The sequence below is a fragment of the Vicia villosa genome, linkage group LG2, assembly GCF_029867415.1.
Source record: "Vicia villosa cultivar HV-30 ecotype Madison, WI linkage group LG2, Vvil1.0, whole genome shotgun sequence".
NCBI lineage: Eukaryota > Viridiplantae > Streptophyta > Magnoliopsida > Fabales > Fabaceae > Vicia > Vicia villosa.
In genome coordinates this window covers 155,683,726-155,755,814 of record NC_081181.1, presented here as the reverse complement: position 1 = coordinate 155,755,814, position 72,089 = coordinate 155,683,726, and the positions used below count along the sequence as shown (strand labels likewise).

Genomic DNA, 72,089 nt, shown 5'->3' with positions numbered 1-72,089 from the left:
GAAATGTCCCCTGATGCGGGATAAGATTTGTTGGGCCATCAATGCTCCAATAAGTCCATAAATACCACACACTCTTCTTCATCCTCTTCACACCACAAAACACAAATGACACAAACCTACCCCCACCTAGCATTCGTCTACTTTGAAACCGGCTACCCGATGCCGTTCCAATTTCGCTTCTCGCGCGACACGCTGTTTGCGGAGTTGATACCGTCGCTCAACACGCTTTTGCGCTATCCCGAGAATCGAAAGGTTGTCAAGCTTGAGTACCGCTCGCCATCGCTTAACGACAAGGGAGGCATTAAGTTCACACCTTTTGAGATCAAGAACGACGAAGATTTAGCGGTTTTGTGGACAATGTTCGACCGATTTTCTTCGAAAGGCCCGATCGAGTTGGACGCGAAACTTCAAAGATCGGCGGACGACGTAATCAAAATGTTGACTCATCCCCACCTACCCGTGTTCAACAATATGTAACTTTAAGTTTCAGTAATATTATCGTTGTAATCTTCACCCGATTAAATAAAGCGAATCGTTGTTGTTTTCCATTTTTCTTCTGTCCAGACATAAATTCGGAAGTTCATTTTCGAATTCCTCCAAGGGGGTGCGTTCGGAGATGAACTTCCGAAACACCACATTTTCTAAAAATGTAACTTTATTTCGGAGATGCATCTCCGAAATCAATATTTTATATTAAAAAAAACACGTTTTCGGAGATACATTTTCGAAAACACCTTTTTTTCAAAAAAATTTTGCTTTTCGGAAATGAACTTCCGAAACAAGGGGTAGTGTTGTAAATTCACCAGGGGTGGGCTGGAAGGTTAGGAGGTGGGTGAAGAAATTTTCAAATAATATGGGTCTATTTGTTTCAGCTTTAAAAAAATAGATTTTTTCTTTGTATTTTTGAAAATAGATTTTCTAAAACCGTTTTTTAAAATATTACAAGTTTTTTATATTCGTTTTTTCTAAAATGAAACACTAATTTTGACATCCTAGAACATAAACATAGATTATTGAAGACCAAAATTTTGTCAAAATCATAATTTTTTCAAAAAGTTGTATTTCAAAAATGATTTTTATGAAAATCTATTTGAAATAGCTTCAAAATTAAGTGATTTTTTGAAATTTTGATATCCAAATTTTTTACCCATAAATAGATGAAATACCTAAAATTACATTTTAAGAATAAGTATTCAAACAAAATTTTCATTTGAAGCTTTTATAAAAAGTTTCTATGTAAAATTTTTTTTCACAAAATTTTTTAACACCATAAAAATCATTTTTAAAAAAAAGTCAGAACAAAGGAGCCCATATTTGCTTAAACCAAAAGATATATTTAAACTCATTTACTGAAGTTGCATTGCATGCCTCTTTATGATTTTTATTATTTATCTATTAAGCTTTTAGCTTTTGGTTTTTCTTGTAGCTGCACTTCCCTAAAAAGAGTTGGTTGCATGTCTTTATCATATGCAGGGAAAGTATTTTTTATTTGTTTATTTTATCGCTTTTGTTTATTATCATTTGATGAGTCTTCCTTATGACTGCACATCTTTTAAATCAAATTTAAAATTGATTCGTTATCATTTTAGCATACACATCTATTAAGCTTTTTTCCACCCGATTAAAAAAAAGAATAAATGGACACACGTCCATTTATCCTTGAGTAAACGAATGCAAGACACACGTCTTGTTTAAATTTGAATACTTATCTTCCTCATAAATATTGATAACATATTTGTAAAGATAGACGTTAGGCTACATAAATATGTGTCTATCTTAACAAATTTATGATACTAACTCATCAATTCATTTAGAGTTTATTAGGATTGGTTATGAGTTAGTTAGAATCTCTCTTAAGCTATAAATAATTTATGAAACCTAGGCCTCTTTGATTCATCATTAAATATATTAAATTGACTCTAATTTTTCTCTCTACAACAATGATGGATGGTGATGAACTTTTACATGGTATCAGAGTTCTATTGAACTTTACACATCAAATATTTGTTCTTCAATGGTTCATATCGTTATAAATGTTAATCCTCCATCTCCTCTACTTGTTCAAGCTTCGGACGGTATCAATTACTCATATTCTCACACATTCAAACGATCATGTTTGGGCGCGATTTATGGGGCGGACTCTTAGTACTAAAAACAAATTTGATTTGTTGATAGCACAATTTCGATTCAACCTTCTTTCAATCCAAGTTTTTAAGTCTAGATTCGTCGCAACATGCTTTTTCAAAGACAACCTCAATCATTAAACTGGTGTAAGATGCAGATGTATAGGTGAATAAAGAAAGAGTATGTACATGTTAAAAACTTTTGATATGAAGCTGGACCGGCCCAAGAGAAATAAAAGAGTATCTGTTTTTCTTAAGGATTATTACCATTAAGTAGGTGCTGTTAGCATTTTATTTAAGAGTTTTATTTGTATTTTTCGGCCCAATAGTTGTAGGCCTACTAGAAGGAGAAAAACCCTAGCTATTTATATTGTATCTTTATGCTTTGAAGAGGCTATGAAGAAAGTATGAAGCTTGTTTAATGTCAATTTCTTTTTATGCCATTTAGATCTAAATTTAACCTAGCTATATCTAACATTGGTGCTTTCATTGAGAGATTTGGATATGAGTGTTGGGAAGGAATTTGTGAAAAAGGGGGCTGTTGGGAATAGGGAATATTGAAAGGGTGAGAGGATGATAAGATTGTGGGAATAGGAGGGTAGGGTATGAATGTTGTAGGGATGGGAGGATTATGGTATTTTGTGGGTGTAGGCTGGGCATGTGTGTTTGAGAAAGTAGCAGAATTTCTCAAAGGGGTGTTTGTAGGTGACAGATTGTGAAAATTGGGTGTAGGAACCCTAGAAGAAGATATTGGGTTGTGTAGCATACCTGAAGCTGCTGCTGTCCCATGAACAGTAGCGGTGCTGGGTGGCGGTACTGTACCGTGAACAGTAGCGGAGGCTGTATTGTTTCCAGATCCGTGAATAGTAGCAGATTTGCTGTTGCTGCCAGATCCGTGAACAGTAACGGAACTAGGAGTAAGGACTTGCTGCAGGTCCTTTTGAGTAGCTAGTTTGTTGATGGCAGACATGAGGGAGTCAAATCTAGAGTCTTCCACACTCTTGTCATTATCAAACCTTGTTTGTAGGTTGGATAATTCTGTAGATATTTGGTGGAATCTTACATCCATTTGCTCTTGTGTCTCTTGCATTGCATTGTTTAGGTTTAAGGTAGTGATTTGAAGGGCTTCTTCTAAAATTTCTTTAGAAGATGGGTTGGGAGGTTTTGGGGGAGCCATGGGAGGGATGAGAGGAAGGAGATGAAGCAGGAAAGAGCATGATCAGCAAAATCATTTCAAGTGAAACTAAGACAGATTTCTCGTTTTCAAATGGGTTATTATTCTACAAAGCAAAGATTTTTGTACCTGATTACAACCAGATTCGTCCTAAGCTCATTCTGGAATATCATGAGACCCCAACAGCAGGCCACTCAGGTCTTAAAGCCACGCTTTCTCGCTTGTCTGCTTCTTTCAGTTGGCCAGGCTTGTACAAAGAAACAAAAGACTTGATTCAGAATTGCAGTGAATGTCAACATAACAAGTATCTAACACAAAAAAAACATGGGTTACTTCAACCATTACCTGTTCCTCAGCAAGTGTGGGAGGATATCTCCATGGATTTTATCACCAAGCTGCCAAACTCTTTCGGCCACACCACCATTTGGGTCATTTGTGACCGTCTCACCAAATCTGCTCATTTCATTGCCATGCCTTCCCATTTCACAGCTCAGGATCTTGCTAAGCGCTTTATAGTTGATATTGCTCGTCTCCACGGTCAACCGAAATCTATTGTCTCCGACAGGGATCCGCTGTTCCTTAGTACCTTTTGGAAAGCATTTTTTAAAGAACAAGGCACAACATTACGATACAGTACAGCATATCACCCCGAAACTGATGGACAAACGGAAGTAATTAACAGATCTATCAGTACATACCTCCGCTGTTTTGTCAGTTCTCAACCACGGAAGTGGTACAAGTTCTTGCACCTCGCGGAATACTGGTATAATACTTCATACCATTCTGCCATCAACATGACTCCGTTCCGAGCACTCTACGGTCGCGATCCACCGACAGTGAGCGACTATGTCAAAGAATCCGTCTCTGAACCACTACTTGCAGAAATCTTGCAACAAAGAAAGGAGATATTTCAAACATTAAACCAGAATCTTCTGAAAAGCAGGATCCAGATGGAAAAACAAGCGAATACAAAGCGAAAGGAACTTACTTTTCAGACCGGCGACCGCGTTTTACTAAAGCTCCAACCATATCGCCAACAAACCGTTCAAGCAAGGTCTTCCCAGAAGTTATCTTCACGCTTTTTCGGTCCTTACACAGTCATCAAGCGAATCGGAGAGGTCGCTTACATGCTAGATCTTCCCTCGACTTCGCGTGTCCATCCCGTTTTTCATGTCTCTCTGCTACGGCCCTTCTATGGTCATGAACCGGTAACAGATTCACGCCTCCTTCCGGATCTGAAAAACCAAGAAAAAGATTTAGCATCGGAACGAAGTACAGCGACACAAACAACAAAAGAACATGTTTACACTTACCATCCTCAAGAGATTTCGTTTCCTTCAGTCGAAGATCCACACCGCTCACAACCAATCTTACAAAGCTCACAAGAACGGCGTCAAGAAGCCAAAGAGATATCGCCACACTCCAACCAAAGGGATGGATCCAAAAATTTTGAGGATACAGAGGTATGCAAGACAAACAACGAAGAACAAGTTATCGGGGTTACAGAGAAAAATTTTGTGTCAAAAGAGAGAAGGCAGAAGGTGTTTGTGGAGAAAGATGAAAGTGCAAGACAAAATGAGAAGACAAGTAAGGAACTTAACTTACAAAGACCACTTATGTTTGTTTCAAGACAGCATCCGAACGTTGCAACTTCCCAAGTACAGTTGGGACCCACTACAGCTGTATCATCAACTCAGCACAAGGCTCGAGACTGCCTTTCACGTGATACACGGATTTCCTTTACCAATCCAACACACAAACAGCTGTATAGCAACTCAACAGCCGCGGCGCTTCCTGGGAGTGACACCTGTCCCGCGCCCTTGTCTTCAAACCCTAATTTGCCTTTGGTTACCACCGGCCCAATTCCCTGCAGATCCAACCAAAAGCCCAATAGAAATGCATCTCATAATTTGAACCTTGAGGACAAGGTTCTCAATGGGGCCAAGAGTATTGATATGAAGCTGGACCGGCCCAAGAGAAATAAAAGAGTATCTGTTTTTCTTAAGGATTATTACCATTAAGTAGGTGCTGTTAGCATTTTATTTAAGAGTTTTATTTGTATTTTTCGGCCCAATAGTTGTAGGCCTACTAGAAGGAGAAAAACCCTAGCTATTTATATTGTATCTTTATGCTTTGAAGAGGCTATGAAGAAAGTATGAAGCTTGTTTAATGTCAATTTCTTTTTATGCCATTTAGATCTAAATTTAACCTAGCTATATCTAACAACTTTCAAGTGATGGATATATCCATGTGGGAAATATGATGTAAGTATAACTTTTCCTTTCTTTTAAATAAGAGAACGTGGTTAAATACAACATCACCCTCATATAGCTTCATTCTTATCCATTTCGGTAATGATGAACAGAAAGATGTTTCATTATTTATGCCATTTATATACAAACTTTAAAACCATGAATACGTATATAACTTTTAAGAGGAATATATATTACCTCTAAAACTTTATATTTTTATGAGTTTTTATTAAGAGTGTAAGTCAATATTACACATACAATCAATTAAAATTTTAATAGAGAAAATGGGTAATACACTAATAGTGTAAAATATTTTTGCACCGTCAACCAATCACCATCATGTATACAATTAAATCATTCTTTTATTTTAAAAAAAGTTTAATGAGGGGGATTGACCGAAAAGAAAATAAATTGATTTTTTTTAAGTTTTGGCATCCAAAACCTTACCTAAGGCACTTGATGTTAATTCTCTATTTTATGGTTGACATTATGTTTGTTAAAACTAACTTATAGGAACATGTTGAACAAGATGTTCTATCCACTTAAACTGAAGAGACGTGTCGAGGAAGATGTCCTATGCAGGATCATCCGACATCATGATTGATTAAGTATAGCTGGATCTGTTGAAGTCTGGTTTTAGTTACAGCTGCATAATATTTTGGAATACTGTGCAATCCAATGTGGCGCTTGATTTAGGGATAAGAGATTGTCTCTGTTTGAAGATATTTGATTAGTTTCTAAATATGGAGAATATTTAGGAAACTAATGATTGGAGCCCTATCTTCATGAAGAAGATTTTGGAGTATTTTCTGGAGTGCCCTGCTGCATTTTGAAGCCCAAATCCAGTCCAGAAGATTGTTTTAAAATAGCAAGCAACAAACCTAGTTTTCGTGTGGAACTTACTTTGTAGTTTGTGTTAGAGTTTGTATAGTCTTGTGTATTGTGAGCCTCTCTAATATCATCTTGATAGAAGAGTTAGACATTTTCATTGAGTTGTAAGTTCTGTGTTCATTCATAAGCTTTTAAGCATTGAGTGACTGTGTCTTGGAAGTGTGTCTTCTAAACTTTTGTAATTGATTATCACGGTTGCGATTGAGGGGGATTGAGAAGAGTTTTATACCTAGGTGAGTTTTAGGTAGAAGTATAGCACGGGTAGTGACTAGGCGAGAAGGCAGTAAACCGAGGGTTGTTTGTATAGTACTTCAAACTGATACTATCATAGTGGACTTATCTCTGGCTTGGTAGCCCCTAGGGCAGATATTGTTATATATCAAACTAGGTGAACAATTACTTGTGTTCTTTTAAGTTTCTGCACTGTTTTATTGTATACCTTGTCATTGTGTGTTGTTTGGATATCATTGTCTCAACACCTCTTAGACATCTGAGATCTAAACACCAGAATTTCACTTGAAATGGATAGGATTGAAGGTAAATGAAAGTTGGTTAAACCGATGAATAGGGATGTCAACGGGGCAGAGATTGTTCAGAGGATGCTTCTCCGCTCCCCGCCCCGCCCCCAAATTTATTCCCCATCCCCAATCCCCGCCACGGGGGAATATTTCCCCCATCCCCATCCCCACAGATCCCCACGGATATCCACGGAGATCAAATCTTAAGAAAATTTCTACACTTTTTTATCAAAACTATGACACTAGTATTTTTTTTTTTTTTTTCGTTTTTTTTAAAACGCATATATTGGCATCTTTATTTTATAAAAAAAATCAAAATACATCTTGCATCAATAATAAATAAAAAAAGCAAAAGAATTTGATGTTGCTAATATTTTTTATGTAAAAATAAATAAATAAATAGTAACATAACTTTTTGCTATCGTACTTCCACTAATTTACTACCACAATACCGATGTCGTCCAGCGCAAGTGGTTGATTATGTGTGACAAATCTATAACTTCTAATGACTCTTCATTTTCTAATACATTAATATTTTTCATGTAAAATTATATAATTATATAATATATATAATATATAAAGTATAAAAATTAAAATATATCGTCGGAGTCAGGGAATCCACGGAGCGGAGGATACTTTCCCAATCCCCGCCCCAAAGTGTTATCGGGGAAACTTTTCCCTCCATCCCCATCCCCACGGAGAAAAAAATCTCCAACTTTGAATCTCCGCACAGATATTCCCCACAGGGATCCCCATTAACAGATGCAATTGACATCCCTACCGATGAACGCACGAGTGGAAAAAACACCAAATTAGGGTATCATTACAACCATAATTTGAAATTACGTTCATCCTATAATATGGGTTGTCTCAAGTGGGAAAATAAGAAAATTGCAGGATTTTGGGGTGCGGGGATTATTAAAGTCATCATCACTATTAGGAGCATCTTGTAATATTGTTTGTCCCCAAAATTACGCTCATAATACTTATTACGTACAGCTTGTAATTTTGAATAAAAATTATGGGCAGCTCGTATTTCTGAATAAAAATAATGGGAAACCCGTAATATTGACTATGATGGTTTTTACTTTGGTTTCAGGTGTTCTAAACTGTAGTTTTTGATGGTTTCTAACCCTTTAAATGTTATGGTGATCTTAAGTGTAAAAACATGTTAATTGTTAAGCAAAAACAGTCATGACTTTGGTGAGCATTACATGTTATGATTACATGATGACATTACTTGTTATGCTAAATATACAACTATGGGGTGTTTTAAAACAAACACTACAAATATATGACAACAACAAATTATGCAACAATCATAAGAGCGCCAAACACAAAAATAAAATGCAAATTGAGGAAAGAGAGGTTACCAAAAAAGAAGAAAAGTAAAATGATAGTCTTTAGGCGATACATTGGTACTTAGATCGACATAAAAGAAAATGATCGTCTCTAGGTGGTACATTGGTACTTAGATAAACATAGAAGTAAATGATCATCTCTAGGTGGTACACTGGTACTTAGATCGACATAAAAGTAAATAATCGTCTTCAGCTTAAATGTTAATGCTTATATCAACAAGAAAAATTCAATAATCGACTTTAGGCGATACACTGACACTCAAATCGACTATTAGTAAATGATCTTCTCTAGGAAATACATTGGTACTTATATCCAATATTTTAAAAACCGAACCGGAGAAAGAACCGTTAAAACATGCGGGTCATGGTTCAATCGGTTCAACCGTGGCTGAACCGTATATTAAATTATTAAATTTAAACTAAAAAAATTAAATAGATTATTAAATATTCTAATAAAATTAATTTATATCATAATATGTAAAATAAAATTCTCTAATGAATAGATACTAATAAACAAGCTTACAAAATAAGAAGAATACAATGTGAGATCCAATAACAAATTATAAAATTAGTCAAGGACCAATATGTATATATTTGTCCTAATTGCTTAACTCAAAGCCATAAGTTCTTCATCAGTATAATTTTTCACATCTCTTAAAGACCAACATCATTTATCACGTGTCCACAAACATTACATTATTTCTTCTCTTTAAATGGCATTTACATTGTCTTTTGTCTTTCAATTTTATTATTTATTTTTCATCTATACAATTTTAAATGTTTGCTATAATTAATTTTTTAGATTTAAACAAAGAAATAAAATGAAGTAAAACATAAAAAAATTATCTTTGATTTTTTGAATCGTCTGGTTCACCACCAAAATCGGTTTCGATTTTACGATTATTTTAGTTTTTTGCGCTTGAAACAATTTTATCCCAATTTTATAGACCTAACCGTTTATTGGTCCAAACCGAACCGGATTAGACAACAGTTCAAGATTTAACCGGTTCAACCGGTCGGGTCAGTCCGATTTTTAAAACATTGCTTATATTCACATAAAAGTAAATGATGATGCTTAGATTGACAAGAAAAATTAAACGATCGCCTCCAGGAAGTGCACTAGTACTTAGATCGACATAAAAGTAAATGATCATCTTTATGTGTTACACTAGTACTTAAATTGACATTAAAGTAAATGATGGTCCCTAGGTGATACGTTAGTTCAAAAAATGCATTATCATTTTACAAATTTTACCATATAAAAGGACAACAATTTAAAAAACAAACGAGTACTTAACAAACAAGGAAATTCTAAAAAAAGAGTTAAAATAGCTAGATGATCATCTGCTTCGTGGATAAATCCTCCTATTTGATTCTTGTTTTGTTGGTTTTCTTCAAGATAGATTGACGACTAGGCATAATTTTTATCAACACCAAATTGTGTTCACTAATAGTGGTTTGAGGTGTGTGTTGTATGTAGGAAAGGTTGAGTTAGTGTATCATTTATTTGTCTTGTGTGAGGTTGCCTCTTTGATCAGGGATAAGATTCTTAGTTGGGTGAGAATGCCTTTACCTTTCATGTACTCGATTTTAGGGGGTTTCAAGGTTCTTTAGGGGTTGAAAAGGGTAAGAAGACTTGTCTGGGGCAGCTTTCGATCTGTCGTTCAATGGTTTAGATTATTTAAAAAATACACAATAAAATGAATTTTTGTTAGGAAAGCTTCTTGATTAATCAATGTGTGATTTTGATAATTGGCATGATTTGAAAGTGGATTCATTCGCATGCTCTAGCTTTTGTCTTCATTTTGCTAGACTGAGAGTGTGACACACTCTGGTGCTTTAGCTATTAAGGGTGTAATGGGTGGCGAGTTACCCTTCTTTGTTTTTTGTAGATAGTCGAGCTTACATATCTTCAGCCATCTCTTACTAGCAGTGTGTTATTGTAGTCCCTAAGTTTCTTTGTTTTGTTTTGTGTGTTGAGTTTGTCTGTTGACTTTTTTGACTTTATCATTTATTTAGCCAGTTTTTATCTATTTTAGAGCACCGTTTGTACTTCTTGTTTGTTTCTTGTACATTTATTCTCTTTTTATGGTTTATATTTTTTTTTGCTTTGTTATAAAAAATATATTTTTTTAATGCAAATTGATGCTATGAATAAGAGATCAATATATTTTAATAATATTAATAATAATAATATATGCTTAGAATATTATAGAAGATTTTATATTTAGGGATAAATAAAGGAGAAAATTTAGATACAATTATTTAGGTGTGGTTTTTACTATTTCTCAATGAAAATATGACAATTGTATAATTTCCTCAAAAAAAAAATATACAATTTTATCTCCTATTTTTACTCCCCAAATGATATTTAAATACACTTGTTATATTTTTATTAAAAAATAATAAAAATCACACATAAGAAATTGTATCTAAGTTTTCTCCGTAAATAAATATTTTTAAAGAGTTTTATAATTATGAATATTTATTCTTATAAATAATTTAGTTGCACATAAGTTCCTACAACCTAGTAGCAAGGGGTGGAAATATTTTGAGGTGAGATAGGCTTTGGAAGGCTCTAAATTATTCTATGAGAAGCTTTTAGACATAAGTTTGACCTATGACATATTATACACTTAGTTTTACTCTTTTCGTTCTTTTTTAATTGTAAATCATTGTTGTTACTTTTTAAGTAATAATTTTTCATTTACCAATGTTCAACTATTTATTATTCTAATTTATTTTTTTCTAAACATATATTATTGTTATTATTATTTTTTTTACTATTATTATTATTAAAATATATTTATCTCTTATTCATACCATCAATTTGCATCAAAATATAATTTTGGGATAGTAATGATTAAATTTAGATAATAATTTAAATTTATATTTTTAGTGTACACTTAATTTTTTTAATTTAACAAAAGAAGAAGATATTATTAAATTAAAAACAATTTTATAGTTTACATATCTTAATTCAACTGACATAAATCAATATTGCAAGGGTTCACGATTGTGTGTGTAAATTTCTAATAGTTATTCTCACTTAATCTAAAAAAATACAATTTTATAACATTACATTAAAAAATTCAATAAAAACACGCACGATTATAAAGTGTCAAAATTGATTCATATATGTAATAGCAAAGATAATAAATATAAATAAAAGTCAGAAGACGATAATATAAGTAAAGAGCGTGTGGAACTAGATCTAAACATATACTAAATTTTTATTTGAAAAAAAAAATGACCTAATTTCAATTTGAGGTAAATTACACTAAAGATTTCTATCTATTGGTGTAACTTATTTGCATTCTAACTATCAAGTTACTTAAGAATAATTATTAAAAGTAAAAAAATGCATTAATAAAGTAAGGTGTTAAACAAGTTGATTACATCATTTTTCGACATATCATTTATATATTTAATTCAAACATTACTTGATCCCTTGAAACTTAGTTTTTTTATGTGTTTATGTGGAGTTTAAAGTTACTTCAAAATAAGTTAAGGAATGGTGAGAGCTTAACCATTAAAACAATATCTTAAAACTCAAAACAAGTAAAAAGTAAAATTTAATTTAATTGCTTAAGAATTCTTTAAATACTATCTCTCTCGGTTTCATAATATAATTTTCATATTTTACCATTTCATACTTATTAAAATAAATAAAAGAGAATTCTAATTTTATCAAATTATTCCTGTAAAGTGTAAACTATTAGATTTGCTTGCGAGCTTGAAGAAAATGATAATGGAGAATTACATTTTAATAAATGTGGCAATTATTATAAAATAAATAAATAGCAATTTAAATTCACAAAAAAATAAATTAAACAACTACTGAAGTTACTCTCACTTAGAGACGCTCTAAGAAAAATCTATAGCATATTCCTAACCTAGTGTTATCCATTTGGCCAAATAACTTTTGGTCAAAAAAATTATGATAGCCAATTAAGGACTGAATTGGTTGACTTCTAAAATTTTGTCCCCAATGAGTGGGGTGGATGGGAGTGCATTGTGGGGTCTAAACCCTCTAAACTCCATATGATGAAGCAATGCTTTTATGACAACGATTGTTCTTTTTGTTGGTGACGCCATGGAAGGTTAGACCCACCAATAATATTAATGGCAAAAAAAATCTCTTCTTTACAATGCACAATCTTTTTTTGTTTTTTTGTCCTTTGGAAAAAACATCAAAGCATTTTATCTGGATTAATTCAGCATTTTAAAAATTAGTTAAGATCGGCCGGTTAAGCTGATTGAACCAAAAACTATAGGGATAATCGATTTGAGATGATTGATAAATCAATTGTGTAATCGTGTTGGTGAAAAATGATACGAATTAATCAAAATAAAACACAAAAGTTGATGAATTGAAAGTTTTAGCAAATTGAACAGTCAAATATATATATATATATATATATATATATATATATATATATATATATATATATATATATATATATATATATATATTCCTTTAAAATCAAAACGACAACGAGTCTTTAAAAAATACTCTCTTTGTTTTTTATTATAAGTCGTTTTACAACTCTAATTAAAAATAATTAATGCTATTTTCCTATTATATTCTTAAATATTTATTATTTTTTCTCCTTTCAATTATATAAATTTATCTTCCACATGTCATTAATGAAGGATAATTTTGTAAAAACCTTCATAATTTCTCATTTTCATACAACAATTATTATTTTTCTTAATCTGTGTGAAAAGTCTAAACGACTTATAATAAAAAATGGAGGTAGTAGTAGAAAATAAATATCTTTTAGTGTTTTGTTTGGTTAGTATATATAATTTTGTATTTTTGATATATTATTTTTAATTATTAAAACTAATTTTATTTTTATTAAAATTTTAGGCCCATTTCTTAAATTAAAGGCTAAATTACAGTTTTGGTCCCCTGTTTTGATATTTTCACGGTTTTAGTCCCCCCATTTTCTTTTTAAACAGTTTTGGTCCCTCATCCCAATTTTGATCCAACTGTTCATGTACGGTAATTTACTGTTCATGTACGATCATGTACTGTTCATGTACGGATCATGCACTGTTCATGAACAAAATTGGGAGGGGGACCAAAACTGTTTAAAAAGAAAATGGGGGGACTAAAACCGTGAGAATACCAAAATAAAGGGACCAAAATTGTAATTTAGCCTAAATTAAAATAGGGTTTCTTAATTGATTGGGTCGGTCCTGAATTGAGATATACGACTAATTCATCTAATCTTATTTAAGTAGTTATCCTTTAATCATTTGTTTTTTTTAATTTGATTATCGATCCCTTAATTTTGTAACCTTGTAGGATTGATGGTAGAACCGATTTATAATTCATTCATATATCATTTTTATGTTGTTCTATAACTATATATTTTTCCATTCAAAAATTGAGAGTGGAAAGTGCATTAGCCATTAAAATCAAAAGTTGCTTACGCAATAAACTGTCTATTTGTTAGAAAGCTCATCCATGCATGCATTCCTTTCAAAGTTCAAATTATTCAACACTCATGTTTGAATAGCTTGAACAATTTGTTAGTGTAAAGATTTTTCTTTTTGATATATCTTTATTTGGTCCAATGAATGTTATTTCACAATTGGCTTTCTAAGAAATTGTGGATGGATGGAATGAAAAGATTAATTTCTACTACCAACAAACAAAAGTCAAATGCTTTTCAATGCTTAACAATCAAGAAAACCAATACATCATTCAAAATAATTGATTTAATTCCACTAAGTTGTCTAAAGGGTGGGATTAGGTCATTTTGTTAAATATGGATTTATGGTATAGTCTACCTTAAATTTAAGCTAAACTTTTAAAAAATAGATTAGTCGAGACAGTTTTAGATGTTTATTAGGTTTTTAAAAAGAAAACCAATAAGGATTATGGTTAAAAAATTATTTATATTACTATTATTATATTAAATTGTGCACATTGTGATAAATTATTGAACTTGTCAAAAAGTACATAATGTGTGGTATCCCTAAGTTGGTAGGGATAATCAAAGGTCTTGGTAATTTTAGTGCGGTGGTAGGCTTGTTCACGGAAGTGAGTAACTCTGGTTGATTGTGTCTTTAGCTATGGAGAGAGCAAGCTCACGTGAGGTAAGAAATTATGTGTTTATTCGATTTTTTTCGTGTCTTACGACCTATCTTCCTCGACCCTAAGATTGAGGTATTTATAGAGTCTTTTGGGCCTAGAGTTCGGGAATTTCCAAAAAATGGTATAACCGCTCCCTCTTGACTGGGGGAAGTTGCTTACTACCTATTTTCTAAGGAGTCATAGACATGACTTCACACATGCAGTTAAGGACTGGACGAACAGTATTATCCATATTTTCCCTTAGGGAGAGCCCTCATGCCATGTAAAGGATATGCCTTGGGCAACGCCTCAAGGGGAGGGCGCTCAACGAAAGGGAATATACAACCTTCTTTGGGAGCTCTTACAAATATATCACTACTTAATCTTTTAAGCATGAGGGATTTTAAAGGACGAAGTGTTTTAAGCTTCCCTTTCCCCATGATCAAACTTTGTGGCTAGGGGCGAGTCCATTAGTTGAGGTGAGTCCCTCAGTTAAAGGCGAGTCCCTTAGTTAAGGCGAGTCCCACAAGTGGAGGCAAATCCCTTGAGGGTGAGTCATCACCCCCTTTCCAAGTATCTCTTGAGTAGCTTGGATATCAAAATTCAATCAAATGACCCTAGAGACGTCAAAACGTTAGTCAGTTACCAAAGTTTGATCGTTTAGGCTAAAAGGAGCGTGTGTAGAATTTAATGCAATTCATGATGATTTTTCTAGGAAAAACCACCCCCAACTTATTTTTATACATGTGTCTTTAACGCTTTGGAACCCTTCTTTTCCCTACAACAATTACTCCATCCAGCGGGTACATTTCTTGTGTTACCAGTCTTTTCATTTCTATAAAGGGCCCTAGTATATTTTTCATGAATACCTTTTACCCTCCCATTTATAGCTTCTCTATGTTTTCCCAGGGAAAGTTTACAGACATATGAAAACTTTGGATAGGAAAAAGGATTACATGGTTTGTTCTTCTACCTAGAGAACAAACACTACTATTTTTTCTTAGCCTCCTCTCTTTTGTTGAAAGATATTGGCTAGGAAGAAATCCAAATATGTTCATGAAATTGTGTCTCTATATTCAAGTTCTGACATGATCACGAGGTTTCGTCAAGGCATTAGATTTTTCTACATAGGCCACGAAGAGAACGTGATCCTAGAGCCTTGTTCAGAAATGGAAAAAAGCCAATATGGCCACCGTGGACGATGCATTTGATCCTTACTTTTACTTTCATCTTCATGTTATTCATGAGTTAGGGGTTCCGATCCTTTTTACACCTTTTTAGGGGGACTTTTTTGTGAATATTAATGCTACCCTTTCTCAGATCATGTCCAACGTGTTGAGCATTCTTAGGGCTTTCCATATAATATGTGGTAATTGGGGCGACCCCTATTAATTGGGTATTTCTCTCCTTTGGCATAGAGACTCTCCCCAACTATGGCTAGATAATATTGTGCGCTTTATCAGGTATGCGTTTGTTGGAACTCGACATGTAGCCTTACAGAGATATAGGTTTGTGCAGGTCAAAGGGCAAGATGGTGCCTCTATGGTAACCACATAGGCGATAGGTGCCCTCCGCCTCCCTCTATTATAAACAATTGATCCTTGACTAATCAAAGGGATAGACTCTAGCGCCATTTCTCCCCATGATCAAGAAGTGATCCAGAATTTGAGTTGCTTCCTTCTCCTAAACTCTCGTATTGTAATTACCCGGGACCGAAAACAAAATGAAGGCGGTAGAGAAGTACCTAGGTAAGCTTTATGGTACGACAGGACCCTCTGACTTAATACTTTCTTTTATTCTTTTATATGTATTAATGGGACCTTTTTGCAAAGGATACGTCTGGAATCTCGCTCGATAAAAGGAGAAAGCGCTTGGTTCAGATGCAAGCCACAATCGACGATCATTGTAACACCCTAAAAATCCCATGACTCTTATTTACTTAAAATCATGCAAATAATAATACATATTTAAATAGAAAATGTGTCACACATCTCTTTCAAACAAACATGCTTATCAAAACTTTTTCAAAATTAAGCAGCGGATAATCTCAAAACATGATTAACTTAATATCTCAAAATAAAGTAGTTCAATTCAAGCATAAGAGAATTAGTCCCATAAATCTCATAAAACCAAAACAAAAATCCAAACGATCTCGTCCCAGTGTTACATATCAGAGCGACACCGCAGAACTAAGCATCTGAAAATAAATAAAGAAGAAAGAAATATGTGTCATTCCTCAACACTGCGACTACTGGTCTCTGCCTGTATCTGCAACATAGGCATAACTAGCCACAAAAAAACATAAAAAAGGTGAAAATAATTTCACTGTTGAGTTATCTTTGGTGTAAATTATTGTGTGAGAATGATAAATGATGTTATTGTTATTGTAATTTAACAAAATAAATCATTGAGAACATAAGAGTCAACTCCATCATTTCAGACTCAACTCTAAACATGTCAATAGTTCAAAATATAACACTAACTCACTACCCTTAACATATCCGAACTCAAACTCAATAGTAGACATGTTAACAACTCTAAAATCATAACAACTTAAGTTATGCATGAACTTAAGTTATCCGTGAAACAATATGACCAACGCAAGGCTAAAATTGACTACGCCTCTGGTATAAAAAATAGAGAACTACTAATGTTGTAATGATCTTAGACCCAATTCCTTCACTTCAAAATAATGATTAGCACGTTAGTTTTCTAACACAATTGACAGCACCCCAAACACACTTACAGAACTCAAGTTACGCACGAAACAAGATAGTCAATCCCTTTTTATGTCTACCTCGATTTTCCACGTTTTCCTCTCTATTTAACATATTCAAAGCTCGTCTATTTCATCTATTTGAGTTAAAACAACCCCAATACACAACGATAAACATTGTTTTGTGTTACGTTTGAATCTCAACTCATCATTACTCAATTCTACCTAATCACAAGGTGAGTGATAACTCAACTAAGAAAATTCACCTAACTCTAAAATATATCAGAGTCATCGAAACTCAACTCTAAGGTCATATACCTTCAACTCCAACTCTTAACCTATCAAAGGAATCTAAACAAATAAAAATATGACTCTAAACTCAATTCATTGACAACTTTAGAGTCAATTCAAAACATGTTAATTAACTCAAAATTCACGGGTGACAACTCTCCTAAGGTACTTCCCTACAGATGGCAAGGGTTCTCATAACCCTTACCTTAATTCTAAAACTACCTCATTGCAACTGACAAGGCTTTTCTCAAAAACCCTCGCCTTAACTTTAAAATTACCTCACTGCAACTGGCAAGGCTTTTCTCCAAAACCCTCGCCTCAACTCTAAAATATAATGACTCAACTTAATAACTCCACAAACTCATCACCCAGGATTCACAAAATAAACACATCAATTGCACAAAAGTTGGACATTTGTTTCACCAATTATGACCAAATCAATGTTAGGTTCATCATCACAAAAACTTTAAACATGAACAATACAACTCATAATTTGCACATATCAATTCACATAAAATTCAGCAATTAATATCATATAATCACAGTATCAAGGTGATCTTAGAGAGATTTGCACAACCCCTCTCAAGATCTAAAAACCTCAACAATGGATGAATAACAATAAAGAGGGTTAGGACCCGTCTTTATCCTTTATGAAAAATACATCCATAGATGAATAATTCCCCATACCTCGAAATTGCAGCAAAATCTTCATTTTACGGCTATAGAGACTCTATCCTGGCCCTGCTAGATTTTTCCTACTCTATTGACAACTTTCACGTCCTAATCTTTTATCTTTTCAAAATTTTCTATTTAAATAAAATAAACCTAATTTCTATTTATCTTTAATTATAACAAATCACCCCCTTACTATTGGTAATTCTTTCATTACCATACTAATTTTCTAATTATTTTGTTTTCCTCTCAAATCAATTATCTCATATTTTCTCTTTTTCTCTATTATCTTAATTATTAAATAATTCTAATAATTCTACTAAAAAAATCCCATAAATGCCCAATAACTCAAATAAAGCGCATAAACATTTAATTAAAATAATATAATCGAAAATCGGGGTGCTACAGTCATGCTCCCGCCAATCCTTAGGGATTCAAACATGGTTAGTGAGAAGTAAGAGGGTAATACATCTCGTGACGGCAAGGCTCGCCTTCCCAAGAATCACGGGCGGAGGGAGGGTCTTACATAACCTTTAGGAAGCCACCAGACAATAGACGAGGGAGGAAAGGCATGTGTGATACTTGTTCCTACGATTGGAGTTCCTAGACCCTTGCGGTGGACTGACGATTCCTTTAAAGCAAAGGAGTTCATTGGATGTCATCTCTCCCTCCTAGATAATTTTCCTAGCATATTTTTCCATAGTTCATCGGACGCCTAATATATGTCAAGTTAAATAAAGATTAAATAAAATCTTATATATTTTTCCATAATTAAGTTATGTTTAACCTACACATAAACTCCAAAAACTTGAGACGCGTTCAACGATGCTACCTACATAATATTAGGCGTAACATATTTTCTCACATTGTATGTGCTAACCAGATTCTTCTTACAACCAAATATCATATTTTCTATTGCACCAAATTGTGGAAAACTCCTTGAAATATGTATTACTCTAAATTGTAAGAGTAGGATATGATCTACTTATCTTTAATAAATAAATAATAAATAAAAAAAGATATATCTGAAAATCAAATATTCTAATTTCATTATCCTACCGAAAATATATTAACTAGATTGCATTTGTACTTGCATATACATGCTTGAGAGTCCACATGTCATTGTTTCAACAAAACAAAACAAAAAAAGCTTGCCATTGGTGTCATGTCTTATAGCATTGGGGAATACTCCCAATCCCATAGCTACGATCTTCTCTTACAAACAAGAACAATATGTCATATCAGTAGAAATTTTTCTGTTCTGAAATACCAACAGTTCACCATGCTTATAGCAATGGCCATCCCAACTCCAGCTTCATGCATTTACACATGTCCTTTCTATTTTGGCACATGCATCATGTTCATATATGGTTCAATATCTTACATTTGTGGATTTTGTTGACTGAATAATTTCTAATTAAGAAAGGAAAAAAGATGCTATAAAAGGTTGAGTATCCAGGCAATAGATTCTCAACCCCACAATAATTCTATACCTTTATATTGTGTTTTGTTTTATCAATTACATCACCACTTTATAACTTTGTGTGACACGAATGAATGTGGCTTTTTTTATACTCAACTTTATTTATGTCTGTTTTACCAAATAGTATTACTCATGTTTTTGTTACAATAAAACTAATCTTGAAACAGTTAATGATGTCATGTGTGGAAATTTTATGCCTAACCGTTTGTTCGTTTAAAAAACCAGACACCTATAAAATTTGCACCAATATGATATCTAACCCAAATTAAATAGAAATTGATTTGTGTTGTTGTAAATAATAATCACTTTATTAATAATAGAAATTAATTGTTTTAGTTGTAAATAATAGTCATTATATTAATAATAGAAATTGATTTGTTTACCTGTAAATTGAATATCATTTAACTTGAAGGTATTTGGATTTGAGACCTTTTAGACAAATATTTATGTACAAAATTTGTTAATATTAGTAAAAATCATGGGAAATACTTGTCAAGAATGTACATTAGTCTAGTGGTAAAGACACATAAATGTCTTTTAAAGATTCTGGATTTGATTTTTTATAAGAAACAATTTTACCTTTTTCGGTATTATTAATTCAATTGATTTTTTTTTGTTAGGAATTAATTTAGTTTGTATAATATTTGTGAGAACTCTTTATTTATTTATTTACTTCCAGTCTAAGGTTTATTGTACTATAGCACAAATCATGTTTATCTTTTCATTTTCTTATGTTTTTTTATTACTCACATCAATTATACTCCGCCAATTATGTGATTTGATATCCACAACAAGTCAACGTTTGAATTTGAAACTAGGGTGAGTTGTCAATGAAATTATGGAAGCATATGATATTGCTACCCACTTTAACAAAATGAACACCACACACACTCACTCACTCAAAAATCTCTTTCAAAGATAGTGGATCGAATACACAATAAAGACAGGATTCAATTTTCGATTTTGTTTCAGACTCGTGGATATCTTGGTCCCCCTAATTTGTACGTAACAATACATTTGGATCCTTTCAAGATGTACTCAATTAAGTACAGTTCTAAGTTGCTTCATGTTATCTCAAAAAGGTTAAAATCTAGGTAGTAGAGAAAATATATATACATGTTACGCCAATGCACTTTTTGAGAAGTGAAGATAAATGGATTTGATTTCAGTACTTGTATAGATTGTAGCATTGAAATTATTTGAACTAAAGCTTTGAAATAAGTGACACATTTTTCACTTGTTGGGTGGAGATTTGCTTTTGGTTACATATGCATTTTTCCTTATGCGCTAGCAACACGCTCCTTTGAAGTTTGAATACATATTCTTATATTCATTTGAATTTAAATTAATTTTACTAAATCATTTAGGTATCACAAGAATTTAGTAAGATCTATATAAATTAATGTTGAGTTCAAGTGTGAGACAATGATTTAAATGTAAAAATCAATTCTAGAGTTGTTTAGGTGTGAATATAAAGTAGATAAAATTTATTAATAATTAAAAATTATTTTAAAATAGATTAAAAAATGACATGACATTTAATGACTGATGGTGCATATTTACCCACACAAACTTTGCGATACTAGAATGTTCATTAATTATGTTTTTTTTCTATTTATAGATAGAAGCTTTTACTATTGCTTAGATGTGACTAAACTTCATCGGAGAACTTATAGAGTTCATAAGATTGATTCTTCCATCTGAATCAAATTCGCAACTTCTTATGGAGGCTTGCAAAAAATATCTTGTCCACCAAAGAAAATTTCCTTAAAAGAGAAATCAGGTTAGACATTCTTTGTCTTCTCTATCACTCTTCTGTTGAATCAGCACATCACATCTTCATGCATTGTGATTTGCAAAACATACTTGCTTTTTTTCTATTCTAGGTTACCGCATCCCTGCTGCAATGGAAATCAACGACTGAATTTTTTGTTTTTTTTTTACTTGTGGTGATCTTTTAACCTCTCAATTGTTATGTACGATGCTTTGAAAAATCTTGAATGCGCAGAACATGCAATTGTACCAACAAAAGCAGGTGAAACCAAAAAGGGTGACGAAGGAGGCGCTGGAGTGTGTACTAGAATTCAACAAATGGAATTATGATATTAGTGCCCAAAAAAATCTGACTCTGCCTAACGAATTAGATGCCACCCCTATGAATGTGTTTATTTTGTAGGTTGACGCATGAGTGTTCAATGATGGTTTTATGTCTTTTGGCTGCATTCTCAAAAACCATGACAAGAAAGTGATTTTTGCTGCCAGTAAGAAAGAGAACATATTAGTAGAACTAAGTGTTGCTGAAATGCTTGCAATCAGATGGAGTCTTCTTGCACAAAACCTAAAGTTGGAGAGAGTCCTCATTCAGACTGATGCCCTCAATGTTGTGGACTGTATAATTCAATTCTTCGTATTGTTGTCCTTGAACTCATGGTATCTTAGTAGTTTTAGAATTAAATCTATTATGTTTTTGATTAAATTGTAGAATATTAATGTTCATAATTTGGTTGGATTAGGAAAAATGTAAGGTTCGAAAACTTGGATTGGAGATCACCCCATTGTGAAACCTTATGTATCTGTTTTTGTTCTTTCTCCTTAATAGAATTAGTTTTCCCATAAAAAATCAAACATCTAATAACGTGTTTAAGATTCCCGAATCACTTATTATTTAGACAAATCTATTGTTGTCACCCAAAATTCTTTGAACAAAATTATCAATTTTTTAAATAAATTGATTAACTAGTTTACAATCTATAATTAATTTCTAAAAATAGATTGATCAATTTTGTATATTTGGAGTCTCAAATTGTTAGACATTTAAAATTTAAGGACCCAAAACCATGGCTCATTTTATAAATTGCAAAGAAAAAGCATGTTAGCTACAAGAGATGCAAATCAATGAATAATATATTGAAACATCAACTTAATCTTATTTCACAAATAAAGTCGGTTTTATGGATCAAATTCTAATATGAAAAACATATTTTTATTCACTTTGTTATGAATAATATATGAATGTAAACTTTTTTTAAAAATAATAACAGAAAGATTATCAACTCGTTCCAACCTGTTTTTTTTTTCTTGTGTTCATCTTATTTGGGTTTAGTAGGGTATGTCCAAAAAAAACAGAAAAAAAATAACAATATTAACTAACTACCGACCACAACCATATTTTAAGAAATAAAGATAGAATTTTGGAATCAAACAAAGACACTGAATTTCATTAGTAGCAGAAAAATAAAAACAGGTAGCCAAAAGGAATATTCAGAAAAAAAGAACAAACCTAAAAATTCTAAAAAATTGTTTTACATCATCATTACATAGAGACATAGAACCAATCCAAATCAGAATTTTATGAAGTCACCAATGCAAGCCAAAGAGGTTCACCCCAATTTACCATCATTTCATTGTTTTCATGTTTGCCAATTTCTTTGCATCTTCTCCTTCTATTTTCCCTCTCATATTTTCCCATTCGCGTTACTCCGCGTTTCTGTGTCGGAGTCTGTATTTCATAGATTTTTTCTTTTTCTTCAATTTCATGTGTCTCTATCGGAGTCACTGCTTCGTAGGTCTCTCTTTGTTCTTTACTTTCACGTGACTGTGTTGGAGTCTGTACTTTATAAGTTTTTCCTTCGTCATTCTCATTATCAATAATAAATTCTTCTACTTCGTTCTCATTATCATCAATAAAACATTCTTCTACTTCGTTCGTATTTTCCTCTTTTTCTTCTTCGTCCTCGTCCTCGTCATTCCAAAACGAAAGACGAAGACGACCGTTACTTCTCTCGGCTTGAAAGCAAGAAACACTTGATGGGACTTTAGTTAACTCCATAACCAACCTTCCATTTTCTCTATGAGGTTTCACTCTTAGAGACTCTAAACCTCTCATACTCTTCAAAGGTGGTGGAAAATTCTTGGTTCTCACTTTCTCACCTCCCAAATTCTTACAAGAATTTTTCTTTTGCTCCTTTGTATCCAATTTATCACAAGTTGAGCTTGTTAAAGAGAAAAAATCAATGCTGCTTTCTAAAATATCAGCACCTGTTTCATTTCCTAGATTCTCAGTGCAAAGCTCTAAACTCTTGGAGCTAAGTTTCTGCCATGGAAGTTTCACATTTGGATGAACATAGGTTGATTCTTTAAGGCCTTGAGAATGAGATGCATTGGATTTGGAAAGTGATTGAATTGAACTCCAACTATCATCATTGGATTCGGTGTTGGATTCCGAAAAACATGTCTTGGAAGGTAAATCAATGGGTTGAGATGTGATTGGTTTTGGAGAAGTTAAACGAAGATTATGTATTCTTGATTCAACAAGGTGTGAATCAAGAGTTGAAGGTAAACCGTGGCAAACAATTGTAGTCATTTGGTAGGAAAACAGAGGAAACAGAGTACTCTGTTTTTTTGGGAGAATTAAGAAAACTAGGATGTTTTTAAGGTTAGATTTTTTGTGTTTGTTGGATGAAGAGGAAGAGGAAGAGAAAGAGATAGTGAGAGAGTGGTAGAGAAAGGAAATGAAGAAGAGGCAATGGCATTACATGTGGTAGAAGGGAAGGGGTGGGACTATATTTGTAGTACCAAAAAAAGTGATGAGGGACAAGTCATATCATGTAGAGAGATTTTGAATGGTGCCTTTTTGTAGCACTAGTAATATAGAATTCTTAATCCACCACATAATACAAAAGTGATTAAAATGACATTTTCAAAAATGAGAAAAATGGGGATTAAGGAATATCCTATTTCATTTACTACATTGGCATTGGCAAGACACTTTCAAAAGTGAGAAAATGGAGAAGTAAAAGATTGTCATATCTCATCAACCACATTGGTATGACAAAAATATATATTATATGTAAATGATAAATTTTATTTGTGATAAAATTATATTTAATTTATTTTAAAAATTAATTGATATTCTATTATGTTTAATTTCTATCTTACAATTTTTTTTTTAAAAAAAAAAAACTTAATGAATGTCTAATTCATTACTCATATTTTCTTAATATTCTTTTTGTATTATGTTTTTTATAAGCATGTTATTTTATTCTTATTATTAAGACTTAGGATATGGGTGTTTATTTTTTATAGGTGTTTTTATTATATTTTTTAATTGAATAATTATTCAATATATTTTCATTAATATTTTTGACAATTAAAAAATTATTTTTATTTTTTATTTAAAAATATTCAATCTCCAATTTTTATTCTTATAAAATGTGACCAACAAGATATAAATTACTTCATATTTTAAATTTTAGCTCATATTATTTAAATTAGCATCTTCATTTTATTTAAAACATTTTGTTTAATATGAACAATGTTTTGTAAAAAAAAAAAAATATTTAAACTAACAAATTAACAAAAATTTTGGATAATATTTTTTATTTGAATTAGCATCTGCATCTTCATTTTATTTAAAACATTTTGTTTAATATTTTTTATTTAAATTAGCATTTTCATCTTCATATTAGTTAAAACATTTTGCTTGATATTTTTTAATTTAAATTAGCATCTTCGTCTTCATTTTATTTAATATGAACAACATTTTGTAATTTTTTCAGAAAATATTGTTTTGATAAATTTTAAGTTGAATTTATTAATAAATTTTTATCGTCATATACCTCAATAATTATAAATATGTTGTCAAATATATGAATTCAATTCTAATTTCAAAAAATAATTGAAGAATATAATGTTATGATTATTAATAACTAATTTTTTATAATATTTTCGGATTAAATTTAAACTATATCTTATGAGATTATAAAGTCAAATTATTCTCACGCTTTTTAAAGATAATTTCATCTTTAAATATTACTCCTTCTAACAAAAAAAAGCTTGTTTTTTAAATTTATTGAATAATTAATATATTTAGTTTATATATTTTCCAATTATTTAATATATTTAAAAAATAATTCTTTTCTTAAATATAAGACCGGAAATAGTAATATAATTTGAGAGAAAAATTTATATCACCATAACCTTTTCAACAAATTAAAATGTACAGAAATGGATCTTGTATGCATCTCTTTATGATGAAATCAATGCAAAAAGGGAAACATATGTGCTTTTAAGCTTTTCTGTAAAAATATCTCCTAACTAATTAGTACTATTCTTGAGGTAAAGAAAAACTAGTTAATTACTATTCTTTTTTTAAAAATAAAAAAAACCAACAAAAATTAATTTATAAACCTAATTATTCAAACTTGAATTTTATCACTTTAGTCATGAAACACACACTATAGAGTCAAAATCTATGCCGGTTTTTTATTTTGCTATTGATAAAACATAAAAGAAATAAAGAGAAAAATTCAGCCCACAATATTTGACAAAAAGGTAGGTGGCTATTTATTTGTATCCAAAAGAATGAAAAGATGTTGTGAGCAACAAAAACAAGACCAAAAGGGTGTTTTACTAATTAAACCATCGTAAATTTATGACATAATAAATAGTGTGATTGATACATGTTGGGAAAATTAAATACAAAATTCATATCAAAGTTTGTTGTGTTTGGACAAAATTGGAGCCATAAAAACGTGATTCCACTACTTTATAGTAATAGATTAATTTATAATCTAATTATTAAAATTACATTGGGAAAATTAAATACAAAATTCATATCAAATTTGGTTGTGCTTGGAGTTTGGACAAATTTGGGAGCCATGAAAACGTGATTCTACTACTTTATAACTAGTTATTCAGAATTTAAGGTGGGGATCTTAAATCTAGTGGTTTTCCATCTTCGATATGTGATTGCTATTTTAATTTTGGGATAAGTATTGGTTGATAATTTTTAGACTACTAAATTCATTCTGAGTTTTTGAAGTTGCTTATGGTCTTCAAATGAACATTGTTAACAACAATTTGATTGGGTTAGTGTAGACTCAAATTTTTTTTTGATAATGGCAGAAGGATTTTTGTAATGCAATCAAGGGTATCATTCATTCAAGTATTTTGGATAACTGTAAATCGTCTACTTGGAGTTGTTCCTTAACGGTATCTCTAAGATATTTGGCTCATAGAGTAACAAGCATGTCGGTTTGGGTGATAGAGTAGTCCTTTTAAACTTTGTTCTCAACTTTATACTCATTTTCTTCCATTCTTTTTCTTGAATGTCTAACATGGTTTTAAAGAGTTTAGTAAAACTCTAAAAAAGTTTTCTTTGGGGAGGAACCAAAGAAAAATCGAATATATCATAGGTGTCCTAGTCGGAGGTGTGTAAGCCAGAGGGTGGGGAGGTTTGGTTGTTAGGATCCGCATTTGGTAAATTTAGTTTTTTTAGGTAAGTAGAGATGGAGATTAATTCATGATGATGTACTCTGGTTTGATATTCTTTCTCATATACATGGTCTAGTGTGGTCATTTCTTTTGTCGGGGGTAAGTCGGTATGGTTTAAATCTACTTCCATCCTTGCAAAAAAAACACTTGTTTTGACTTTCTAAAGGAGGTGACTTTGGATTAGGAAAATATTATCTGAGTTTGTTATAAGTTAAGGTATAGATATGTCCTCCAAATCGATGGAAGTGCATTTATTGTCAATTAAAAAGGTTCATGTAGAAATTTATCATATGTTTCATGATTGGTCATTCATGTTAAATTATGACTGAATCGTTAACATTTGAATCACAGTCTTCTTCCACTATTATCATTCATGTTATATTTTGTTATTATATGAACCAAAACTTTTGTTCCACTAAAGATGAGTGTCACTCATATATTCATTCATCATGTCTTCCACTCAAAATGAATTACTACTTTTTTTGGTTGGCTTTGACCATTGTTCTTGATTAAAGATGTCTCTAAAAAATGAGTATGTAAAAAAATGGGGAAAAATAGACGAATTTAACCCTTTTATTAAAAGTTGTTGATTTAAAAATATTAACAATTTTTTATATTAATACATAAATATGAATAATTGGCGTTGTCATGGATTTAACTTTAAACAAGTAATTTACACTCATTTAACTCAACTAGCACATACCAAATACCAAATGAGCTACTTCACCCACTTGATGAATTTAACATTTATAAGTAAATTGTCTTAATATTAAAATGTGAGACATTTCTTTTTTTTAGCCAAATTTGTTAAAAATAATAAGTGCAATCAAAATCTAACATAAATAATCAATTCATTAAAAAATAAAAGTAAACTTAAAAAATCAACAAAATGATATTAAATTCTAAGAATAACATACGTTACTGTATCTATTTTAATTTATTGTTACTGAAAATGATATAGTAAGTTTAGTTTTTCTAGGAGCAGTTTCTTTTAAATGAGACCTCATATATTAGGAAATAAATATAATTGCAAGAAGGATGATGGATAAAGCTAAAAATCCGTTAAAAAATATAATCTAAGGAACGGAAACTCTAACTATTTTTTACAAAGTCATTTCTAATTCCTAGAGGAATGGCGTAAAAATGGCTAGAGAATTGAAAATGAAGTATAAGTTAGCAAAAATATTTGCATATGTATTCCCTCCTATAATAATATGAGTAATGAAAAAGTGTATATTTGTAATAAAAAAAAACTTCTGCAAGACTTTCATCGATTCCTTAATTGCCAAGGCACCAAAGTGTGATTGGAGTATGTTGGCACCACCATAGTGGAATATAGTTCTATCCATAACTTAGACCAACATGTGTCCATAAATATTTCAGTGGTTATCAAAATCGCATATGATTCAACAAGAATTGAAGAATGCCACTTAACTTGTTCAGCAAAAGCCAAGAAGAAATCACCAAATTTGTCATGAAAAATTCCACCACAGTCCGAGGAAGACTTATCATGATTATAAGCACCATCATAATTACACTATATCCAATCAAATTTAAGAGGATGTCAAATGATTTCTTTAATATGGGGAGCTTTTGAGGATTAATGAAGACATTGAAATAGTCTACTATTAGACATGAATCTAGAAAAATGGAAGACTTTGATATGCTAATCACATGGTTTGAGGCTTAAGAATAGTTGTTGAAAATATTGATGAGGGTATGAATGTTGGAGAAATTTCCCTTATAGAAAATAAGCATGTCATCTGCATACAAAGCATGTGAAGTAAAAAAGGTTTCCTTATTGCCTTTTATGAGTTTCAAGGTACATTCATTTGCAAGTTTTGCAATGCTCCTGTTAAGAACTTCTTCTGTTGTGAAAAAAGAATAACGGATATGGATTCTCCTTGCCTAACCCCTGGTACAATTTAAAAAATCCGCGTTAAGCACCATATATAGGTTGAAGAAATAATGAATCAGATCTATTTCCTGAAATTTTGGTTAAATCCAAATTTATGAAGAACTTGAATGAGAAACCTCTGACTTATATTGTCAAATGATCCAGCTATATCCGCTTTGAAAGCAAAGTTACCACCAATAGCTTTATGATCCAAACGATTTATAGCCTCACAATCCCAACAAATGCAGTCTTAGATGCTTCTACCATGAATGAATTCTCTTTTCTCCTTAAAAACAAAAGTTGGTATGAGATGAGCTACTCTTTCTGCAAGGATTTTAAAAATAATTTTGAACTTGAAATTAGCCAAAGCTATGGGTCTGAACTTGTCTGTGGAATATTCTTCCTGGGTTTTAGGCAACAGGATTATAGTGTTGGAGTTGAACTTAGGAAGGATCTAACCACTTTTAAAGAACTGGAAAAAAGTTGCATTGTAGATATCTTTTTAGATGGTAGACCAATAAGAGTGAAAAAAAAACACCACCATAACCATCAGGACCAGGGGCATTGCCTTGATAAGATTTAAAAGTGTCTGAATAATCTCTTATGAGAATGGAAGCATGGTAAGCAAATTGTTCATGTTTGTGTCAACTAAGCTATGGATGACTTCATCAACCATAGATAGGTTCTGAGAAGTATTTGCAAGAGAAAATGTTAGTAAAATAATTCACATCATGATTGGCTAAATCAGTAAGGTCATGAATGTTGTCCTCTCCATTCCTTAAGAAGGTTATGGTATTCTTTGATCTCTTAATTTTTGCCATTGTGTGGAAGAAAGTAGTGTTTCTATCTCCCTCTAAATGCCATCTGACCTTGGACTTCTCCAACCAGAACATCTCTTATTTGGCAAGAACTTTCTCAAACTCATGCTGAGCCAATTTCTCTTGAGCTTTTATAGCCTTATTCTTACCATTCAAGATAAGCTTATTTTGGATTATGGATAGATTTTCAATTGAAGTTTTGACCGTGATGTATATGTCCCCCAAAACCCTCACTATTCCAAGCTTTGAACTTGGGTTTTGAGAAAATGAAGTTTCCTGATGAGAATATACATGGAACTGCCAATGACAAGCGTAGACCAAAATTTAGCAATGAAACCCTTTCATTGGTCATGCAAGGTCCCCATGCTAAGAAAATTGAACTGAGAAATATGATTGTGATGAGAAAAGCTAACCTCCAATAATAACGGGAAGTGATCAGATATAAACTTAGTAAGAGTTGTTAAATTTAAGACTATGTTGAAGGTTAGCCAACTTTTGTTACAAAGAGCAATATCAAGCCTTATTTCCATTAAACCATTGCGTAACTTACCAATATACCACGTGAAAGGGGAACCCTTTATGGGAATATCAATGAGTTTATTTTGATTTGATCAAGTTTTGAAATCATTCATGTAAGTTCTATTAGGTGAGTGGTTGCCTCTATGCTTATGAGAGCCAACAATTTCATTATAATCTCCAAAGAAACACTAGGGCACTTGATGGATGGTTTGACAATTGGATAGTTCCATCCAAAGGATTGTTTTGTTCAAGTGACAAGCAGAAGCATAAATAGTTGTAATGCCTAATTGAGTAGAGTCTTGAATAAAGGTAAAAATAAACATGTTGTCAAAAATGGAAGTTACTTGAGGATCAAGTAACTTGGTGCAAATGCACCAAATGTTTAAAAGTAAACTTTCCATGTTGTTGCATAAAAGTCTTAAGGTCAAGGGGGTCCAAGAAGTTGAAAGGTAAGTTATCAATATGCATCTAAGGTTCTACTAAAAAACAAAATTTTGGCTTATGATTTTGTCTGAGATTTTTGAGTCCCAATCTTATAGGGGCATTGGGTAGCCCCTAACATTCCAAAAGAGGAATATAAAGAAACACTATGTCTTCTGGTTGAATAATCACTTATTGCCTTTAATTTTTTCTTTAAATTCTTTTTTTAAGACATAGATATTTCTAATTGGAAATCAAGAAAGTCAGTCTTAAGGTCAAATTTTAATTCAAAGAGGAATTCTTTGTCATTTAACTCAAGCATGTTGGCCTAGGACTTCTTCGGGAAATTTTCATTCATTTTTTTGTGTATTTACATTTCTATCTTCCACCTTAGTGTTTTGTGTTGCATCAATTAATTTTGAGGCATTGGAACTATTATGCTCTACTATGGCTACTCAATGGTTGTTCTCTAAAGGAGACATAATGCAGACACGGCCAACCATGTCAACCATGGGCTGAGAAACATCAGGGATGACTTTATCAACATGTAAAACACCACAATGTACTTTCTTATGAGTTTGTGCACCAACACATTCTTTGAAAACACCACTAGTTTTTCCAACATTCAATATGTGATTCTTCAAGGTCAAGTCAACCACCTTTATACATAGCTCCTTTTGTTTGTTTTTTACAGGGGCAAAAAAAATTTGCACTTCACCTTTTTCTTTGGATTTAGATTTATCCATTATATTTTTTAGGTTTTCTCCTACAAACTCCAGCTGAGCGACTAATGTCATTACAATAGTTACAGAACTCCGGGAGATTTTCATATTTTATCTCTACAAAAAATTGCAAACCATATCCTTTCAAATAGGATTGTATAGCTCAACCATTTAACCATGTCAATGCCTACCAAAACTTTAACAAAATTACCAAAAGCGCGATCAAAGACTTACTTGAAGCGGGGTCTACAGAAATAGAAGTACCATGGTTGCTTGCAATAGCAAAAATGATTTTAGGCCTCCAATACTCATGGGATAAGCCATGGATTATTACGCAAACTTTAGCCAAGTTTTGATTGACATTAGATTGGATGAAATATTTTATCTAAGGGAAAGTTTAAGCATACTTGGATTCAGATTCCACGAGTTCACAGACCTGACTCTTTGCACATCTTCTAGCCATGAGAATGAAAACTCATAAAACCCCTTACCTAAAGACGTAATACCTCATTTTCCAATAGAATGCTATTGAACTTTTAGTTTGGCGTGCCACTTAACACCTATGAGTAAAGTGGATCCTTTCAACCATAAGATTATACCATGAAAATTGTGCTTGCACGGATCAAGTCCCAAGCCCAAAAAGATACTCTTCTTTAGAGATGGTTATGGCTAGGCGATCACCTTTCATACATGGAACTGGGAGTTGACTTTAAGGAATGTCGCACACATTATTGACCGCCTCCATAAAGGATTTGGTTGCCTTGGATTTAGAGGGAGGTTCTACATGTTTCTTTGGGACAGGTGGAAGAATATTAGTTTTCGAGAACATGTCTTATGGATGTGTGACAACCATTAAGGAAAACAGAGAAGAAGAAAACGATGCTTAGGTCTATGGTGCTTCCAACATTCTAGGAGTGTCATACTCAGAAGTAAAATATGTTGTTCCCCTTTGTTTTTATATTAAAAAATAATTTTTAAATTAAATTATTTTTTTAAGTTTACTTTTTTATATATATTTTTAAAAGAATAATTTCAAAATTGCTTTGAATGAGAAGAAATTTGAGTAACATCTCTAAAAATTCATTATTGATTAAAATAAATTTCATTATAATAAACAAATAAAAAACAACTTCTGATTTTCTGAATAAAATTCAATTTATTAAATATGAAAAAAATATATAATTTGTAACAAATTATACATGTTTCTTTAGAGTAATCTTTAAAAAAAAATCTTACTACTAATTTCTATGCAATGCATTTCTTCTCTTCATATCCAAATGTCACTTCTCCAATATGTACGGACATCTCATAAAGATATTTGAAAAGGAAATAAGTGATTCTCACTTTGCCACCGACGGCTATGCTTAACCAATCAATCCAAAACATGTTTTCTAGTGGCAAAAGTTTATGTCTTTCATTCTTCTTTCTCATTTTCATACTTCATTCATGCTAAAATAAAAAAAGTTGACTAAACTAGCAACATATACCCCATGTAATGAACTACTTTTAGAATTTTAGAAATTTTGAATTTTGATCTTTATATATTTGGTAATTATAAAAATTGATCATGCATTTTAAAAGAAGTTGATATCACATTTATTTATTTAATAAATTATTGTCAGATCATATTAAATTTATATTTATAATAACATTATTTACAAAATAGGAAAAATAAATAAAATATTCCAAAAAATAATTCTAAAAAGTAAAATAAAAATGCAATATACAACTAAGAAAACCAAGAGAATAATCACTCGGCAAATAGCATATAACTGTTAAAACCGGAATAAAAATGAATGAAAACCCACTAAGAATATGTATTATAGCATACTTTTAGCAAAAAAAGACATTGTTTACATGAAAGATATTGACACATTTTCATTCCATTTATATAATTAAAAAAAAGTTCTATTCAAAAATTTTAAATATTAGTTTTTAAAAATGTAGTTGGCCATAATGGCTTAGAAGAAATAATTTTACCTCCTTGTTTGAATAGAAAAAACAAATTATTTAATCACTTAATTATTTGTAATATTTTATATGTAATCTAAACAACAAGAAAATAACTAGATTTTATAGTCGAAAATGAAGCGACCATCAAATTGTCATTTGTTTGGAAAAATTAAATTTGACATATTGAATATCAAATTAATGTGGTGTAGTTTTATGTGATTAAGCTTTTGTAAAATTTAAGTTTCCTATTTAATTTATATGGGTTAAATAAGTTTTTCGTTCCTCTAAATATTTCAATTTTCGTTTTAAGTTTCTCCAAAATTTTCCTTCAACAATTCATCCCTCCAAAATTTTTCGTCTCAATAATTGATCCCTAACGTCAAATGTCACACTAACGGTTGCTTATGTGGTAGAAAGTGTTGGCACTGCTAGAGGGAATAACAAGTGGAATGACATCCAAAGGAACATGACTCAATCAAGACCTATAACTACTTTGTTTTGGAACTTATGAACATTATGTGTTTAGGTTGAAACTTATGTGTTATGAACCAAGTTTTTAGTTATGTAATATGAACCCAATGCATGCTTAGATATCCACTTTTTGTGCTTTGCAAGAAATGTAATGGAGCTCAACTTTTTTGTACTTTGCAGCTAATGTTATGGAGCTCCTCATTTTGTACTTTGCAAGTTATATAATGTTATCCTTATCCTATTGCCAATTAAAGTCATGTTACAAGTAACTTTTGTTCATCAATCAATTAAATTAGCCTTAACATTTTGCCAATTACAGTCATGATACATTTCATGATACAAGTAACTATGGCTAAGTTTGAACCTTAATGATACAAACATGTAAATTATGCAAGTACAATAGACATAGTTCAACAACCTCGTTTCATTAAAAATCAAGTTCTATGAACAACATTACAACACTAACACCTTAAAAAACAACATTACAAAATTCAGTACATAACATTTACTTCAGCAACTACATTTCATAACAAAATACACATTGATCATAAAGGACACAACAAGACAAAACATCTTCAATCTTCCATGAAATTTCTCTGTTTTCAACTTCGTCTTCAAGTTCTTACTCTTCATCCTTGATTCTTCATACAAGAACTTCATATATCCCAAAGATGCCATGGCTTCCGAATCCGTGTTCGTCGTATGTGCAACCTCAGTTCCAGAATTTTCTGCAAAATCTTCATCTCCAAAACAACCTACCTTTGTTTGGTCCATTCTTGCAGTGATACGACACCATACAAACATGACACTCACAAAACTTCCCAACTCGAGATTTTACCGAAGCAGTTGACATGATGTTGGAGACCATAAGAAGAATAATAGCAAAAGGATGACGAAGACAAGCAAGTGGGATGTTGGGTTTCACGAATTCAGTAGAGAGGAGATGAAGAAGAAGGTGATGAACATGAAAAATTGAGAAACTTGCTTTCACTATTAGGGCAAATGAAGAAATTGGGAGTCCTCTTCATAAATGAATCTATTTGTGCCACATTGTCATTCAAGAAAGTAAAAGAATAAAAAAATTTATTCCACATAAGCAACCGTTAGTGACATTTGACGTTAGGGATTAATTATTGAGACGGAAAATTTTGGAGGGATGAATTGTCGAAGGAAAATTTCGGAGGGACTTAAAATGAAATTTGAAATATTTAGAGGGACCAAAAAGTTCATTAGCCCAATTTTTATTGTTCAATTTTGGGTTAGAGTTTGGATTTGCTAATTTTTTTAGAAGCAATAGGAAGTTAATTATATTAGTTGTAGATTCCTAGCATAAGACATGCTACGAATTACAGTGTTTTCTGGTCGTCTCAAAAATTAAACCTGACATCCTCAATTAAAGTGCTTTTACTGTAAATTTCTTTGTGATTTTTTACATTTTTAAAAAATATTGTGTATTTTTGTATTTTTTTTAGTTTTTATCAAATTTTAAAAAAAATCACGAGTTTATCGGATTTTTGGAGGATCTATAATATTTACATAATTTTTGGAAAATCTATGAGTTTTTACCCTATTTTTCAAAATTTATCGAATTTGAAATATTGGATTTTTCAAAAAACTATGAATTTTTACTAGATTTTTCAAAAGTCTATAAATTTTTACCAAATTTATCAAAAATATATCTCCATTTTTATTAAAAAAATCTATGAGCTTTTATCGTATTTTTAAAAAATTTATAAATTTTACCTAATATTTCAAAAGATGTATTAATTTTGTCTTTTTTTCTATTGAAAAATTATTAATATTTCCGATTTTTAAAATAAACTATTGAATTTTTCAATTATACTATCAAATTTGTTGTTCTCTCTTTTAATTGAATTTTAACAAGAATATTTTGGATATTATAAAAAATAATAGGATGTCAAATTTAATTTTTGGGGATGGCAAAAAAATTCCTATAATTCAACCAATACAACATGAGTTATGCTTCATGACTACATCAGCCTAACAACTTCTCATATTTTGAATATAACAATTTTAATTCTTCCCTCCTAAAACTACTTTTCACACCTTTTTTAATAACCACTCTATTTGCATCTTAGAAAGCTTCTTTCTCAAGTAAACACATGTTTATAGTATTATAATATCCCAACACATACCAATAGAAAAGAAAAAACATGACATGACCAAATTTTGCATGGTATCTATATTTTTTTTTCATTAAAAATATTAAATCTAGCTAATAAGATTATGAGAGAGAGAAAAAATGACATCTGCATCAGAATCCATTTCTTTAACTTTGTTTTTAATTAATGGAGAATCTTTTCACCAAGTATACGTCATAGTCACTTAATTAAGTGAAGCCTATAGTTACTCATGCTTTTAAATTGTTTCCCTATTAATTTATAAATTTAAACTTTATTATATTAACTTTATAGGAAAGGACAAGAGAATCCAATTCATATGGCTCACACAAGCAAGTAAAATAATGATTAAAATGTTTCTTTTGAACCATGTGTGTGTGTCACCCTTCTAATTATTGTAGTTATTTTTTAACCCTAGTTCTTCCTTTTCAACTTATAAAAATAGTGAGACTATTTTAGGTAATTGATGAAAGCATGAGAACTAAATAGTGATATTAAAGAAATTGCTAATTGCAAGATTAGGTAACTATAAACTTTATGTTTAGCACAAAAGGTTTAAAAGCTGTTTGGCACCCCCACCCATATCACAAATAGAAATAGCTATAAGTTTGTAGCTATTCTATATTGGAATAAATTAATCACTAACTAGTATTTGGATTTAAGAAAATAAGATTGTAAACTCATACATGAAATGAAAAATTTTGGTAAGTATTTTGTCAAACACTTTAAATTGGATAAGTATTTTGTCCGCTTAAATTATTATCAACTAACTTAACTATTATCTATATTTTTTATCAAACAAAGTCTTCATGCATATTTGATTATGATGTGATAAAATTGACTTTAAATAAATTAGTTTTATAATTTTTTTTTTGAAAAAGTAAATTAAATGCAATAATATTTGAATAATTTTAAGTAAAAGATGGTTTCGCAATAAATTTCAATATAAAAATTACAATTAAATTCAAAAATTAAAAATCAAAGCTTCAAACTAGAATTTAAATAAAAAGAATAAAATAAATTGATAAATTAATTTCCACGAATATATGCGGAAATAAATTTTTGGAGATAATTAAAATCTATTTGAGTGGAGATTTTGCACCCAACCATATAATTATGGTACACAAAACCAATTTCATAAAAGTGGGCTCTAACTTTTAGATTGTAATCTGTAAACAATTGAGCCCAAGTTAAAATAATGGACTATGTTAAAAACACCTCCTACTATTAATTTGAATACTTCCTGTAAGCCCGTGAAATGACTAAAGTATTCATACATCGGAGAATTTCAAATTAATTGTTTCATTTTTCTTCTATCTCTATCGATTTACGAATCTTCCTGCCACTCCCTAAATTGTACAATACACCCTCTTAATTTTTATAATGATAAATTTATCCTTTACATTATTTTACTGTCCAAATTTTTACTTTGTAGTAACAAATTCTCTCTGTAAAAATCTAGAAGATTCAAATAATCCAGAAGTTTATTTAAAAAATTCGGTGAAGTTGGCTTTTTATGTGTGTTTACTGGCTTTCAAAAAAATTGATATGATGTTTTACCGAATTTTTTCCAAATATTCAGAAACCCCTTGAATTTTTATCAGATTTCAAGCAAATACACGAAATTATCTTGCAGTTTTACCGGATTTCATCAAAATATCCATAATTTTATGCAGTTTTATCAATTTTTTTGAAAAATCCAAAAATCCCTTGAACAATTACCGGATTTTTTGGGAACATTTGGAATCTTTTGTATTTTATCGTTTTTTTTAGAAAAGTCTAGAATCTACAAACTTTTTAACGTAATTATTTTGGAGATTTCAAAAAATCTGGAAAAAAATGTTGAATATCGGATTTTTCGAAAAGTGCGATATGCCATATTTTTTGGATAGAGATAAAAATTTGGTAGTTCAGTATGCTTCGATTGTGCAGTCCTATTTCTGATGGTTTCGATGTGGATTTTACTCAGTTTTTCACCACTAATGCGGTATGTTTTACATAAATGTATACTTTTAACATAATTGTGCAGCCCTTATTTATAAATATCTTATACATTTATAATTTATTTTGTATACGTTTGCATATGTCATATATTTCCCTCTCGGGCTGACGTTTTGGCATGGGCACAAACTGTTGATAAATAATATAGTGTTTGTTTTGTAATGATATTATAATATTTTTGCATTATATGTATATGTTTTATCCGCTACAATGTCAATTCCCTGCATAACAGGTGTAGCAGTTCCCATAAGGTTCCCACGAAAATCTAGAACTCCCCGGTCGATCTCTGCCTAAGTTTGTAACATTGTACCATTAGAATTATGTAAAGTTTTTCAGGTTGGGTCAATTTTTCTTTCCTTTCAAAGTGGCATAGAAGTAGACATTATTTCCATCTCCCAATCTAATCCAGCCAACCTTAGCCTGTTGCTTCAACATTTGTTCCTCTATATTATTTAGCCTCATTAGCTGCTCAGTACATTTCTTGACTGTATTAACCTATGCCCATTTATTTTGTCTAACTTCAAATCATTTTGTACCTCATCCAACTCAGCCATTGCCTTCTCTATTTGGATTCTAATGCCAATCAAAGGTTTACTCAGTCTTTTCACCACAGGTTGTAATCTCAACATTTTCCTCCACAATATTTTCATAGTTGTTCCATGAGTAGGTTGCCTCCAACTCTTGTCAACTTCAATATGATAGTCATCCATTTCAGTCACATTATTAATGAACTTGAAATTGGTCTTCACTTTCTTTCTCTGCTCCTCCCCTTTAAGGTACAAAAATGCATGATCTAATATCCCAGATTCAATATGCACAACTTTGTCCATATTTTGGTTGAACCAGTCCATATTACCTAAAGCTCTGTCAATTCTAGAGTAAGTTGGGTCATCACTTTGCTTGTTTGACCAAGTAAATCTATCCCCTTTGCTTTCCACTTCAAATAACCCAACAGTTTCCATCATGCCAACCAAGTCTATATATTCAGATTCCTGCACAGGTTTGCCACCCACTCTATCTTGAATACCAAGTACGTTATTGAAGTTTCCCATAATGACCCAAGGACATTTTTGTTGCTGACCTATAATCTCCAAATCCTTCCATAAAGTTCTCCTTTGCTTTAGACTATTGGAAGCATACACTGCACTGAGCTAACTTTGGATAGACCCCCCATTAGAGTATATACTATAATGTATCATCTGATCAGTGCAATTAACCATTTTCACCTCTACTTTATTCATTTTCCAGAGAATCCATACTCTTTCATTATCATGCTTACTATAATTGCCAAAAATAGACCAATTGTTTCCCAACATCTGCCTACTCTTGTTAGCTTTATGTTCTTTTATTCTAGTTTCAATAAAAATTTATATATATCTGGATTAAGCCTTGAGAGACGGGAGCTAATCTCTATTTTTTGCTACTTTATTCAGCCCCTTAACATTCCAAGACACAATCATTTATCAATCAAAGAATCTATTGTACGGTCATCCCAAACCCTCAATGTCCTAAAACCTTGAGTACATTATACCTGTTCAGAGCTCCCCTAATTGACAAGTATTTTCCCTTTGTCTTTCCCCTTTTTGCTTACCTCTGTCCAGCATCACGCTTCCTTTTGTTATGTGGGTGTGATAATCTTGTTGTAAGTTTCTTTTTTATCTTCCTTGTCTTCCTTGTTTTTTTGTATTTTATTATTTAAAAATATCAAAATATTTGATATTAATCTATCAAAATATTTTTTCTGATTTATTTTCTAATTTTTTTAGCTATATTATTTAAAAATTGCAAAACCGATATAATTTATGAGTATACAAAAAATACATATTATTGTCTAATTTAATTACTTTGAATATAAACACGTATATTAAATGATTTTAATATTTTTTATTAATGTAACTTCAAACATGATTTATAGAGATGTTTTTCAAAATTCATAATAATTAATTTTCACGCTACATTTTCCATATTCAAAGAATTGTTTCATTTGATAAGTTTCTTGTTTCTACTATAATGTAAATATATTATTATGGGAATTGTTATGTTGATTTACAAATAATCGTTTGCTCAAAATACAAATACTAAATAAGAAACGTGCATCACACGGGTTAGAAAACTAGTTTTTATAATTATTATATAGCTAAATCATAGTTTTGATTCTTCTATTTTTTTTCTATTTGACAAAACTAATCCCCTATTATGAATTTATTGATGTTTAATTATAATTTTATCAGAATTTTAATGAATAGTGATGAAGATGGTGAAAAAGAAGAATAAGGATGTGAAGAAGATATATACAAAATATTAGGTGTTGGTGGTGTCCTCTTATAATTAATGGACCATCAAAATCTAAAGATGTAAGTTTTTTTAAAAAAGTCCACGCTTAAAATAAAAAAACAAAGTGTACGATGGACACTCAACAATAATGTTTTACCAACACATGTAATGTTAAAAGTTAATAGAATGAATTAAATTGGTTAATAGAATATTTTTTTTAGAGACTAACAAATTATATTTATTAGATACATCACAAAGTAAAACTTTAAATTAATTTAAAAGATCAAAAGATGAGTTAAGTCTAATAAATAAGATATAAGCAACAATGGGTCATAGAGATAATAGTTATATTATATTAAAAATGAGTATAAGAATAAATTCTTTTACTTTGGTTAAAATAATGATTGTTAAATAAATTAGGAAATTTTTATTTTTATAAATAAATCACAGACAAAAATATATTTATTATTGTTCAATTAATTAAAAAAATAATATTTTACAAATAAATTAATTAAAATTAAAATGCGGGTTACATTAGTAGAGTATCTTTTCAATACATTCAAGATAAAAATATGAAAAGTATAATATATTAATTATAAAATATTTTATAAATCTTATCGAGGAAAAATATATGCCATCACTTAAATAGTATTAAAAATATTAGTTTGCAAAAATTAATTAAAATAATATTATCTTTTATTGGTTGTATGTTTTTTAAGACTTAATTATAATTTTAATACTATGATTCACGAAATTAATTTTCATATTTTAAATTCAAACACTTTTGGTCTTCAATAATTTAGTTTTTTTTAATATCTTAAAAATACGAAGAAAACTATGTAATAATGTAAACATTTGTTTAGAATTTATGTATGCTCAATTATTCTAATTTAAAACCATGTAATAATATAGTAATGGTTGCAACTTTTACTAGAAATAATAAATTATTAAGTATGCTCAATTATTTTAATTTAAAAATATTTATGGTCAATTATTATTATGTATTATTTATTAAGGTTAAATATGTTTTTGGTTTCTATAAAATACAAAAAATGTTTTTGGTCCCTATTAAAAAATGACATGTTTTGGTCCATACAAAATAATTATGCACGTAATTTTAGTAGTCCCAACTATTAAACCAATGTGTATTTTTGAATGCTTATTTTGCAAATATATTTAGAACGTTTTAACAAGTTCCTTAAAAAAATTCAAAATTTGATTTCTAAGTCGAAATTTTCATTACTTTCATCATTATATTTTGAAATTTAAAAAATTCATATTTAATTCTTGTCATTATAAAAAATTCGAAAGTTGATAAATAAATATTTTATAGTATTCTAAACATGTATTAAAAAATTATTTAAAAATTTAAAAATTAAAGAATAATTAAATAGTTTTTAAAATTTTAAAAAATAACAGAGATTAAAACTAATAAATAAAAACCTTATAGGGACTAAAATATGAATTTTTATTAGAAATTTAAAATAAAATTTAAAATATTTATAAATCAAAAACATATTTAATCCTATTTATTATTAGTGATTTATTTATCAAATTTATTTTTAAATATACTGTAATGGGCCAAGCCATTTTATTAAGCCCAACAAAATATTAATCAAACTTAATATAACTCTGAAAATCTAGACATTCATAAAAATAAAATAGTTCACTTTCATTATTCTCTCCCAATTGTATTTTTCGATCACCATCTATCGGTTCTTCTAATGGAGGTATACACTTCTTTATCTATTATTACTTATGTAATGTAATGTTTAATAATTTGCACCTATTCTTATTTTATGATTATATTTAAATTCTTTAAGTTCTTCTTTAATATGCTACAAGGTATTTTGCATTCTTGATACTCTTAAAACTTTTAGTTGTCTTTTATTATGCTTCCATTAATCTTATATGTTGCTCTAAATTTGATGAAATACATTTTTTTGGGCAAAAGGTGGTCAGACCACCAAAAAATATATTAGAAGAAAAATAAGTAGGTATAGAGACTAAAATTGAGGGAATCAAACAAAAAAACCCTTCAATGCAAAATTCTATAATAGAATATCTCAATAAATTTTTGAACAAATTCTACTAAAGTATTTCTAGTAGAGCTACATTCCATCAAGTAAAGTCCCATACATATAAACCAATGAAATACATGAAATGAAATGTATTTTTGTTGGTTCCAAAATCAACATAATAGGTGTTGTTATTATTTTTTTATTAATAATATTTAAATATTCCATTTTAAAATATAAAATAAAATAATTATATATAATTATACTTCGAGTAAGTAAAGAATATATATTTATAGATTTGATTAGATTTAATTTAAATACTATTACTTTTAAATTTTAATTTTTTTATTAATATTTAAAATATGACTATTGATAATTCTTTTAACTTGAATTAGTTCACTAATGATGAATAAATTATATATTTTAATTTTTAATATTAAAAAATATATATAAATATATATAAATATATATATATATATATATATATATGTATATATATATATTAAAATAAATAAGAAGTTAAAATAATTTCAAAATTTTGCATTTTTTTTAGTGAATTAATTGTTTCACTTTTTTAATAATAATTTATTATCTCTTTTAAAACAATACAATTAAAATAATAATATAAACCCATAATTTGACTTTGTTAAAAATATTTCAAATGTACTTAATAAAAAATTAAGATAAGAATATGCTTACAAACCTTATTGTCATTGTCATAATTATTAAAATTTATAAGTCATCAATGCTATAGTATGCATGCTTTGTTTTTGTTTGTAATAATTGGTAGTAAAATGTAGTAAATATTAATGGGAAATAAATAAATAAATAAAAGAAGAAGAAAGTAAAAAAAAAGCGTGACCATTTCAAAGTGCGAAATAATCGCAAACCCAAACCCAATCTGAAAGTGTGCGAAGCGAAGAAGAGAGAAAGAGAAATGGAACACACGATCGTGACTGTGCTTCTTCTCCTTATGCTTCTTCTCATCTTCATCTTCCTCTTTTTTCTCTTCAAACCATGGCGCTTCTTTTTCTCTTCTCGTTTTCGTTCTTCAATCCAACAGGTTCTTCATAATCATTACGTTACGTAACTTTCTTTTATTCTCAACATTTTCTTATAACCTAATCGTAAATTCTGATCCGAATTCTATTCAATTGATTTAGGGTTCTGTTGGTGAATTAGAGAGACCTCTTGTTGTTGACGACGGTGGAAATGCTTCGTTGAATAATGAATTGCCGAGGGATTATGATCTTGAAGGTGCGTGTTATCCTAATGAAGTTAATTTTCGTTCTCCGAGAACTCATGGACAAGGTCTTGTTCATAAGCAAAGGCTTCATAACCTTTCTATTTCGCCTAATTTGCATCAAGGTGGCGGCGGTGGTGGAGGTGGTGGAGGTGATACTTTGATTGTTGATGTAATCTCTGATCATTCTGAGAGTGTTGTTGCTGCTGCTGATGTTGGTCAAGTATTTAAGCTTCCTCCTCCGCCGGTTTTAGCTCAAGTTCCGAAGCAGAGTTATCAGAATGATAGGTTGCAGGATTTTGTGCAAAAGGATATCACTGATCAAAGTAATTTCTTGAACTCTTTTTAGTGATTGAGTTGAGTTTTTGTCTGTTTTGTGTACTTGCATTGCTTTAATGTGCTCAACAATCTTTTTTTAGAAGTGCAGGAAGCTGCCTTACTTTGGAGGTAATCAGTGGTCCTTCTTCCGGACAACGCTGGTATGTTCAGTCGACAAATCCTTCTCGTCTCCCGCTGACTTTGGGAAGGGTTTCTCCTAGTGATTTGTTGATCAAGGATACGGAAGTGTCGGGGAAGCATGCTTTGATCAATTGGAATTTGGATGTAAGCGTTACTATTTGTTTCTTTTGGATTTCTAATTTGATTTTTATTTTGATGATTTATATATGTGTGTGCAATAATTGTTGTTTAAATTGATTTTTTTTTCTTCCAGAATTTGAAATGGGAGCTGGTTGATATGGGTAGCCTGAATGGAACACTTTTGAATTCGAAGTCAATCAACCATCCTGACACTGGAAGTAGGCACTGGGGAGATCCAATGATTCTTGCTAATGGAGATGTTATAACACTTGGAACAACATCAAAAATAATTGTAAGTGTTGTTTTATGTTTAAGTTTTCTATTATTCATTCATGCAAAGCTAGCTTAAACTTATATGCATGACATGATGATACTAGCTGTAAGAAGAGACTGTATGTTGCTTTTATAGGTTAAATAAGTTTAAGTTGGTAAATTATAATTGTAGTCTATTTTGCTCCCCTTTACAATCCAATATTTGTTTTCAATGAAAATATATTGCCCTGTTTCATGTATGCAGAGATGCATGAGGAACATTTTATTAATAAAACATAGAATATGACTTTCTCTCAAAAACATTCAATATAACTTATGCGTTCAAAATGAGAATTTAGCTAGATATAATCTTGAAGTTATTTAATTTGGTTTTGGAATGTTATTTAGTCCTTGAAAAAAATGTCGATTTTTAAAATTTGCCCTGTTTCATGTATGTGAATGCATAAGAAGGGAAATTTTATTGATAAAACATAGAATGTGACTATTTCTAACAAAAACATATGCATTCAAAATGAGACTTTAGCTTGATCGAATCTGGAATGTATTTATTTTTAGTTCAAGATTGTCGTGTAGATTTTTTGAAATTTGTCCTGTTTCATGTATGTGCATACATAAGTAGGAAATGTTTTATTGTTAAAACATAGAATGAAACTATTTCACTCAAAAACATTTAGTACAACTAATGCGTTCAAATAAGACTTTTGTTCAAACTTGGAAGGTATTTATTATTGGTTCAAGAAAGTTGTAATGATTTTTGAAATTTGTCCTGGTTCACTGTATAAGTAGGAAACTTTTTATTGATAAAACATAGAATGTGACTGTTTCTGTCAAAAACATTTAGTATAACTTGAGCGTTCAAAATGACACTTTAGCTAGATCAAAATCTGGAATGTATTTATTTTGGGTTTCAGAATGCTGTGTGAATTTTTAAAATTTGTCCTGTGTCATGTATGTGGTGGACGCATAACTAGGAAACTTTTTATTGATAAAACATAGAATGTGGCTATTTCCCTAAAAAAATATTTATTATAACTTACGTGTTCAAAATGAGACTTTAGCTAGATCGAATTTGGAATGTATTATATTTGGTTTAAGAATTGTGTGAATTTTTTAATTTTGTCCTGTTTTATGTATGCAGATGCATGAGTAGGAAACTTTTATTGATAAAACATAAAATGTGACTATTTCTCTCAAAAACATTTAGTATAACTTAAGCGTTCAAAATGAGACTTTAGCTAGATCAAAATCTGGAATGTATTTCTTTTTGGTTTAAGAATGTTGCCTGGGTTTTTGAAATTTGTCCTGTTTCATGTATGCGGCGGAAGCAACTAGGAAACTTTTTATTGATAAAACATAGAATGTGGCTATTTCCCTAAAAAAACATTTATTATAACATAGGATTGTATGAATTTTTTAATTTTGTCCTGTTTTATGTATGCGGATGCATAAGTAGGAAACTTTTATTGATAAAACATAAAATGTGACTATTTCTCTAAAAAACATTTAGTATAACTAAAGCGTTCAAAATGAGACTTTAGCTTGATCAAAATCTGGAATGTATTTCTTTTTCGTTTAAGAATGTTGTGTGGATTTTTGAAATTTGTTCTGTTTCATGTATGCGGCGGACGCATAACTAGGAAACTTTTTATTGATAAAACATAGAATGTGGCTATTTCCCTAAGAAACATTTATTATAACTTGTGTTCAATATGAGACTTTAGCTAGATCGAATCTGGAATGTATTTATATTTGGTTTAAGAATTATGTGAATTTTTTAATTTTGACCTGTTTAATGTATGTGGATTCATAAGTAGGAAACTTTTATTGATAAAACATAGAATGTGACTATTTCTCTCAAAAACATTTAGTATAACTTATGCGTTCAAAATGAGACTTTAGCTAGATCGAATCTGGAATGTGTTTATTTTTGTGTTGAGAAGGTTGTGTGGTTTTTTTAAATTTGGCCTGTTTCATGTATGTGGATGCATAAGAAGGAATTTATTTGTTGATAAAACTTAGAATGTGACTATTTCTGTCAGTATAACTTATACAGATGCATATGGAAACTTTGTATTGATATAACATAGAATGCGACGATTTCTCTCAAAAACATTTAAGAATGCTGTTTTTAGTTTTTGAAAATGTGTTGCTACCTGGATTTAATTCCTCTTTAGTGCACTGAACAAAATAGTTCATTTTTAATATGGAAAAGTAATATGTTTTCAATATCTAATGAATTCAATAACTAAATATGAGGAAATTCAAATAAGGACTAATTTTAAAAGAGTTTAAGGAATTAAAATCTTATATAAGCCTTTTTTTTCCTTTATCAAATTCAATCTCCTCCCTCCCTAGAATGGTTATTTGTTGTTCATTTAAAGACAAAACTCTACGTCTTTCCAGAGTTTCTGTTGCAATCAAAATTTAATTTTAATTTTTAGAATGGCTTACTCTTCCAGTAGCTAAAGGTAAGGGGAGACCAAAGAAAAATATAGGTCAAACAGTGTTGTCAATTGCAGAGAGCCAAAAATCAGGCATAGGGTGCTGCCATCTTTCACAAATTTGGCCATGGAAGAGAGCCAAAAAACTCCAGCGATATCCACCATGGCTGATGTTTGACAACACTAAGGTCAAATCATCAAAAGTGATTTGAAATTGAAGGGTCTATCATTAAATATAATTCATGACAGTGCTTTATGATGTAGATTTATCAATGTAGCCAACTCTACCTAGTCGGAAAGGTTTTGATGGTGTTTGTTATTGTTTGTTTTGCACTGCTCTGTCATTTACATTGACCTGGTATACTCGAAAAAACCTTCCTATTTAATCTGGCTATGTGATTTAATGTATGACAGGTTCATATTACTTCCCAAAATCAGCATCACATTCCCTTTGGAGTTGGTATGATATCAGATCCCATGTCTTTGCGTCGAGGAGGAAAGAAACTTCCTATGGAGGATGTTTGCTATTATCATTGGCCTTTACCTGGGCTGGATCAGGTTCTGGATTTATTTGTTATCTTTAACTGCTTTATTTCTGTCTTTCCCGCGAGGGAGCTAACCCATTTCTGTGCCTAATTTTCAGTTTGGTATTTTTGGCATTTGTGATGGGCACGGTGGTGATGGGGCTGCTAAAGCTGCTAGCAAGTTAGTATTTTCTGCCTTAGGTCAGCCATGTTTAATGGTTGCCATTTAAATACAACTCATAGGTTAATGCTTGCCAGTTCTATACTTTGCCCTATGATGGTGACTATAATCTGTGGACTTAATGAATAGAAACGATTTAATCTAGTCAAAGAGTTTTTCAATAGTTGTGGACTGTGAAGGCGGGCCTCCTTAATTCATTAAGTGCATATCACCATAATATCCGAACATCTTCTATGGTTTGTTCTATAATTTGTCGTTGCTGCTGTTACAACTCTCCCATATCCTTTAGTAACTTGTATATATTTAGTACGTAGATGGATTTATGTTGCTTTAGTTTCACTCATTTTCTTACCATAGGAGATCAAATTGTTAAATATGAAGTATAGTACTCAATTGATTGTATTGACGTGTCTACAATTAAGAATATTTAGATGACAACTTATACTATTGTAATTTTGTAATTGTGACTTTTATCTTAAACAGCCTTGGATGGTCTCATAGGACTGGATTCCATATTTCACTACATTTCCTGATTTGATTAGGATACAATACAAATTAGGAATGCCGGTATAAGTAGGAGTTGATGCTTTGTATTTTTATCACATCAATATAAGCGAGAAAATATTCTTCATTATTGATTTTCTCTCTTTTCCTCCTTCCAAAGTCGTTGTTCTCTATCTGCGAAAATTAATAACTTTCTGTAATTATATTTTCAGACTTTTTCCTGAAGTAATTGCTAGTATATTATCGGATTCATTAAAAAGGGAGAGGGTTTTCTCACTTCGTGATGCTTCGGATATTCTTCGAGATGCATTTTCTCAAACGGAAGCACGCATAAACAACTTCTATGAGGTAATGTGTGGTCATTTTGATCTTGTTTGACTTATGTGTGCTCACTCTGGTCTTGTTTTTAACCTATCCTTATCCCGGCATGAGTTTTTGGTCTTATTTTCTATTCTAAACTCTTGTATTTATGGTTGGTATATTCTGTTAACAAATTTTATGCAGGGATGTACAGCAACATTGCTTCTGGTATGGGCTGACTGTGATGATAATTTCTATGCACAATGTGCAAATGTTGGAGATTCTGCCTGCATTATGAGGTATATTTATCTAGCCAATTCGAATACTTGGATGCCTTGTTTGAATTTTGAATGGGTCATGGGTAGGCAATGTGACTACTGGGCTATCCGAAACAAAATAACATGGTTATGATGGTTGATGCTAGCTTATCTTTCTTTCCGTGTCTGAGATTCCCGTGGTTCTGGGAATTTTTCAAAGTGGGGATAGCAGAGAAAATTGGTGAACGGAGTCTCTGTCAGAATTTTCAAGTTGCTGTTGATAGCAATCTGCAGTTTTATGGCACTTCGGTATTGACTTGTATACAACAATTGCATCACAAATAGAAGCCCATGTTATACGGGTTTAAAAAGAATGGAATTTGAATTTGTGTCCTTTTATTATGCCTGTATGAAACTTATTATTAACTTTTTTGTCAGTGTTGATGGGCAACAAATCAAAATGACAGAAGATCACAAGATAAGCAATTATTCTGAAAGACGCAGAATTGAAGAGTCGGGGGAACCATTGAAAGATGGGGAAACACGACTATATGGTATGAAGGAGGACTAAATCACCATAACAGAATTTTCCTGGTCTACAATATTGACATGGCAATTTGCTGATTGTTGTCCTTAACTTGATGCAGGTATAAATCTTGCAAGGATGCTCGGCGACAAATTCCTAAAACAACAGGATTCTCGGTTCAGTTCACAACCTTATATAAGTGAGGCTGTGCATATTCACCAAGCAAGCAAGGCTTTTGCTGTTCTAGCTAGGTGATTTTGCTTTATAAATTTCCATAGCTAAACATATGTTCTGATTATCATTTTCCACTGTGAGTGAGCAAACAAGGGTTTATCCAATTCTGGTGAAATAACTGGCTTTGTTTTCAGATTCACTTGCTCTCTTTAAGGGAACTTATTCCTTCTAGAATTTTTGCAAATTTCAACCATGATGTCTTTCCCACCTCAAATAGTTTCTAGTTCATTTGTTTGCACGTTTGCGTTTTTTTCTTTCGACGATGTTGAATATAACTTAGATATCTGTTAAATCTTCAGTGATGGGTTATGGGACGTCATCAGCATGAAGAAGACAATTCAGCTAGTGCTTCAGGTATTGTATTGACAACCTGTTTCTAATTGTAATAAATTTTCCCCCTATTTCCTACCAACTTGCTCTAATAATTTGCTTTCTCTACTGCCTGCACAGATGAGGGAGCGATACAATACAGAAGGAGATAATACAGCAGAAAAGATTGCTAGTTTGTTGTTGAATGAGGCTAGAACACTCAAAACGAAGGATAATACCTCCATAATATTCTTAGATTTTGATACATTCAATAGATTCTCTTGTAAAGTTGAATCCTAGTATGAATTAGGAATAGTGTCACAGTAATGGTAATACATAATTTTGGTTTACTGAGACTAGATCAATTTTCTGTTTTTCTCAAGGTCGCCTCATAGATACAAAAGATAAAACAAATAATAAAAAACAGCTGAATCGTCTAGTCTTTTGAAGATATAACGATGCTCATCTTGCTGATATATGAACAATTCAAACTATGCTGAAATCTTTAATTTTGTCTTATATCTGTTAAAAGTTGAAATATTATTTATTTTAATTTGGTCAGTGAGATGATTAGTTTTGATAGCTTGAAGGTTAACGAAAGGATTAATTTGGGGCGAATTATCTTTCTAATATTGATTTTTTTCCCGAAAGGATCTCTCTCATACGCCTTTTGTCATAAGGGTCATTCTGGTATGCAGTATTATATCTTAATTATATATTTATAAAGAGCATATGTATCTATCTACATATATAAATACATAGTAGTGCTAACAATACTATCTTTTTAACACTCTCTAACACTCACTTTTTTATTGGTTAAAATATGTGTGAGTCTCTCACATTGAAAATGGATCCCACATAAAGTGGTAGGACCCACACATATTTCAATCAATAAAAAAATGAGTGTTGGAGAGAGTGTTGAAAAGAGAATGTTGCTATCATTTCTCTAAAATAAATTATTTTTGCAATTATGTGACACATCATAAAGTGTCAATCATGACCGGAAGATACACGTGTTAGAGTAGTTTGAAGGTCGAAGAGATAGATCATGAAATGATGGTAAGTTTTTTTATTGTGATGACATTATGAAAGATCATTTTTTCATCTATCTATTGGTAAGATGATTCATACACTATGTGTTATGTCTACTTTAATTCATAGAGTTAAGGGAGTAGACATGTTCATTAAGGAGTTAAGAGTTGACACCGGTAAAACTATGTGTTGTGTCCGGCTCCACGTATATATTTGATTGTGGTCTGAATCATATTTTAATCCATAGAGTTGAGGGAGTAGACATGCTGATTCAGGGTCCGGGAATGACATGTAAGGTTTAAATGGTTGGAGATATTGCACATGCATCATTTGACATCCCCTTTGGTTCTTCACAAGTTCATGATAATAAAGAGCGCATAAAGCATCGCCAATTATGTGCGATCATACACATTTTTTTTATTAGTTATTTGTTGATGAAAGTGCAATATATAGTGATATTGTGTACCTGAACTATTTTCATTGACATAAACATTACTTAAGAGTAGTCATACTCTATTTTTAGATTTGGATACTATATCGTTTACCGTTTATTTCTCTAAGGGATATTTGGGTTGATTGCAGCGAAGAGTTGTCTCGTGCATGTATATTTTCTCCACTGTGGGAGCATTTCACTTCTAATCCATATAGACATGTCTTAGACACTGTCTTAATGGATGTCTTTTACTTCTTTTTGTATAATGATCATTGTCATTTGCACTCTTTGGAAGATGTATGGTGATGCTCATAATGGACATTCGGGAGTAATCAGATCCTTCACTTGCATTTATTATAATGAAGAAGTTTGAGTATGTGCAAACCAACATACTAAAGCAATTGAAGTGTCCCGTTAAGCAAGCTCACGTGATAGTTATGCAAAATATGACATGTAAGGGTGCAGGTTCAAACCCGCGACAACCAACTTATTTACCTTTAAAAAAGTGGAATTTTATCCATAAACTACTTGACCCTAAAAATAATAATAAAATAAGTGACACTCATTACGTAAAATATAACCAATCTTTGGTTCTGTCCTTTAATGAAAAAGGAAAAAGTTGTATTGTTATAAATGTTAATTTTTTTTACAATATCCTACTATTTTAAAAAATAGACAACTGTATATTCAGACCACCCATTATTAAATATGAAAATAGATTGTTATACCATGAATAATAAAGCGAGTTTCAACTCAATTATTTATATCAACATACAACTGAGTTATACTCGAGTGCAAACTCGTACCTTCATATATCATGATAATATCATGAGCAAACATAAGAAGAGGAACAAAATAGAAGCACTCATCTTATAACACCTAAACAAATATCTACCGACAACATTGTTCACTAACCCAAATATCTTAATAAAAAAAATAAAAGAGGGTCGAGCATATCTCATTGCAATAATCCCTTATTGTTGGTTGAAAATGTGTGCAAATATACATAGTCATAACAAGTCATAGATGATAAATAAATACTTTTTCCTACACGAATATTTTTAATTATTTCTATAAAGTGTACAATTGAACATTTTAACTAAAGAGGGCAAAAAGTTAACAAATATCATGAATTAACCGTTAATGTAAAGTTGACAGATAAATTGTAGTTCTATCTCTAATTTGAACACACTACTGGACTATGTTTCATTTAATTTTTTTTAGGTATATGTGATGTTTCATGATGTTGAAACACTTCAATATAAATCTCAACTTATGGGTGCTTTTCAAGAACATGATTAAATAATTTGGTGCTAAGATATTCACTATTTGAAATACTTATAACATTGCAAGAAAATATCTAAATAATGATAAGAACGTACATTATAGATGTATGTGGTATTTTTAGTTAGGATATCTTAGAAATTAATATAATATTTGTACTTGTTAAAAAGTATAACGAGGGTAGTCCTCTATTTGGAGGGTTGAATTTATGATATGTTTTAGCAAGTACAATTGATGTCTATTGTGGGGCCCGATAAAATAGACGTGTGTCACACTTATTACCATTTGTTAACCACCTCAGTCACCTTCTCCAGCTGGATGGTGGAAGAAGGCACATATGCCACCGTGAACACTATCATATAAGGGTTTGTCTGTAGGGGAGAATTCAGCTCTTCCCATTGGAAGTACGCCAAACAGATTTTGACGGAAAGCATCATACCCGTCAACCTAGAGGAAGACGCGGAGAAGGAGCCAGACTTCGAAATCAACTTTTTTGGAAAGAATACCCCTGACATCCTCCCTCATAACAATGATCACATGGTCATCACATTGCATTACGAAAATTAGGACGTAAAATGTGTACTGATTTATCCTATAAGATCGACAAACATCCTTTTCTTAGAGTCTTTTGAGAGACTCTAACTTGGTTCGAAAGACATACATGCGATCCAATGCTCCTTGGTCTCTTTGACAAGCATTTATAGGTGAATGACCACATAACACCCGAGACGATGTTCGGGTTGGAATAGAGCTCAAAGACAGTTAAGGTAAAATAATTCATATAAGACACATCATCACCATACAACATTTTGGGGTGCCATAGCCTCAATCTACTAGGGATCATAATAAACACCCTATATTTAAACAAGACACATCTATTACCTAACATACGAGTTAAGATGGTCTAATTAGATCAAGATATTGCCCGAGAGTATTAACAAAGTAGTCTCAAAATGAGAAGTGAAAGATGGTTGTAGCTGTCATCCATAGCCAGGAAAACATGTCATAGATGCTACGAGTCTAGATCCTTGAATGGAGGCAAAAAGATGAAAGGCTCATTTTCTCATAGGTGATAAGTGCCAAAATGTAGTTATTTTGTGTATGTAAATAGTGGCACTTATCGATACTTTTTGTTAATACTGTTTGAATAATTCCCAGTTTTTGTGTAAATTCGTATACTTTGAGTTTTATTACGTTTTCGTGTAAATATGTATTGTTTGATAGTTTTGTTGTATTTTTGTAGGTTTTTCTGCGTTGTCGGAGCCTCGAGGAATAAAGTGTCGAAGACACGGCTGCGGACGCGTTTTGAAGAAATAAAGCTGTTGTTTTGGTGTAGCTCTAGTCGCGCCGGATAAGGGCGCGTCGCGCGCTTTGGGAGCAAACGAATAAATTTTTGGCAGAACTGAGGGCGCGTCGCGCTGGATAAGGGCCTGTCGCGCGCTTGGGCGGTTTGGTACATTTAGTACAGGGCGGGTCGCGCCAACTTAGGGCGCGTCGCGCCCACTACGAAATTCTGTTTTTGTATAAATAGTTCAGCTTTGTGTTTTTAGGTTTTTATCACCTCTTCTTGGACAAAGTTGAGCTCTGATCCATTCTTTGTAGTTTAGAGGTTCAAGCAACACTATTGGGTGTCTCATCATGTCGATTTAACTCGGGTGGTCTCCGATTGTGCCGACAAACACGAGAAGTTTACGCTTGTTCTTCTTCTTCCCTGTGACCCATTCCAATGGTGGGGTTTGTATGTATATTTTTCCTCTCTTGTATGTATATTTGTTGATCTTGGGATCGTTTATATATTCGCTTTACAAATCATCTTTGTTGTTGTTCTTGATCTTGTTGCTTAAATGCTTCGGATTTGTGTTGTTGCAGAAATGGACATCATAGATCTTGATTAGGAATGATATCTGTTAGTTTCTAGGTTTCAGACATGGATTTAGAGCTAATAACCGTAATGGGTATCGATTTTAATGCCTCCGTGTTGTTTGTGTCAGTGGAGAAATCGCTGATGTGAATAGTACGGTTGAGCTTTTGTCGGTGTTGCAGAAATGGACACTGATGTGGCGTCTCGAATGATGCCTGGTGATTTTGATGCGTATTGTGAGTGTTGAGCGATAGATCTTCAGATTTAAGTATTCGACGGGTTAAGTAAAAATACGATTCTAGACTGAATTCTCTTAAGCTACAATAGATTGTTTATTTGCTTTTATTTACTGTTCCCGCATTTACCTTTCCGCACCCAATCATGAAACTTAGAACGCGATAGTCGAACGGCAGTTTTTCTCTACCAATCTCTGTGGACTACGATACGATATAACCTATATCACCAGGTAATAATAAACCTATTACTTTTTGCTTGCCGCTTTAACAAAATGACGCTGTTGCCGGGAATTGGTTGAGATTAATCGCATTGCGATGGTTTCTCGTTTTAAGTTTCGTAAATATGTGAATATCGTATATTTTGTGTATAGACTCATGCTTGTATATTTTTGTATAGTTATACTTGTTTCGTTTTGTTTGATAAACTGACTAAACAATTTGAACTCGGATTAGCTCTTAAATTACATATCTTCACTTTTCAACTTGTTTAGTCAATTTCACCATTCCGTTGTAAATTGTATTTTTCTTATTGTTTGAGTATTTGCACATACGTGTTGTTTACGTTTTATTGTAAATTATATTGTTTCGTAACGTTTGTTCAAGCGTGTGGTTAGGTCATTTCTTTATTTTGCGTTTGAGGCGAAAGCATTAGCGTACCGCGGGGAAGTTACTTACCATTCGCGAAACAATAAAGGCGTCGAGCTAACGATGTTAAACGAGCGCTTGTTGGTAGGCACCCTAACAGTTGTATTTTTCTGTTTTAATTTTCTGTAAATGAGATTTGTAGGTGTTAAGTGGAGGCTACACTGGAAATACAGTCTCTGGACTGGTTTTTCATTTTCTGGTATAGCACGCGTCGCACGCTCTAGGGCGTGTCGCGCGCTGTGTTGCTTTTGGCCAGTGAACTGTTTTTAATGGTTCACTCGGCCCGCCTTATTCCCACTTACACGAAGGCATTATAGTATACTATTTTATAGTTTTATTATTTAATTCTTTTGTTGTTGTTTAGACCCTAAATTTGGTCCGATTACTTGGAGTCGCATTTGGTAATTCTATGATTGTGATAGATTCAACATGCCGGTTGTGCGGTAAGGATTGTCCGAATTTGTACATAGCAAGGTACTTGTTTATCGCTTTCTATAGCATTGCATGTTTAGGAGACTTTTCATTTGTACAATTTTCATATTATTCATTCTTTTTGCATAACTTGCTCATGACTTGAATCACATTAGTTTTCCCTTTTTACCATAAATGTGAGGTGGCTTTCCATTGTGTACATATGTTAGTGACTGACATTTCTTGTTTAACCGGATATTATTATGTTTAATCTTTCATTTGTATTGATTTTGTGAATGCACGAAAGTGATCAAGGCTCTTGTTTGATTTTGAGCACAACTACCATAGCCAAATATCAATTTACCTTGTGAGTGTGTGACCATTCGTAACCCCTTTGAGCCTTTTGTCCTTGTCCATTTTGTTTTTGAACTTGAGACATAGTTCACATTTTTGATGGATTTTGATTATCGTTTTTCTTGAACCCTCCACCTATGATGTTTGGTTGGATTTTTACCTTGCCTTAGAAAGTAGGGAGTATTCACTTTATGTTATGGTTGAATTCAAGTTGGGGAGAGGATGTTTGCTTGCTTATGTTGTGGTTGATGTGAGGTTGTGGAAAGAAAAAGAAAAGAAAAAAAATTGTGGAAAGAAAAAGAAAATAAAAAAATTGTGGAAAGAAAAAGAAAGAAAAAGAAAAAAAAAGAAAAAGAGAAAGAATTTGAAAAAAAAAATAACAAAAAGAGTTGAATGAGAGTGTGCTAATAAGTTTTGTGTTTGGTGTGAAACTTGTGATGAAGAAGAGAGTTGGATTGAAATTATATTGTTTGAAACTTTGTGGAAGTAATTACTCCCTTAGGTTTAGGCAAGTTTTTGTTTCGATTAGCTTTAGGACTTATCACTTGTTTTTTAACCGAGCCACATTACAACCTTTCAAGCCCTTGTGATTTGTGTCGTTGCATTTTTGACACTGCTTGTGGATGAATGCATAATTTTGTCTTTTGTTTGCAAGTTTGTTGGGTGTGTGTCAAAGTCCTTACCTTTCGGTGTTTTTCATCTACCGATGAATTTTTGCTAGGCGTGATTCGTGACTGAGCTTGTCTTGTTTTAGAATGTTTTGTATGATTTTTGTACTTAGGATTAGTTTCGTTTTCATGTTGTCGTTATAGGATTGTGGTAAGTATTTACTTTGTTCGTACGTTTTTGTTTGAACCGTACAATTGTTTCGTTTTTCTAAATCTTATTGATTCTTGATTCTTTGGATTTTTACTTTTGCGATTTGAGTGTTTGGCCTTGTTTGAGGACAAACAGATTCAAGTTGGGGAGAGTATGATAAGTGCCAAAATGTAGTTATTTTGTGTATGTAAATAGTGGCACTTATCGATACTTTTTGTTAATACTGTTTGACTAATTCCCCGTTTTTGTGTAAATTCGTATACTTTGAGTTTTATTACGTTTTCGTGTAAATATGTATCGTTTGATAGTTTTGTTGTATTTTTGTAGGTTTTTCTGAGTTGTCGGAGCCTCGAGGAATAAAGTGTCGAAGACACGGCTGCAGACGCGTTTTGAAGAAATAAAGTTGCTATTCAAGTGTAGCTCGCGTCGCGCGCTGTAGGAGCAAAAGAATAAATTTTTGGCAGAACTGAGGGCGCGTCGCGCCGGATAAGGGCGTGTCGCGCGCTTGGGCGGTTTGGTACATTTAGTACAGGGCGCGTCGCGCCGATTTTGGGCACGTCACGCCCACTGCAAAATTCTGTTTTTGTATAAATAGTTCAGCTTTGTGTTTTTAGGTTTTTATCACCTCTTCTTGGACAAAGTTAAGCTCTGATCCATTCTTTGTAGTTTAGAGGTTCAAGCAACACTATTGGGTGTCTCATCATGTCGATTTAACTCGGGTGGTCTCCGATTGTGCCGACAAACACGAGAAGTTTACGCTTGTTCTTCTTCTTCCCTGTGACCCATTCCAATGGTGGGGTTTGTATGTATATTTTTCCTCTCTTGTATGTATATTTGTTGATCTTGGGATCGTTTATATATTCGCTTTACAAATAATCTTTGTTGTTGTTCTTGATCTTGTTGCTTAAATGCTTCGGATTTGTGTTGTTGCAGAAATGGACATCATATTTCTTGATTAGGAATGATATCTGTTAGTTTCTAGGTTTCAGACATGGATTTAGAGCTAATAACCGTAATGGGTATCGATTTTAATGCCTCCGTGTTGTTTGTGTCAGTGGAGAAATCGCTGATGTGAATAGTACGGTTGAGCTTTTGTCGGTGTTGCAGAAATGGACACTGATGTGGCGTCTCGAATGATGCCTGGTGATTTTGATGCGTATTGTGAGTGTTGAGCGATAGATCTTCAGATTTAAGTATTCGACGGGTTAAGTAAAAATACGATTCCAGACTGAATTCTCTTAAGCTACAATAGATTGTTTATTTGCTTTTATTTACTTTTCCCGCATTTACCTTTCCGCACCCAATCATGAAACTTAGAACGCGATAGTCGAACGACAGTTTTTCTCTACCAATCTTTGTGGACTACGATACGATATAACCTATATCACCCGATAATAATAAACCTATTACTTTTTGCTTGCCGCTTTACCGCTTCAACAATAGGATCTAAAGGAGGTCCAGATTGACCTCTTAGATTTCTAGATCACTAAAATAAGCATCTCTCTGTCTAAAGCCGCATGGGGGGTGTGAATATTCACTCTGAGAAATATACAAACTTTTCATCACACTATGTGAGCTAGCTCTAAACCTCATCAACATCCCTAAACACCCCAAACATCCCTTAAAATACAAGGCTACCCTAATTGTACTTTTTTAGCAAGTACAATATTACAGGAGATATTGGGTCCGTGTAATAGAATGAAAGGGGTTTAAGTTAGATTGAAGGTAATTTTTAATCAATGGAATGAAAGGGGGTTAGGGTCAAATGAAACATAAATCTTGTACTGATTTAGGGAGTTTATGTGTTTGTGCTCGAAAAGTGAAACTTTGAATATGAATACTATGAGAGTTTTGCAGATTTTTTTTTGTAGTGTTTGTTGATTTTTTAAATTTCTTTTAATTGACTAAATGCCAAAATTTGCGGATTTCTTACATTTCTTTCAATTGTCTAAATGGAGAATTTTTTTTTTTAGTGTTTATCGATTTTGCATATTGTTTTAACTAATTTTGGCTTAATTAAAAAATAAATGTTATTGTTGATGAACTATGATGTTATTTGGGTAATAATGATGAAGGTGAGGATGGAGGTGAGTTGTAATGTTTAAGATGAATGAAAGAGAAATTAAATTTAACAAATTAATTTTTAAACTGTTTGAATATTTTAATTTTTTAAGTTAGAAATATTGAGTAAAAATGAATACTATTATAAATATTACTTAATAATATTTTTTATCCTAATCACCGCTACTACTTCATTAAAACATAATTTTCCGCACACATGTCCATACTATTATGCAAGTATGAAGCGGACATTAATAAGGTATATGTTGTTAGAACAAGATTTGTTCTGATCAATTATCTTAGTTTTGATGATAACAATAATATGAATTTTGCTTAAGATAATATGGTACTCTAATCCAATGCAATTTCCTTTTCAGGAAATATATAAAGAGTATGCATAATTCAGCGCTCAGAAGCTTTGTCTCAAAGGGTTCAGCATGCAACATCAGAACATGGTCTGGCAAGACATCAGAAGATGGTCGAAGCAGAATCAAAACATGGGTCTATGGAAGCATCAGAAGAACATGAGATCAGAAGCACTGAAGTTCTGATGGTATCACGCTCAGAAGCACTTCAAGGTCAGAAGATCAGAAGATGCTTTGCACCAAGCTGTTTGACTCTGATGATATTCAAACGTTGTATTCACAAACATCAGATCAGAAGGAAGTACAAGTGGCAAGCTATGCTGACTGACAAAAGGAACGTTAAAAGCTACTAAAGGCTACGTCAGTAGACACAGCGTGAACAAGGCTCGAGGTAGTTGACAAAAGCGTATAACATTAAATGCGATGCTGTACGGAACACGCAAAGCATTAAATGCACTCAACGGTCATCTTCTCCAACGCCTATAAATATGAAGTTCTGATGAGAAGCAAGGTTAATGATTCTAACGATTCTGAACAAATCAACTCATATTAACTTGCCGAAACTCTGTTCTATTCAAAGCTCAGAATCTTCATCTTCATCAAAGCTCACTACATTGCTGTTGTAATATATTAGTGAGATTAAGCTTAAACGTTAAGAGAAATATCACAGTTTGTGATTATAGCTTTTAAGAAGCAATTGTAATACTCTTAGAATTGATTACATTAAGTTGTAAGGAACTAGAGTGATCGTGTGGATCAGAATACTCTAGGAAGTCTTAGAGGTTATCTAAGCAGGTTGTAACTAGAGTGATCGTGTGGATCAGTATACTCTAGAAAGTCTTAGAGGGTATCTAAGCAGTTGTTCCTGGAGTGATCAGTGTGTGATCAGAAGACTCTGGAAGACTTAGTTGCTGACTAAGTGGAGAACCATTGTAATCCGTGCGATTAGTGGATTAAATCCTCAGTTGAGGTAAATCATCTCTGCGGGGGTGGACTGGAGTAGTTTAGTTAACAACGAACCAGGATAAAAATAACTGTGCAATTTATTTTTATCTGTCAAGTTTTTAAAGCTACACTTATTCAAACCCCCCCTTTCTAAGTGTTTTTCTATCCTTCAATTGGCATCAGAGCGTCGGTTCTAAGGTGCAAGCACTTAACCGTGTTTAGAAAAGATTCAGGAAGAGAAAAACGCTTCAGTAAAAGATGGTTGATGAAAGTGAAAAGTCTACACCTGCATCTACATCTGGCTCTGCTGAGCAACACAATGGTAACAATGGTTATACTAGACCGCCGGTATTTGATGGTGAAAACTTTGAATACTGGAAAGATAAACTGGAAAGTTACTTTCTTGGTCTAGATGGTGATCTATGGGATCTTCTGATGGATGGTTACAAACATCCAGTAAATGCCAGTGGCGTAAAGCTGACAAGGCAAGAAATGAACGATGATCAGAAAAAGCTTTTCAGGAATCATCATAAATGCATAACTGTTTTGCTGAATGCTATCTCTCATGCTGAGTATGAGAAGATATCTAACAGGGAAACGGCCTATGACATATATGAGTCCTTGAAAATGACTCATGAAGGAAATGCTCAAGTCAAGGAGACTAAAGCTCTCGCTTTAATCCAGAAGTATGAAGCCTTCAAGATGGAGGATGATGAAGACATTGAAAAGATGTTTTCAAGATTTCAAACTCTTACTGCTGGATTGAGAGTTCTTGACAAGGGATACACCAAGGCTGATCACGTAAAGAAGATCATCAGAAGCTTACCCAGAAGATGGGGTCCTATGGTGACTGCATTCAAGATTGCAAAGAATCTGAATGAAGTTTCTCTGGAAGAGCTTATCAGTGCCTTGAGAAGTCATGAAATAGAGCTGGACGCAAATGAGCCTCAAAAGAAAGGTAAGTCTATTGCATTAAAATCCAATATCAAGAAATGCACTAACGCTTTTCAGGCTAGAGAAGAAGATCCTGAAGAATCAGAATCTGAAGAAGAAGATGAACTGTCCTTGATCTCCAGAAGGCTAAATCAACTCTGGAAGAACAAACCAAGGAAGTTCAGAGGCGTCAGAAGTTCAAAGAAATTTGAACGTGGAGAATCTTCTGATGACAGAAGATTTGACAAGAAGAAGGTCATGTGCTATGAATGCAATGAGCCTGGACACTTCAAGAATGAATGTCCAAAACTTCAGAAGGAAAATCCCAAGAAGAAGTTTCATAAGAAGAAAGGTCTTATGGCAACCTGGGATGAGTCAGAAGATGATTCAGACTCTGAAGATGAGCAGGCTAACTGTGCGCTGATGGCGACAGAAGATGACGGATCAGAATCTACATCAGAATCAGATTCTGAAGAGGTATTTTCTGAACTTACTAGAGATGAGTTAGTTTCCGGTCTAACTGAACTTCTGGAACTCAAGTCTCAGATCAGTCTCAAATACAAAAAGCTGAAAAAGCTATTTGAATTTGAAACAAAGAAGCTTGAGTTGGAGAATTCTGAATTAAAAGAAAAACTTTTAAAAATATCCAATAATGTTGGATCTCTTTCTGATTCAGAAAAATCCACTCCTAGTCTAAACCATATTCTGAAAGAATATGATTTAAGTTTCAGGAAGTTCTTATCTAGAAGTATTGGCAGAAGTCAGCTAGCTTCTATGATATATGCTGTGTCTGGAAACAAAAGAGTCGGCATTGGTTTTGAGGGTGAAACCCCATACAAACTTGAACCTGTTGATGAAATGAAATTCACATACAAGTCATTGTATGATCAGTTCAAGTATGGCCACTCCCATGATATTAGGCACACTTCACATGCTCAAAGTTTTCACATAACACACACCAAAAAGCATGTGACACAACCTAGGAAATATCATGAAACTCACATTAAAAATTATCATGCTGTTCCTCCTATTGCTTACAATGTTAAACCCAAGTTCAATCAGAACTTGAGAAAATCTAACAAGAAAGGACCCAAGAAGATGTGGGTACCAAAGGATAAGATTATTCCTATTGTAGATATCCTTGGCTGCAAAAAGGACAAAGCACAACATGTCGTGGTACCTGGACTCTGGATGCTCACGACACATGACAGGAAGAAGGTCTATGTTCCAAGACCTGGTGCTTAAGTCTGGAGGAGAAGTCAAGTTTGGAGGAGATCAGAAGGGCAAGATAATTGGCTCTGGAACTATAAAGTCTGGTAACTCTCCCTCCATTTCTAATGTACTTCTTGTAGAAGGATTAACACATAACCTCTTATCTATTAGTCAATTGAGTGACAATGGTTATGATATAATCTTTAATCAAGAGTCTTGCAAGGCTGTAAATCAGAAGGATGGCTCAATCCTATTTACAGGCAAGAGGAAGAACAACATTTATAAGACAGATCTGCAAGATCTTATGAGTCAGAAGGTGACTTGTCTTATGTCTGTTTCTGACGAGCAGTGGGTCTGGCACAGAAGATTAGGTCATGCTAGTTTGAGAAAGATTTCTCAGATTAACAAACTGGATCTTGTCAGAGGACTCCCTAATCTGAAATTCAAATCAGATGCTCTTTGTGAAGCATGTCAGAAGGGCAAGTTCTCCAAACCTGCATTCAAGTCCAAGAATGTTGTTTCTACCTCAAGGCCATTAGAACTCTTGCACATTGATCTGTTTGGCCCAGTCAAAACAGCATCTGTCAGAGGGAAGAAATATGGATTAGTCATCGTAGATGATTATAGCCGCTGGACATGGGTAAAATTCTTGAAACACAAGGATGAGTCTCATTCAGTGTTCTTTGATTTCTGCATTCAGATTCAATCTGAAAAAGAGTGTAAAATCATAAAGGTCAGAAGTGATCATGGTGGTGAATTTGAGAACAGATCCTTTGAAGAATTCTTCAAAGAAAATGGTATTGCCCATGATTTCTCTTGTCCTAGAACTCCACAGCAAAATGGGGTTGTAGAACGAAAGAATAGGACTCTGCAAGAAATGGCCAGAACCATGATCAATGAAACCAATATGGCTAAGCATTTCTGGGCAGAAGCAATAAACACTGCATGCTATATTCAGAATAGAATCTCTATCAGACCTATTCTAAATAAGACTCCTTATGAATTGTGGAAGAATAGAAAGCCCAACATTTCATATTTCCATCCTTTTGGATGTGTATGCTTTATTCTGAACACTAAAGATCATCTTGGTAAGTTTGATTCCAAAGCACAAAAATGTTTCCTTCTTGGATATTCTGAAAGCTCAAAAGGCTACAGAGTATACAATACTGAAACATTGATTATAGAAGAATCAATCAATATCAGGTTTGATGATAAGCTTGGTTCTGAAAAACCAAAGCAGTTTGATAATTTTGCAGATTGTGATATTGATATATCAGAAGTTGTTGAGCCAAGAAGCAACGCATCAGAAGCAGAGCTTCTCAGAGGCAAAGAATCTGAAGATCAAGTATCAGCTTCTCTGGAGAATCTAAGCATTTCTGAAGAACCATCTGTCAGAAGATCATCCAGACTCATCTCTGGTCATTCAGAAGATGTCATTCTTGGAAAGAAGGATGATCCAATCAGAACAAGAGCATTCCTTAAGAACAATGCAGACTGTCAATTAGGTCTTGTATCTTTGATCGAGCCAACTTCTGTTGATCATGCTCTAGAAGATCCAGACTGGATAATTGCTATGCAAGAAGAACTGAATCAGTTTACAAGGAATGATGTTTGGGATCTTGTTCCTAGACCAGATGGATTAAATATAATAGGTACAAAATGGGTCTTCAGAAACAAGCCCAGAATGAGAAGATGAGAAGTTCTTATGTAAGGATATCTTCTGAAATGAATTTTTTTTAAGAAGTTCTGATTGAAATCAATTAGAATTGTGATTCAGTTATTACTAACGTTTATTGTCTAAGTTGATTCAGAATCTCTTTAAAAGCAAAACAGCTGTAACTGGCTATCCAGATGGTAAACACGTGTTCACTATTCCTGGACAAGCGTGCGTGCAGTTGAGGGGACGTCTACTTAGGTAACTGTGCAAATCACGTCTTTTGTCATTATTATCTCTCCTCACGTCACGTAACATTAAATGCTTTTCATCATTTACTCTCTTTCGGTTTTCTTTTTATATTCTTCAAACGTTTCTTTTCCCTCTTATATTTCTCTCACTTTGCATTCAGTTTCTTTTTCGTTCTCTCTCTTTACATTCATATCATAAACCCTAGTAGTTTCCAATATCTGCAACTTCATCATGAATCCATCGTCAAGCTCTGGGAATCAAGATAATGATCGGAAACAAAAGAGAAAGGCAACTGCTGATCCAGAAACCAAACCGAAAAGAGTAAGGATCACCTCCCTTGACGGTACCCCTCAATCACCTCCCTCTTCAAAGACCTCCACCACCTCTTCCTCCTCTTTCATCCTCTCGGAACCACCTTCTTCACCATCTGGTATCTCCTCTCCTTCAACCCATCCATCAGATATTTCTTCATCTCTCTCACACCCTTTTCCCACCAGAACACCTAATCCCTATAGTGTTGTTCTTCCCGACTCCAGGTTCACTGTCAACCCTCCAACCCCTACCACTCAATCATATCTGGAGCTTTTACATTCTGATGTAAATGGCTGGTTGGAGATTCTGGGTGCTGCTCATCTTAACCATCTGGATGAGTATGCTACAAGCAACCTTTGGGATACCTTTCGTCAGGATTTCCTGGTTAGGGCTACAGACACTCAGAGAAGGATCATGTCTGAAGCTCCTGGTATTCGTGGTCTTCGGTTGGAAGCTGGTGAAAGCAGCTATCACCATCTCATCAGGAACAGAAATGTTCTTGAGAAGAAGATACCTGCAGATGAGTTGGAAGAAGAAAATCTCTGCAGAGACATCGTGGTGTGGAAACCATGGTTTCCTGTGCTGACTGGAGATTTTCAGTGGCTGTTTAACTGGTTCAGAATGAACCCTTCTGAAAAAGCACCTCACATGGTTTTTCCAGTAGTGGTTTATCCTGCTGAAGTTGCTGGTCCTACTCCTCCAACAAACCTAGCAGCTATTCTTCAAGCGTTGGAAGTTGGAACTTCTGAGCTGCCTGAACCAGAATATGCTAAGGCTACTTCTGAGTCAGACTCAGATGAGGAAATGGATGATGCACAAGCTGAAGATCTCCCAGAAGATCACCCTGCTGAGATTGCTGTCCCTTTTGGCAGAAATTCAGGTGCCTCTTCTTCTGGTGAAACCTCAGCTCTGATGGAGACCTTGGAAGCTCTTCATCAGAATCAAGCTATGCTGGCTTCTCGTTTGGACGCGCAAGAAGTAGCTAATGCTGAGTTTTGCTCCTTCATGGCAAGGCAAGCTACAAGCACTGACGAGATTCATGATGTTCTGGCGCGGATTTTGCGTAGGCTAGGATCTTAGTCCTTTGGTCTTTGTAGTTTTCTTTCCTTGCTGCATCTGTTTTCCTGCATTCCTCTCTTGTAATATCTTTTGATTATCAATGAAAAGTTTCTTTGTTTTACATTTCAGTGATTTTATTTGTCGTTTTATTCATCTGAATCTTTTGAAATATTCTTTTTGATGTTATGACAAAAAGGGGGAGAAGATAAATGATAAATGATTTGATTAATCTATCAGTTGCTGGGTAAAGCTCCCACACATTTTCTAACAAGAACTGCAAGTTCTATATGGTTTAAGTGTTTTGCAGGTATAAAGAAGTGAAGAGAATCTTCAAAGCAAACACAGAAGCAAAACCATAAGAAGTGTTATTCTGTAAAAAGAATAAGCTCATGGAAACTGAAGCAAGCTGAGTGCTGTCAAGCTTCAGAAATCAGAAGCAAGAAAGAAGAATGAATCAGAAGCACTGATAATAGAATTTGATCCATATTTGTCTATTTGCTTTGACAAAATTCTATTTGCTCTGATACATTATTTTAGCCTATATGGCTCTGATACATATCATGTGTTCTAATATACATTTTATGTTCTGACTCGTTCATGCTGACTTTTGTCGTTTAGTTTTTGTTCTGTAACATTTCAGGATGTAGAGATGCTCTGATGATGCTCTGGTACATTCAACAATGTTCTGATACAAATCTAGCATGAAGTGATGTTGGTAAAAATTCAAAGCTCTGAAGCTATCCGAGGAAAGCAGAAATCAGAAGCTGTGAATGTTCTAAAGATCCAGAAAACTCAAGTTCTGAAGCTGTCCTAAATGGAAGCAGAAATCAGAAGCTGTGAATGTTCAGAAGATCAAAGAAATTCAAGTTCTGAAGCTGTCCTAGATGGAAGCAGAAGTCAGAAGCTGTGAATGTTCAGAAGATCAAAGAAATTCAAGTTCTGAAGCTGTCCTAGATGGAAGCAGGAATCAGAAGCTGTGAGTGTTCTAGGGATCTAAAGAAATTCTAGTTCTGAAGCTGTCCAATGGAAGCAAAAGTCAGAAGCTATGAATTTTCTAAAGACAGAAGCTTATGTGATCGTCTCTACCGAAATAATCAGGGAAGTCTTTTATTAAAGTTCTTCGAGTATTTATTTCAGGGGGAGATTATTTATCTCAGGGGGAGATTGTTAATCTCAGGGGGAGACATATTCATATGCTTATGCTATAGCTGTGTAATTTGTCTTTTGCCGTCTGCTCTTTCTGATCGCAAATTCATATCATTTATATATGTTTTTGTCATCATCAAAAAGGGGGAGATTGTTAGAACAAGATTTGTTCTGATCAATTATCTTAGTTTTGATGATAACAATAATATGAATTTTGCTTAAGATAATATGGTACTCTAATCCAATGCAATTTCCTTTTCAGGAAATATATAAAGAGTATGCATAATTCAGCGCTCAGAAGCTTTGTCTCAAAGGGTTCAGCATGCAACATCAGAACATGGTCTGGCAAGACATCAGAAGATGGTCGAAGCAGAATCAGAACATGGGTCTATGGAAGCATCAGAAGAACATGAGATCAGAAGCACTGAAGTTCTGATGGTATCACGCTCAGAAGCACTTCAAGGTCAGAAGATCAGAAGATGCTTTGCACCAAGCTGTTTGACTCTGATGATATTCAAACGTTGTATTCACAAACATCAGATCAGAAGGAAGTACAAGTGGCAAGCTATGCTGACTGACAAAAGGAACGTTAAAAGCTACTAAAGGCTACGTCAGTAGACACAGCGTGAACAAGGCTCGAGGTAGTTGACAAAAGCGTATAACATTAAATGCGATGCTGTACGGAACACGCAAAGCATTAAATGCACTCAACGGTCATCTTCTCCAACGCCTATAAATATGAAGTTCTGATGAGAAGCAAGGTTAATGATTCTAACGATTCTGAACAAATCAACTCATATTAACTTGCCGAAACTCTGTTCTATTCAAAGCTCAGAATCTTCATCTTCATCAAAGCTCACTACATTGCTGTTGTAATATATTAGTGAGATTAAGCTTAAACGTTAAGAGAAATATCACAGTTTGTGATTATAGCTTTTAAGAAGCAATTGTAATACTCTTAGAATTGATTACATTAAGTTGTAAGGAACTAGAGTGATCGTGTGGATCAGAATACTCTAGGAAGTCTTAGAGGTTATCTAAGCAGGTTGTAACTAGAGTGATCGTGTGGATCAGTATACTCTAGAAAGTCTTAGAGGGTATCTAAGCAGTTGTTCCTGGAGTGATCAGTGTGTGATCAGAAGACTCTGGAAGACTTAGTTGCTGACTAAGTGGAGAACCATTGTAATCCGTGCGATTAGTGGATTAAATCCTCAGTTGAGGTAAATCATCTCTGCGGGGGTGGACTGGAGTAGTTTAGTTAACAACGAACCAGGATAAAAATAACTGTGCAATTTATTTTTATCTGTCAAGTTTTTAAAGCTACACTTATTCAAACCCCCCCTTTCTAAGTGTTTTTCTATCCTTCATATGTACCCATACTCATACTCGTTATTATAGTGAATAATTATCCGCACACATGTCCATACTCATTATGCAAATTTTTATTCTCCTCGTCGTAGGTATTTTTTTGTGCGCTTCCATTGGAGATTAAATTGTAATCCAAGAATGAACCACTGTTTTGATCATCAAAATTATAATGATAACTCAAATTATTGTTATACACAAGATAATCAAAATTGGACCGAATCTTAAACTGATATACCTATTTATTTTGAATTTTAAGGTTAGATCAGGATTATAAATAAACTAGGTAAATTACCCGTGCGTTGCACGGGTGTAATTAAAATATATAGGTTAATATTTTATAAAAATATATATAATTTAATATAGTGATTGAATATGTTATAAAATATACTAAAAATATTATATTTAATTTTTGTTTATTTAAAATTAAGAATAATATTTAGAAGTATGAGAATTTTATTGTTTTAACTTATAAATTTGATATATCAAATTTGATCCTTAAAGAGAAATCATATAATATTTTAATATATTTTATCTAAAATCCTATATTTTGTATTTATATTATAATTTTTATTATTAATAACTTTTTTTTATTAAAGTTGTTATTTTAGTAGTTCTTCCATACATAATATATGAGATAGTGAGTAGACTATGTTTTAGAAAATTTTATAAAATAATTCCGATTTATAATGTATATTAACAAAAGCAATTTATAATATTAATTCCAAATTTCTTTTTTAGACCATATATTTATCAAATATTATAATGCATTTTATTTTCTATTATGAATAAACTTTAGTCTTTTATTATATTGTAGTTAGATAGTTTGGCATTGAACCGAAAGAATGATATTTTTTTTGTTTATTGAAATGTAAAAATATGTTATATTTATTGATTTTATGGGAAAAACAAATATATTTTGTGATTCATTACTTGATTTTAGTAGGATATTTATACATAAATAATTTATTCTCTCTATGATTGTATAGAAGACATTGTGAAAATATTAGTTAACAACTACATGTTTCAATTAACAAATAATAATTTAGATCCACCGTCTTACTTTTTTTCGAATTAAAGGTTACAATGTCTAAAATACTTATACTTTTTTAGTATATAATATGTAAGGTTAATTAATTACACAAATTCTTGTTATATCTACTTACATATATAAATTATGTAGACTTTTATTTGTAAGAAATTATACATTTTATTGTATAAATCATTTTATATATTAAAATAATTTATTTAATAACAAAAATAAATTAAATAAACCTTTATAATTCTAATATCATTAGTATTATCATTCTTAACACAAAAATATGGAAGGATATGAGGCAAAAGAAACTTAAACAATAAACCTTTATAAAATTATTCAAAAAAAGACTTAAGCAACGAACCTTAATAAAATTATTCCAAATTATGTAAAAAAAAATGTTTGATGTTAATCCACATGTTAAATTGAAAAGAAAAAATAATAACGAATTTTTTTTTAGTAGCATTAAGATAAAAACAATCCTTTACTATCTCCAATAAACGACATGATCATTAGATCTTCTAAATGAAAATACTCCAAACGCTACCTTTTCATCATGTTCTATGTTCAGCACCTACTTCAGAGTTCTTCAAATATGTAATTAACTGTTTGATTGAAGAGAAGTACACAACTATTAATTTTATAATTTACACATTAAAATTCATATAAAAGCAATCAGGAGAAAAAAGCGTACATACCTTATTGAAGAAGCTTCACAATAGTGTTGTTTATATATAATATAAGAATCGTTAAACTATTTTCTACAACATTCATATATAATTAATATTAGAATCATCAAACTATTTTCTTTAACACAATCCATTTCAAAAGAGATTCAAAATTATGATGTCGAAGATCAAAAGAAAATGAATAAGGAATATAAAACATAAAAGTGATAAAAAAAATTCGCATATGAATCGACCTTCCAATAGATATTTCTTATAAATCTTCAAAACCTTGACATTGCAAAGAGAAACAAAAAGAATATTACAAAATAAAGACTAAAGTGTTTTTTTTTTTTTTAGGAAAGTGAAGATGGCTCAGAATCACATATTTATATATACAATAAAAATCATGGTTGAAAAATTAACAATTAATGAAAATAATAAGCAATCAATTTATTAATTAAAATTTTACATTAATGTATAATTTAGTGAATGGTCACATATAAATAATAATTAATAAAAGGTTTAAGTTATAAATTTATTTCCAATTAAAGGAATAAGTTATAAATTTATTTCTAATTAATAAAATAATAATTAATCAATTTTTTAATTAATTTTTTTTATCAATGTTATAAGTTAGTGAATAGTCACATATAAATGATAATATAAAAATAGTATTTTAAAGGTTTATGTAATAAATTTATTTAAAAATAAATAAAAATAATAATTATTATCAAACATGCTATTAAGAGTTGTTACACATTTATTATTAAAAGTTATTAAGTTACAATATTCATATCTAATAAAATTGAATGAGAATAAAAATTTTATGTGAATAAAATTTAAAATATGTATATATTTATTTCTTTGAATTTTAAAATATTAATAAATAGTTGTAAATTTAACTTATATGCTTGATTTTATATAAAGTATTGAAAAATTTAGAAATTTTTGTTTAAATTGACATTTAAAAAATTAATCTAATACACACACATATATATATATATATATATATATATATATATATATATATATATATATATATATATATATATATATATATATATATATATATATATATATATAACATATTTTAATATATTCTTGTGAGCTAGCATAAGAATATATACCTTCTAAAACCACAGACTAAAATAAATGACGATATCATTACAACAATTAATAATTTTAATACAACTTATTCTAGTGAGCTAGCATAAATATATAAACATAAAATGTATATAAACAAAAATAAATATATTAAATAAACATATGGAGTGAAAAAAAAGTACCATTATATTAAGTGTGAAGCATTTGAGAGTGACACCTAAAATTTTTATATGATGTGGAAATATTATCTTACAATATTATTAAAAAAAATGTATTATTTTACAATATTATTAAAAAATGTATTTACCAAATGAATTTATAATATAATAATTTTTTAATGTATGAACTATTTCTTTTTTCTTAATAAGAATTTGAATTAAGTTTTTTTTGGGGATATATATATATATATATATATATATATATATTATTTTAATTATTATTAATATTATTTTTGTTATGATTACTATTATTTTAATTATTATTGTAGTTGTTATAATTATAATTATTTTAATTACTAATATTGTGTCAATTTAATAACAAATAAATTTAAGATTGTGACAATATATATATATATATATATATATATATATATATATATATATATATTACTTATTATTTATATTACTATTATTGGTTTTATTATTATTATTATTATAATATTTATTTTAATGTAGGGTTAAATTAGTAAAATTAAAATTAGGGTGTAAGGTCAAATTAGTAAAATCAAAATTAGGGATATATATATATATATATATATATATATATATATTACTTATTATTTATATTACTATTATTGGTTTTATTATTATTATTATTATTATTATTATTATTATTATAATATTTATTCTTAATGTATGGTTAAATTAGTAAAATTAAAATTAGGGTGTAAGGTCAAATTAGTAAAATCAAAATTAGGGTTTATGTTTAGAGTTGTTATCAGGTTGACATGTGGCTAGGGTTGCCATCATGACAACCTTCCATTTATATATATTAAGATTAAGATAAATATTATTTATTTACATATAAGAATAATAATACACAATAATAATTATCTTCTTAAAATGTTATAAAAAATTTATTGATAATTTCATAATACTTAATACTTAATCGTTAATAGTTTTTCTTTTAATTTTCTATAGCCATTTATATTTTTAATAAGTTAGGTGGGTAGACCCATAACTTTTATTTTAATAAAATAATAATAATAACAATAATAATAATTAAGAAATGTGGTTAGATGGAACTCAACCCTTTAAAATAGAGTTGTAGGGTGAGGAATGTGGGTGGCCCGATAGTGGAAATTTGATAGTAGATGGTCCACCAGACCTTAAGCTCGATTTTGATTCCTTGTTAAAAAATATTGTTGGATCTAACTCAACCCTACAAAACTGGGTTGTAGAGTGGATATTTTTTCCACTTATAAAAACATGTTTAAATCATATGTTGTCCG

At 31.7% G+C, this 72,089-nt stretch overlaps 2 protein-coding genes across 3 annotated transcripts; one reads left to right on the top strand and one right to left on the bottom strand.

Annotated features, from left to right (window-relative positions):
- Nucleotides 1-22,761: 22,761 nt before the first annotated feature.
- On the bottom strand, nucleotides 22,762-24,094 carry LOC131647153 (protein FANTASTIC FOUR 3-like). The gene has a single exon (XM_058917066.1). The coding sequence runs from the start codon at nucleotides 23,933-23,935 to the stop codon at nucleotides 22,922-22,924; it is 1,014 nt and encodes a 337-aa protein (XP_058773049.1). The 5' UTR covers nucleotides 23,936-24,094; the 3' UTR covers nucleotides 22,762-22,921.
- Nucleotides 24,095-42,931: 18,837 nt separating this feature from the next.
- On the top strand, nucleotides 42,932-49,808 carry LOC131652617 (protein phosphatase 2C 70-like). Of its 2 annotated transcripts, XM_058922528.1 has the most exons (12): nucleotides 42,932-43,144; nucleotides 43,245-43,650; nucleotides 43,752-43,927; nucleotides 44,037-44,195; nucleotides 47,032-47,175; nucleotides 47,261-47,322; nucleotides 48,039-48,174; nucleotides 48,331-48,425; nucleotides 48,822-48,937; nucleotides 49,031-49,160; nucleotides 49,443-49,497; nucleotides 49,594-49,808. In XM_058922528.1, exons 1-12 carry the CDS (start codon nucleotides 43,019-43,021, stop codon nucleotides 49,750-49,752), a joined length of 1,764 nt encoding a protein of 587 aa, XP_058778511.1. In that variant the 5' UTR covers nucleotides 42,932-43,018; the 3' UTR covers nucleotides 49,753-49,808. The 2 variants fall into 2 exon arrangements, 1 of the variants encoding a protein (XP_058778511.1); XR_009298745.1 differs by lacking the exons at nucleotides 49,443-49,497; nucleotides 49,594-49,808 and adding an exon at nucleotides 48,551-48,692 and having other exon boundaries at nucleotides 49,031-49,063.
- The last annotated feature ends 22,281 nt before the right edge of the window (nucleotides 49,809-72,089 follow it).

Excerpts from the sequence above, each read along its gene's own strand:
- LOC131647153 (XM_058917066.1), bottom strand. The coding sequence starts at position 23,935 with ATGACTACAATTGTTTGCCACGGTTTACCTTCAACTCTTGATTCACAC.
- LOC131652617 (XM_058922528.1), top strand. The coding sequence starts at position 43,019 with ATGGAACACACGATCGTGACTGTGCTTCTTCTCCTTATGCTTCTTCTC. Across the intron at positions 43,928-44,036 it reads TGATCAATTGGAATTTGGAT|AATTTGAAATGGGAGCTGGT; the intron begins GTAAGCGTTACT and ends TTTTTCTTCCAG. Across the intron at positions 49,498-49,593 it reads CAATTCAGCTAGTGCTTCAG|ATGAGGGAGCGATACAATAC; the intron begins GTATTGTATTGA and ends CTGCCTGCACAG.